The sequence below is a fragment of the Caloenas nicobarica genome, chromosome 5 (assembly GCF_036013445.1).
Source record: "Caloenas nicobarica isolate bCalNic1 chromosome 5, bCalNic1.hap1, whole genome shotgun sequence".
NCBI classification, from domain to species: domain Eukaryota; kingdom Metazoa; phylum Chordata; class Aves; order Columbiformes; family Columbidae; genus Caloenas; species Caloenas nicobarica.
The window spans coordinates 17,044,960-17,106,776 of NC_088249.1; the positions used below are offsets into that span (position 1 = coordinate 17,044,960).

Sequence of the window (61,817 nt, forward strand, 5' to 3'; positions counted from 1 at the left end):
CTATTGAGGAAAAATACTCCAGACTACCATACATAATCCAGAGTCTATGTTCTTAAACATATCTGTAAGTTTTAAAATTTCAAATTAAAATAAATACTATGACCAGAAATAGGTATAAACCATAGTTCCAGAACTAAACACCATTTACCTTTGAAGCAGTTTTGATATGAATTGAAATATCTTTTCAACACACATTTATAATTTGAGCCCATAACTACAGGGGATAAATTGGGGTTTATATTTTATGCATCACGTAATCTTAAGGTGGTAGTCCCAGAGACAATTAAGGAAACTTTTGACAAGTCTTTTATGTAGGAACCTTTAGAATAAGTTCCTTTAGATATCTTGTCAAAAATCTTGCCTTTTTTAATGAACCAGTTTATTCTTTACACTGCCACCTAGATTTTTTGCCTTAGAAATACGACTTATTAATCTGTGTGCCTATAATGACATATAGGTTTTAGAAGAATAAGTATGCCTTATTTGAATGAATTGAATTATACTAGTTGATTTTGAACCCCCTAAATGCCTCCATGGAAGCTGCCTTCTCCTAATGCACTGCCCTATTGGAATTACAGTCTGGGCCCACATCACCTGTTTAGAGCTGGGCTGTGACGTTGAGACTGTGATGTTGAGCCCTTGCTGCCCAAACTAGGAAACTGCATTTTTTTTTTCCATCTGCCTCATATGGAAACCTTTCTTATTAATCAAGAAGAAACAAAATATGTAAAGAAAACAGTGACCCAGATTTTGGTCTGCTTGATAGCGGAACTTTTTTGAGCACCAGAATACAAAAAATACCCACCACTAGACAACATTGTTAGTCAGCTGAAGGTCCTTATTGAAATTTTGCTTCATTGCTTTAAAGAGCAGCACAGTTATGTTCCTTCCTAGATTTACTTTTGCTCAATTTTATGTTCAAAATTCAGCAATTCTTATAGAACTGACTGAAAATGGTGTCAAATGTTTCTGCTCAGGAAAGCCTACATTTTGTTCATATTTTTTTTCCTGCAAAACAAAGAATCCATCAATGATGATGATGATGACTTCTTTTAAAAGGGACTGGGTCTTTCCCATGTTGAAGTATCAACTATTTCTGGACTTTCCCATGGTCGTCTGTCCATTGAATTTCAGGTGTCATAAATAGACTGTAACTTATGTCGTTTATAGTCACTATATGTCATTGTGTCACTATAATTGACAGGTTCTCACCTCTGCTTCATTAGCTTCATACGCAAAATGGAAGATACTAGAGCTGACTTAGATAATTAGTAATCTCTCCAGTAGCTGGATGTGCTCCCACTCTGCCTGCTATTCATATTACCTAGTTGCAACCTGTACCACAACTGTTCCATCTCTGTGAAAGTCTCAAATTATTTGCATTGTTAGGGCCGCTATTGTCACAAACACTGAAGTGATTCATAACTGAAGAAATAAGCCTATATTTGAGTTGCTGCCAGTACAATGGCTGATTCTAAACCACTTCCTTCAAAAAACCCATCTTCCTCCTTTTTTTCCAGAACATTTTTTCAGGTTTCTGCCATTTTTAAAATATTTATTATATACAGAGGTATTGTTAACTTCACCAGCTTTTACCCAGGAACCTGATTCTAAATTTACAGAGGTCCAGTCCAGTCATCCCAGGCGACTGCTCTAATTATAATATCAACCTACCGAGACTCTGTGTATAGGTGTTGGATGAGTGTTTCTCTGTCTGTGTCCATGGGCTGCTGTCTTGTTCTGGCTCTGACGATGTCTCTTCTCTCCCACTTTTGGCCTCTCGCCCTTTTTTTTCCAAATCCACCTATGTAGTTCTTATTTACACAAACTGGAAACAGCTTTAACAGTTCCCACACTCACCCGAGGATGCACTTAAGGTAATAAGGTATTGATTTTAATGAGAGTATTGCATCGGTTAGTAATTTATTAGGTGATTAGGTAGATACATAACAGGAAAATGGGGTTAGTTTTTCCCCCTCTTCTGAATTTTTGATGGACTTTCAAAGCTTCTTGGAAAAAAGGTTATGACATGGATCTCACACTTCCTGACTCTCTATCCATCATTTTCTCAAAATATCACCAACCATACGAGTCTAAGAGCAGCATATTGCAGTCTAAGTTACAGATAAGGTACTTGAAATCTTGTAAAAAAAAAAAAAAAATTAAAAGGTGGAGGGGTTACATGGGAGCAAAAGTTAGCAATAGGAGAAAAAGTACTCAGTAATATCTTACTAAAAAGATTTACAAATACAGTCAACAGGTACAATAATAAATGTGAGAACTAGAAATACTCATTGCATAGGGACAGGACAGCTAGTGTAATTCAGATATCTTGGAGTTGCCCTCTCAGAAAAAGGGGAATTTTCACTATCAGATGAACAGACGACCCAGACATGTTCTCTGCATCCGATACCTTCAGCAGTGCTTTGAAATTCTTCAGTCTTTGAGGACAAGTCCTGCATATTGAGAGAAAGTGCAGCATTTCCAGAGAGGCACACAGGAATTCAGAACAAATACAGCCTTTGCACGACTATGCAGTTGCACAGAATTCTTAAAAGGAAGCTCTGCTTGGAAGACTAGGGTCTTTTCAGCACTGTGAAATTTAAGATGACAGTATGGGTTGGAAGAGGTGACATTTCTGTTGAGGGGATCCTTACACATATTATGTAGAGGAAGAGCCAGAATTTTAACTGCTGACCTACACAGGTGTAGGTTTGTGGTTCAGGTGCAAGAACAGGGCTCCTGCTTCTAGGAGATCTCCAGCAGGATGTGAACACTGAGCAGCGGGACCAGAGACATGATTCACAGGGTATGCTGCAGAACTGTGCATGCCGCGGGAATCTGAGATGTCAAAGTGCAACAAATGGATCTGCAAAAAGATAAAAGTTCTTCAGAGTCATCCTTTTCTGGCCCTTTTCAATTTCTTAAAATCTTTTAACAATGAAGACACCACAATTAAAGAGCGTGGCGTTAAAGTTACTTCTAGTCCTGATGTTTCATTCTTCCACAGCTTGCTAGCTTACAATAGACCCAAGGGGTATATTGTATCTTACAGATACAGCATGATATAAGAAGTTTGTGTTAGATTGCTTGTTCACTGTGCAGCCTAGCTTCTTTCTGAGCTGCCTTACTGTTTATTCCCACGGGTGTGACCTTGTATTTAGCTGTGTCTGAACGATCCTATTTCGGAGGAGTAAGTCAGGGCACAACGAGGCCATCCCCGGCTGACCGTGGTGACCCCCACCCTGTCTGCCTGAGCTGCTCATCCACCAGCTCTTGAATCAACATTGTTCACAGCTCAGAATTTTAAGTGTCATTGTTTGCCTTAAAAATGCAGTGATGACTGAGAGGTGCCTAGGAGCTCGGAAACACTTGCAGAGCTAGGGTAAGACAGAAGCAGCTGCCAGTCACCTCCCAGCTGTCCCAGGCTAAGCCATCCCTTCTCCTCCACCAGAGTCTTCCGCAGGTGAACTTGTCCTTTTCTGAGCACTCTGTCCTCAGCTGCATGTATAACTCTTCCAGGCTCTCTGAGACATACACTGTTTCTGTTCAGAGAGATTTTACATTGACTTTCTAATCATTACTACAAATCCTAAATGGCATCAGAGTCATACTCTTGATTTCTGCACAATCGTCTAGAATCGTCTCCACTGACTGGTGATTCATTCTGAGCTACACCAGTCACCCCATTTCTGACCCATGCAGAGTGAGCTTTCTTCATAGAATATAATAGTTACTTTCCAGAAAAATACCCAAGAACTTTCTAAGTATATCATATCTGCACCATTACCCTTACAAATAACTTTGTAATTTAACAAGAAATTAAACATTTTTTTTCCATAAATCCACATAAACTGCTGCTCCTATATTCCTTTCTTGTAATTCCTTATTGTATCCTGTATCAGCATTCATTGTCTGTGATTGATGTCAGATAAATCAGTCTATAATTATCTGTGTTTTCAATTTGTGCGATTTGAATATTTTTAGTCAGTCTTCATGTCTTGCAGAATTTGTGCAATAATTTAAGCTTTATTAAAAATTAATATGATACAAATACATCACACATTTTCAAGCATAGAAAAAAAATTAAACAGTTCTACTTTTTTGTATCAATATTTTTTAAAAATCTAGATATAATAGGCCTGTAACAATGTTAAGATTTAGAAAATTTGGTCTTTTCCTAAAACTACCAACCGTGCATATTCCTTCATGTTCTCATCCAGTTTTCTATGCTTTATAGCTTGCAATGTTTGCTAAGTTTGCCTTTTTATACTTCTTGTATATATTTATTTCAAACTGCTGTGCTCACTTCCCCACTAAACTAGAATTCTATTTTTCTGAATCTCCCCTCTTTCTTGATCTCAATACCCTGACTTATGTCAATCAATTTCTTCTTCATAGACTCCTCCTACTTTGATACAGTTTTTCTATGTAATTTTTATTTTCACTCTGTCATTCATTTTCCACACCTTTTTTAGGAACAAGTCCAAACGTATATCTGGGAACAAGAAGACATAGCCAGTGTCCATGTGTGTGTATATAGTGTGAATTGCAACCTTGTTTGCACATACTGGATGTAGCCATATCTAAATACTCAGGCAAGCACTTTCATTCTAGTAATTATCTTTACCATAATAGTCAGAAGTTGTTAATTTCCCTCCTTTTTTTTTTGGTCAGTAAATCATTAGCTGGGGTTTTTAGGAACTCTAATAATGCTTCAGTGCACAGCTCCGAGTTATATGCCTGATCTGAAGTTACTCATAATAATGTGATTTTCTTTCCCAAAGTTATGAAATGAAAAGCTTTCTTGTTCTATAGTCTTGACTCCTGTGCAAGAGGCCCTTGCTGGTAAACCCATTTTAGGCTTATTCCTATTACACTGATCCGTATACAGTTACTTTCCTATGAATATGAGAAGTTTAAAATCATATTCAATACTCCATTTCCTCATTTATTATTCAATTCCTGGTGAGCCAAAACCTCTGCCAGGGCAAGGTCCTTGACTGTTTACAGGAACTAAGGGAGCCTAACCTTTTAACTCAGTTAAGAATGGCCTCTCATGATCCCTGAAGATATTTGCTTCTGGACATGGTCCTTCAAACCTCTGAAAATGGAGAGAAGGAATTGAGATGTGACCAGACACACTTTTGCCTTCTAAATCATGACCCTAAGAAAAATAAACTGAGTGGTTTTTTCTTTCACATCTGCTTTCCAGCATGGGAAGTTGCCCTCAATGCCCACCTTTCTTCTGGAATCACTGGGGTGGAAATGTTGAAAAAAAAAATCAGGCCCCTGGCAAACATAATAAGAATTGGGATAAAACCTGACAATTGAGCACTATTGTTGGGCTGAGCATTGTTCAGACTGATATCAAAATAACACAAGGCCAACGAAAACAAGGTGAATCCAAAATTTTCATAAAGCAAACTATGCAAACGAAAATCTGATTGAACTTTGTGTTTTCGATTCACAAAAAACCCAAACCTGAAAGAATCACCGCAGTGAACAGTGGCCAATGCTTAATCTAATGGCCACAGGAGGATACAATTTGTAAGTTGTAAATTAGTATAATGGTCCCACAGAGGTTTCCCTAAGTGACATCAATCTTTCCTGAAGTCACAAAAATCCATCTCCAGAACTGCCTAAGAGAAATTCTGGCACAGCACATCCCCAGGCGTGTGCCCTTGGGGGCTGTGCAGGTCGCCAAAGGAAGGCGACAAGCGCCCTTCTGTGCATGTGCCAAGTGCTGGTTTCCCTTCATCCGGGTCATGATCTGCAGTTCTCAGATAACTGAATCTTTTCCAAACCTTTCGTTCCACTGGCCAAAAACATCATGTATAGAACAACAGCCTACAGCTTCCTCACAAGGGGAGGAGGAAGGGCAGGCACTGATCTCTTCTCTCTGGTGACCAATGACAGAACCCGAGGCAATGGCAGGAAGATGTGCCGGGGAGGTTCAGGTTGGACATCAGGAAAAGGTTCTTCACCCAGCGGGCGGTGGAGCCCTGGAACAGGCTCCCCAGGGAGGTGTCACGGCCCCAACCTGACAGTGTTCAAGAAGAGAATGGACAACGCCCTCAGACACACGGTGTGAACTGTGGGGTTGTCGTGTGTAGGGATAGGAGATGGACTCGATGATCCTTGTGGGTCCCTTCCAACTCAGGACATTCTATGATTCTACAAACTGAGCACAATGTACCTTTAGCTACATTATGGACACCTGAACAATACTCTTAAAGACATTTGTATCCTCAGCTCATTCTTAGGCATCAGCGCCAGGCCTGACAGCGAAGGCCAAACGGTTTCAACTGAGCACATCGGGAAACTGGGCACCAGTTGTGGAGCCGTACAGTGTCTTTTTCATGGGGTGAGCAAAATGGAAGACAGAGAAAGGAACACAGTGCTCAACCTGAGGCTTCCTTGTGACATAACTAATTCTGAGGTGAAAGCTCATAATCTGTGGATTGGGCTCAAACCAGCCCCAGTATAACTCGGATGAACGGATATCAATACTTCTTTGAACACACAAAATAAATAGATCTAATTGAGTATATAAACTGCAATGAGCTCCCACGTATGCAGCATATCCAGAACACACTCTGAAATGGACCCTTGTGCAGTGATGTGTCTGCGGGGTCCCAAATGCACCAGTGTTTTTGCACATTTTAGGGAAATCTGTTGAACATATGTTCAGATATTGGCAGCAGTGGCACAAGCGGAGACTCGACAGCTTCTGTTTGTTATTGCAATTGTTAGATCCCATCTCTGTCTATGGAGATCCAACAGCCGCTCCACCAGAAGATGTTGAACTTTCGGATCACTCAGCAACGTGCGACAGAGAAAAAAAAAAAAAAAAAAAGGAAAAGAAAACCCCCAACATTTTGCGAGAGGACCGGTCCAGTTGTGCTCAGCCGGAACACGGTCCCAGGTCCAACCCAGGCAGGCGCGGGGCGGGAGCAGCGACCCCAACTCCCGTGCGCGGCGGGACGCGGGGCCGCGCGTTTCGCGGCCCGGCGCACACGTGGGGCCGCCCCCCGGCCCCGGCAGCGCCCGGCGAGGCCCGGGGCGCCCCGCGGAGAGCGGGCAGAGCTGCCGCCGGGCGCGGGCAGCAGCGGGGCAGCCGGTGCTGACCCTGCGCCGTTGGCCCGGGCCGCGCTGCGCCCCCGCCCCCCGGCAACGGCCGGACCAAGGCCCCACGCGTGTCCCGCCCGCGCGCTCCGAGAGCGATCCCAGCAGGGCGCCGCGTGGGGGCGGCGGTGGGGGCGGCGCTGGGCGCGGTGCTGTGCGGCAGGGCGCGGTGCTGCGTGGGGCGGCCGGGGCTGCGTGGGGCCCGGCAGCGCGGGCCCACCCGTGGGTGCGGAGCGCACCGCCGACCCACTGCCCGCTCGGGGCAGCTGGCCCTTTAAATGCTGGCGGGCAGCCCGTGCTGCCGCTGGCTGGGAGACCCCGCGCCTCCAGTGAGAGGTGAAACCAAGATGGCGGCCGCGCACTGACTGAGGCGGAGACGGAGCCGGTGGGAGCTGGGCTGGACGGGCCGCGCCGTCGCCGCTCGTCCCCGTGGTAGGGTAGAGCGCCTCTCTGCCGCCCGGGCTGCTGAGTGCCTGGAGTGCAGCCACGTCGCTGGGCGCGCTGAGGAGTCGGGACTGAGTCGCCGCAGCACCAGGAGGAGGAGGAGAAGGAAGAAGAAGAATATGGCGGCCGAGTCGGGCTGGGAGTGAAGCCGCCGCCTGCGACGGGAGCCCATGGGGGAGCCGGGACGCTGAGCGAGCCCGCCCGCTTCATCCTGCCCCCAGGACAGGCAGTGCCGGCAGGCCCGGCCGGCCCGGCGGGAAGGAGGGCGGCTCCTCGGAGCCCCGCGCTGACGGACGGCGAGCGAGGGGCTTCGGGCCTGGGCAGCTGCTGCACAATAGAGCCGAGCTCCGGGCCGGGGCGAGAGGCTCCTCTCCCGCTCGCCTGCCCCCGCCAGCTCCAGCCCGGCCTCGCCAGCCTCCCGCCTGCTTCCTTCGCTAGGGCCCCGGCGTCCAGGCTCGGCCGCTCCTGTCACCCCGGGCCGGCTGGCCGTGGCCGCCCGTGCCATCTCCTCTCCACTGCTGCTTCCACTGCCGTGGATCCACTTCTCCTTCAGGATCCCTTTTTCACCGCCTCTCCTGCCTGCCCTTCACCCTGCAAAGAGCCTCTCTCCTCTCTGCGGCTCTCCCCTGCGTAGGCTTGCTTGGCTTTTGTGCAGCGCCTGCCTGTGCCTGGAGGAGCTCCCCTTGCACATCTTCACCTCTTTTCTTGTTCCCCCGTTTCCCCCGCGCCCCCCAATCCTCTGTTACCCTCGATAATGAGGATCCCATTGGAGCACTGAAGAGGAGTAAGAAGAGCTCGCTTGGCGTGCCCGTGTGGGGCTGCTCCCTTCTTTCCCGGTCCCCTCCCCTGAGGGGGGCCTAGCCCTCAGCCAGCCTCCTGCTCCTCCAGCAGTTGCCAGCCAGAGCGGTGGCTGTGCTGTGGCAGGCGGCAGGATGACTGACACCCGGCGGAGGGTGAAGGTTTACACGCTAAACGAGGACCGCCAGTGGGATGATCGAGGCACAGGGCATGTGTCCTCTTGCTACGTGGAGAGGCTGAAGGGCATGTCCCTGCTAGTCAGGGCAGAGAGTGATGGTAAGTGTGTATGTCTGAAGGCACAATCTTTCCTCGTCCTACCCAGAAAAGGAGCTGGGCTCGGCTTTGTGTCTGTTGCCTTAATGTTTTAACTGTGTAATTCAGATGTGATTCCTAAAAGCAAGTAGTAGGCACTAACTATAGTTCAGTCGTGTTAGGCCAAGTGAAAGAAATGGAAGATTGCTGTCAAGTGTAAGTGTAGTAGACAGTTGGTTCATAGTGAATACACAGTGTTGCATACAAAATATCTTCAGGTCTTGCAAATCTTGTATGGGTTTGGATATCGGGTAATCTATTGCTAGGTGCCCAATGTACTTCGGTTTCAAAACTGATCATTGTGATGTATCCTTCTTTGGATGTTTCTGGATATGATACCCTCAGGAAAGGAGTTATTAAAAACTTGGATCATGTTTTTAAGTATAAATTTTTAAAAGATCATTGGATGGCTAACAGCCTTTTTTTTCCCTTTGGTAGCAAGAATTATGCAAAACATTCTAAAAGCTAGCAACAGTTACCAAAGTATGGTGGTTATAGTAGTAAAGGCAACACAGTGGACAGAACAGCATTTTCAGTGATGCTTTTTTTTAATGGAGTAGTAGTTCTCAGTCCTTAAGCAGTTCTGAATCTTCCTGTAAATAAATTTAAAATGGTGCATTATCTACTTCCTTTACATTTTATGACAACATATGTCAGTAGTATAGGTTGAGTACTAGTATCTGCCCCTCTAGCTACACGTTTTGGCTAGTCTTGGTTATTGGTTGAGTTCATGGCTGCTGTGATCAGAGTAGATTTTAAAATGTATGCTTTGCAATATCTAGCATGTACCATTTTGCTAGTAAAGTCTGTCAGTGCGTGACTTATTACTTTATTAGGTACATGGCTACTGTATCTAGTGACTTCTAGATGTAGTAGTAGCTTGTGACTGTCAACAGACCTTGTAATTTTCTTTATTTGGCTTTTTCATTGTCAGAACTAGGATGAAGAGCAACTTGGGAATCATTCGTTCTTACAGTTTGAGAAAGTTCTGACAAACTGTACAATAATCTCAACAGCAAAGATCATAAACTGATATAGAGGAATCAAACTTCCATCTAAGCAGGATTTTGATAATTGAGCTTTTGATAAGCATGAATCTCAGGGTTTTGTAGTTCCTCGATTATACTTTAAAAAGTTAAATTGATACTTGATTTTATTTATTTGACACTGAAGAAGATGCATTCATAGTTGGGCCAATTTCATAATGCAAGAGAAAGCATTCAAAATGGAAATAGATTCAGTTTAATTTCTATATGAGGGGAGTGATTTAGTTTAATTTCAACATGAGGGAGGTAAAGAGGTTATCACTAAATTTTTAGGCTAATCTTTACAGGATATTTTGTTGTAGATACAGTCCTTTCTGTCTACATGGCTGCTGTGTTTGTGTTTTAAGACTGTCATGTCTTCTGTACACTAAACAATTTCCTGATTTTTTCTTTTTTTTTTTTTTACTAATTCTTTTTAGAAAAAGCAAAGGAACTGCAGTTTATAACCTGCTTGTGAAGAAATAGCCCATTCAAACGAAAATCCCATTATTGACTTTCAGTGGGATATTTATGCTTAAGACTGATTAGAACCTGAACTGGACTGCTGTTGCCAGCTTATATGTTGTAAATGAACGTCTGTAAGAAGCAAAATACAAATCGGTATAGAAGATCCCAAAACAATGATGAAGTCATTACTTCATGTTGCATAGCTAAGATAGTTTAATCAAAGCAGAATGGGCTCAAACTCACTAATTGCACCTAATAGACAGAACTATGTTCAATAGGATACACACATTAGACTTCTCTCAAACAGCATGCATCTACTTGGAGTATTGAATAATATACAGAGCTTAAGTTCTTAATTTAGTAGGTAGTATCAGTCCTGGGTGTAAATGTGCACTCTATTAATAGGCTATTCTTTCTAACTTGCTTCTGTAAACACCTCATAAGATTTGATTTATAGTTTCTTTACTCCCCGTGTCAATTGTTTGTGGGCTGATTTTGAAGGCTAATGGAGTCATTTTTACATGTGAGCAAATGATTTGGAAAAAGGCAATACCGGACTTGTGGTTTAGGTGTTTATGCAATTTGTGCATTCCCTTGCATGGTTTTTTAACTACATGAAGTTGTTGAGTGTGTGTTGCGTTTGGGTTTTTTTTAATAGTTATTAAAAACATACAAGTACTAGGAACCTGACCTACACACCATTTGCCTCCGTGTTTCCATTGCATTCTTGTATTGTCTTTGTCAGCTCCTCCTCTTTCCACAATGAAACTTCTTCCTTCCTCCTTTTCTAAACCAGCTTTTCCTCGCCTTTGAGCTGAGATTCGTGGTGTGCACGATGGCATGTTCTTACTGACTTACTCCAGGAAGCTGACTGAAAACCTCGGATCTGTCTCAAGTTGAAGGCTCCGTTTCCTGAGTGGGGGAGGCCGTGGGGGATGTTTGCAGCAGTTCCTGCTGTGGGGGAAATTCCCACTCTGGTTAAAGGGCCAGTTCGGCTGTGCACAGAGCAACAGCAGAATTACCAGGGGTTCATTTGGCTGACCATCTGGGCTAGCACATGGTTCGGTCTTTTGATTGTGCAGCTGTTACTTGGTGTATCTCTGTAGCTGTTTTACAAGTGGTTGAGATTTTATGGCATGGTCAGGGTTTTCAGATAAGAGAGCTACAGTTGGTATGTCAAGTCCAAAGTAAGCTATCATCTGGAGTTGGAGCAATAAGAATTGAATAATAGTGCAATTTTTCTTATCTAGAGGAGTCGTATTTTTTTTTTTGTCATGGGTTGGTGTTTTTTTAGCACCATCTTAAAAGAATTTAGAGTAGATGAATGATTTGTGTTGCTATCTGAGGTGTTTAATGCTCCCAGGAACTAATCTTTAAGAGTCATTGCAGGCAATTTGAAGTAATCTGTTGTAGTACAGAAATATCATAAACTGTTTTCAGATCAGATATATTATGCTTTGAGACAGGTAATAGTATTTTTTTTTACACTTAAACAACTGTTAACTTTTTTTACTTAAAACCCGAAAAGTTTCTGTGTGATTCCTAGTTGCAGTGTGTTCTATTTGAATTGCAGTAGAGCAGTGGCAAACTCCCTTCTTACAAATCATCACCTTCCATGTGAGTTTGTGTATAATCAGAAGCCTTTGATTTCTTACCTGTTTCTCATATGGTATTTTAGGCTGCTGTGACCTGCTTCATTCTTAAAACGTCTTTGTGCTTCTAGATTTTCACTGTATGGTTTCAGATCACTTTTTTTGTTCTTAGCCCAGATGACTCAAGTGACCTCTAAAATGAACTTTTGTGTTCAGCTAACATGGGTTAATTTGAAAGCTTAGACTTTTAATTAAAGCCAACTAGTCTTGTAACTAAACTTTTTGATGAGCCAAAGTGAGCTCCCCCATTGGAGGACGTTTACCAGCTTTTTTTCAGGAACCATCTGCTTTTATTCAGAAGTTGTAGTTTGCCATTTCTGAATTCTATATGGTAATGACGTTTGCAACACAGTAGGCATCCACATGCTTGCCGTTGCTTTAGGCTAGGTATCAGCAACCCAGTAATACTGGCAGAAGCCTTGGCCAAAAATTGGTTTAAGTTTTCTTTACCTTGCTCAAACTCAAGGGATGAATTTTATTTATTTATTTATTTTTAGGAAAGCAACACAGAAAATTTTGTGGTTATGTACTTACCTTAAATTAAAACGAAAAAAAAATGGAGGGAAGGATGGGATTTTTTTTGTTTGTTTGTTTCTTTTCTCCTGGTTCTCCCTTTAGTGTTTGGTTTGACTCTTCAGAAATGTGTCAGACTAAGGAACAGTCTCCTGCGAATGCAGAACACTTTCTTGGACCTCAGTTTGCGCTGTTTCTAAGTTTCTGTGGATTGGTTTCTGTGATTCAGTAGCAGCAGAACTGATTGCAGAACTTAAACCTCTGCGTGCATCTTGCAAAACACACCTCTTGAATTGAAATTTTCATTTAAACATAAGCATTTGTATACAGGTGAGGAGTAATAAGCAACACTGCACCTGTTCTCCTTTTAAGAAAGGATCCACCTAACAGTTTGATGGGAGAAGAGTGGTATTCCGTATCAGCAGGTCTCTTCCACATGCATATATGTAAACAAGTCTGCAGATTTGTTGTTTGAGACTATAGGATTGGGATATTTGATGTTCTCTAAGTATCTTTGAAAGTAGTATCGTATGGCAGTATTTAATCTCCCTTGAGCAAGTCTTTCCCTAAACACACATTTCTTTCACAGCACAGATCCTTGTTACTATACTAACAGAAAATCCCAACTGTGCTATATTACATTAGAGTGGCAAATAACAGAATTCTGCAAATTAATGTTTTCTTCTTTATAGGTGGTTTCAGATGTTACTTTCTGGTACCAATGTTTTGCAGTTACTTTTACAAATTTATCCAAGGCTATAATTTAGAAAAAACTAGATCTGCATAATTTGGGGGGAGGGGACGTTATTAAAACCATAGCTTGCATTAAGGTGAGTTTTCAGGTCTTACCTGACTTTGAATAGTGTCATTGGGTCAATGAAGATGAAATTTTGTTGGTGTGTTTTTTATAAAGCAGACTGGATAGTCTCAGCATGTTCTAGGATAGTACCAAGAGAAAAATACCTTCATAGAAAGTAATTGCTTATGACAAATGCAAGAGTAAGAATCTTGAACTGTGTTTAGGAATCAATACTGATATTGACTTCGAATGGAGAAAAACTTCATTTGCTGAATTTTAAATTTCTCTAACCTTTTTCTGAAGAATAAGTTTGCATTACAGACATCAGTTACTGTTGCCTGGTTCCCAGAAGCAAGTAACAGAGATCTAAGGCTGCCTCATATCAGGAGAGGGCCTGATCCTCTAAAACGTGCTGCATGAAAATAAAGTCACTGAACTAACTGGCAGAATAGTCACCAGTTTTGTCTTGTTGAGACCTTTTGGGGGAACAAATTGCACAAATGGAGCATGAGATTCTCCAGAACAATTGATTTGGGGCAGTTGTAGGTTATAGCACACAGTTTATGCTTTGGTATGTTTCTATCTCCAAATTCATATTTTTCTAGTTAGTGTCCAAAATGGTGAGGAATAAGTTGAATCATATGGTAATGAGAAGCAAGTCAAGCCTTATAAGGTTTGATTTGTCTCTCTTGCGAGTGTCAGGTTTAGTAGAGAAGAAAAAATGCTCTTTTGTGGTAACTCTAGGAAGGGAGGTCATTCTCTAGTATCGGCTTCTAGCCTGGAAGATGAAATGTCTGCATTCGCTTGTCTTCAAGATTTTTTTTTTTAATAGTATTTTGTCAAACATGGCATCAAGTTATACTTTGCTAGTTTCAGGATTTCCATGTCTGTAGATCTGTGTTCAGCAGTTAAAATATAATATTGAAGTTATCAATTGCTTTTAACTCTTACAATATTCTAGTTCGTATTTGCTGCTATTAAATATTTCTAGACTGTAAAGATTTTCTGGAAGTTAGTCAAGATAATATCACAGAATAATATTCGAAAACTTCATGTAGTCGAAGCTGAGGCTTTGAAAGTGAAAGTAAGATTGAAGTGAAATACTGCCTATAACTAATTATCGTAATGGCAAAGGGAATGTTATTTTTAGGTATTGACTAGGCAAACCCAAAATTCAAAGCTTGAGACTGTGGCCTAAGTACCACAGTGTATTGGATGAATCATTAATGCTCATTTTTGATGTCTTCCTTCTCTCTAGTTCGTGATTTTCGCTTTTTTCTTTAGTTATACTGTCACACTTAAGCAAGTAAGCTGCTTGTTAACAGAGCTGATGAGGGTTAGAAAACTGGAGAAAGTCTTAGAAAAAAAAAGGGTAGTATATATGGTTTTGAGGGGAGATTGCTTTTTTGGTTGTGTCTTGTTTTCCCCTGAGGGCTATTTAGTTCAGTTTTGTTGTTGGATTGTATCTGAGTTTGTAAACAGCTTTTACTGCAAGAGCAGTTGAGACAGGGTGGTAGCTTCTCAAGCCAGCTTCTTTAGTGAAAGCTGCTTCTTGTAGAACAACAGACTTAAAAATCAGGAAGAAGCAGCCATCACATGTAAGTAACTTCGTTACTTTAAAAAAAATATTCATTATATCTGATTATCACATATGTAGTAAGCTAATTAATATCAAAATCCTTGATAAATCTTCTAAATTCATGAAGCAATAAACTTTCTTATCAGACAGCAAACTATTCTGATATTTATGTAATTCTTTAATGATGCACCACTCAGCAAGTGAAGTTCTGTGATGTTGTTCTTCAGTCTCTCTCTTCCCTCACCTCCCCCAGCCTAATATCTTCATCAATGATGTAGACATTGTGATCGAGTGCATCCTCAGCAAGTTTCTGGATGACACCAAGCTGAGTGGTGCAGTTGACATGGCCTGAGGGATGAGAGGCCATCCAGAGGGACCTGGACAAGCTCGAGAAGTGGGCCCGTGTGAACCTCATGAGGTTCAACAAGGCCAAGTGCAAGGTCCTGCACCTGGGTCAGGCTGGGGGATGAAGGGATTGAGAGCAGCCCTGCCAAGAAAGACTCAGGGGTACTGGTGAGCGAAAGATTGGACATGAGCCGGCAATGTGCACTTGCAGCCCAGAAAGCCAATTGTATCTTGCGCTGCTTGAAAAGAAGGGTGGCCAGCAGGCCAAGGGAGGTGATTCTGCCCCTAAACTCTGCTCTGGTGAGACCCCACCTGCAGTCCTGCGTCCAGCTCTGCAATAGTCAGTACGGGAAAGACGTGGACCTGTTGGAGCAAGTCCAGAGGAGGTCACAAAAATGATCAGAAGACTGGAACACCTCTCATGTGAGGGCATGCTTGAGGGAGTTGGGATTGTTCAGCCCAGAGAAGAGGATGCTCCAGGGAGACCTATTTGCAGCCTTTCAGTACTTAAATGGGGCTTATAAGAAATAGGGGGACAGACATTTTAACAGGGCCTGTTATGACAGGACAAGGTGTAATGGTTTTAAACTAAAAGAGAGGAGATTTAGACTGGGTATAAAGAAGAAATTTTTTTTTATGAGGGTGGCGAAACACTGGTACAGGTTGCCCAGGGGGGTGGTAGATGCCCCATCCCTGGAGACATTCAGGGCCAGGCTGGACATGGCTCTCAGCAACCTGACCTAGTTGAAGATGTCCCTTCTTATTGCAGGGTGGTTGGACTAGATGATCTTTGGAGGTCCCTTGCAACCCAAACTGTTCTATGATTCCACGATCTTCTGTTAGTCAGTGGCAATTCTTCAGGAAAGGAGTGAGAGTTTCTTTTATAAATGTAACCTGTGAGATTGAGGGTGGTCATACTTGGTAAATGAACATTGGTTTGGATTGTTTTTTGCTGTGGATTTTGTAACTGGTGTACTCTTCAGATAGTGAAAATGAGCTAGTCATTGTTGATTCTGCTGTGAGATTTGGAAGTACAACTTTCAATTCCAAGTATGTTTTTTGAATCCAAGTAATTTGTTTTCTTGTCCTGTCTTCAAATCCTCAGGCTTCCATATTTGAGGTGGTTGAAACATTTATATTTTTCTATAGTGTAGATTTTGTGAGGATATTTGACAAATATTCTAATAAGACTGCCCTATAACTACAGCTATGCAACTGAGAAGTTGAGACTTTTCTTAAAGAAAGTTGGACTTTTCTTAGAAAATAATTAATTTAAGCAGGTAAGTGAATGGAGAAGTTCCTCTGTAAAGGGATGCTCGCAGCTATGTTTTAATTACAAGACTGACTGTGCAGGTTAATTTATCAGTGCTTCCTCATGTACGTTGAGTGAAGCTTTGCAGATATGTACATTGAAATCATAGCTGTAAAGAGTGTTTCATGCACTGGCATTGGTGCAGCTCAGCAGTAAGGTGCAGGAGGGAAGTGATTATACCAAAAATAAAGGTAGTTTTAAAGGTTGTTTTCATCTAGATAACCCTCCTAACCATTTAAATGTGACATGTATGAACATTAATACTTATGCAATAGGAAGGGCAAGAAAACACAGACAGGAGAACACAGTTGCTATTCTGTGTCTTAAATCAGTATAAGCTGCTGTGGAACCATTATTCCTAAATTTCTCATGTCTGAAGCTTTTTGGGATTGGCAGTGACAATGGTTGCCACTCTAAGTATTAGTTTATGGATATTCTTTCCAGCAAAACAATGCAAGTGTTTTAGATAAACTTTAAGAACAAATACCATGTGGTTAGCAAATTTTGTACAGAACAACCATAAGTGATCTATGGAATGCAGTTGTGATGCTTTTTGTGTGCTGATTTTTTTGCAGACTGTCATCTCTAAAGAATTTTCTGTGGAAAAGTTATTACTCAGAATAAGAAAGAGGTTAAAAGTCCAGTCCTCAAAACACTCTTGAATGTTCTGTGCCATGTGAACAATATCTTTGAGGGAAAAATTAAATATAGAGCTGTAGAATATGAGTTTAACAGGCTTGTTGTTGGGAGAAAGGATGTTAATACCTACTTGAAGAAAGAGTGATCAGAAAATTCATGTTGAGATGGAAATTTTAGTATACATGTAAATAAGTGGAACTTCTTTTTTCTAGGCTCTCTTCTTTTGGAGTCCAAAATTAACCCGAACACCGCGTACCAGAAGCAACAGGTAAACATACTCTTTTTTTGCCTCACATTTAAAGGCAGGTTCTTTAACTTCAGCAATACAGTCTTTTTTTTTGCCTCTATTGCAAATTATATTTCATGTTCTTGTACCAAAAATAGGAGGCAAAGTAGTTCTCAGCATTTTTGTGCCCTTCATGATATGTGTGATATTCCTCTGCGTTTTTTGTGGAACTATATATATAAGTTGTGCTCTGCTTTACACCAAAAAATGCTTTTGGAGAGGCAGGCAAAGCATGGTTGGAAAATCACAAAATAGCTGAGGTTCCTAAGGAGTATAGTATCTGAAACTGATTTTTTTCTTCTTTATATTTCAGATACTACAACTTTCAATGTATTTTATGTAAGAGAAGACTAGAAGGCTTTAAAGCTGTTTACATGTTTACCTTTGTTTGGCTTTTACTTGGAAGATGGATATAGGTTACTACTGCTTCAAAGCATTCTGTATACATAAAAGCAGCTTCTCACCTGTGGTTTGCACCCTGCTTCAATTATTTAAGCTATACGTTGTGAGCCCCTAAAGAATGCTACTGACATGGGTGAGAAGTGAACTGTAGGTCTTGCACTTTGTCTGCTGTTCTTATCTCATGGATGCTGAGAGTTACCTTTAGAGGTTTAGAAACGCTGAACCAGACTGTGTTTTGTTGCCCATCTGGTCAGCTAAGACTTGCTAAGATCCTGTCTGGTACAGTCAGTATATTAAAACACTCTTCAGACTTCAGCTTTAGTAGTTTATTGTAAGCATAGACATACTGTAGTTTTGCTTACAGGCAGTCCCAGTGGTTGTGCAGCTGTTTGTAGGATTTTTATGTTGAACTGAATGGGGAGAACCATTCTGGGTTAAAAGTATTTAACCTGTATTTGCCCATTGATATAATTCATCATGCACCATATAAACAGTCCGTACTGAACAACTAAATGCAGGGTGGAGTATCGATTGCAGGGAGTAAGAAAGGACAAGACCAGCAAAAATGCTAAGCAAGCTAACTCTTAGTTGTAATCCTGACTAGCTTGAGGTCATGGTTCTATGATACAATAACTCAAGCTTTAGGACTCCTGAAATGACATTGACTATTTCACAGCTCTATGGCATAAAGTGCTGATTTAGTGTAAACTTGCTTTGCTGGTTCAAATCTGTCCAAAGAGCTTTGAGGAGTGAGCTTTGTATCAGTAGGCTTTATGCTGGATCAACCTTGAAGCTTACTTAAAGTAGGCATAAAATTGTAAGATCAGTGCAAACCACCACACATGCCTGTCAGTACAACAGCATTTCCTATCTGTGCTCACTGCTGCTCTGTGTCAGACAGGTATTGTAATCTAGCACTGCACAAATCCAGTACTGATGACTGTGAAAACATGGTTAGAGAAATAAAAATATTAAACATGAATCTGTCCTGTTAGAATAGCGCTGTATGTTACCTGTGCTGGAGAAGGGAAAGTTCTGTTCTTAAAGCTTTCAAATGCTGTGTAGATGGAAATTGGTATTTGCAGACGGATTGTTCATATTATTTAAGCAAAGCAGTCTCTAATATGAATTGAGTGTAGGACTTCACTCTGAGCCTTAGAAATACCAAATCTTTCTTGGTGTGTGTATTAATCTTACTTCATAGCATGTTATCTTTCAGGTGAGGCCTGCTTATCCTTTCCCTTAGTAATAGGCAAGTTCAGAGTTTAAAGCTGATTCCCTATGAGCTAAGCTTGGAGCTTTGCTCCAGCTGAAAGAAGGAGCTGCTTCTTTCCAGCTCTGCTCATAGAACTCTGAACTGCCTAAACTCACTAAACCACAAGAAAATCAGCTTGGTACTCCAGATCCCTCTTCAAAAACTGTTAACTGTCTACGTCAGCAGCAGTTTCAAGCCACCTTACAGCAGATCCATTTGTGGAATGGAAGAGTCAGATCTTTCCTTTTTGCCTGCGGAATGCCACTTAGGTCACCTTAGCTACTAGTGAAATTGCAGCCTCAGATAGAAGACTTCCTTTTGAGTTTGCCTACAGTTGTCAGTTGCACTCATAAAATTTCAAGAAAAATCTTCTAGAAATGTAAGACTTAAAACTTCTACGTTTTTCCAGCCTTTTATCTCAAAATTTTGTTGTGAGGGTAAACCTCCATTACATTTTAAAAGAATACGTAGCAGTACATCTGTTCTTATTGTGATATACTTAGCATGTGGCTCGTGAGCACTTTGAATATCTAATGGAAGAGCTGGATGAGTTCTGATTTAAAGCTTGTAAGAAGACTGACATGAGGCTTGTAAGAAAAAAACCAGTCTTTTATTGGAACAACTAATATAGTTTGTGGCTGGAAGGAAGGAGAGATGTGTGATAGATAAGCTCTTGGCGAAACTTGCCGTGCCAGTTGCTTTGGATTCTACAACAAGCCTATAGATGCCTTTGGTACAAACAATGAAGTTTTCCACTGGTGAGAAAACCTTTTACCTATGCTGCACTATTAGTGCCAGTGTGAAACAGATTGTCCTATTAATTGTTGATACCACAAATGATGCAATCTCTGGCTATGCATATGTATATTGTAATAATAACTGTCACAGCTTAGATCATTATTTGTCAAAATAATAGTGTGAAGACTTATATACAGGTTTACCTTGCTGTCTCTGTTCACTTGGTGTGTTAAACATCCATGGAAGCTACAAAAAAAAAAAAGCCATAGCCTATGTACCCATCAAATTGTCTGCTTTAGATTTCTTGTGGTTTAGGATTGAAGGCAATGACTGCCCTTTATTGTGGGTTAGTCAGGTCTCTGTATGCATGTAAATGTTGATCTGTTTGATAGTGGATACAACTGTCTGCTTTTCCCTTTGGAGAGGAAGAGTACTTGGCAGATCTTGAGACCTGCTTGGGGACTCTTTTTTTCATATATCAACAGGATCCTGAGATACTTTGGCTTGCATGTTCTAGTCCCCAGTCTTTCCAGACTTACCTACTATCTAGAGGTATTCCTTAAAGCATGAAACACGTAGGCAGTCTTTTAACTACCTTTTCACCAGTCAGATGAATTAGATTAGCCTTTCTGTCACAATGAATGGTCATTTTCTGCTGTGCATTCAGAAAGAAAGATATGTCTATGTATCTGATTCTGTAACATAGAATTGCTACCAGTGGAAGTTTTTGTATGCTCTGAACCGTGTCCTTCCTTGTAAACTTATCCTTGGTTACATTAGAAGAAAGCAATCCATATGAGGAAAATAAGTTAAAAAGAAAACAACTTGAGAAACTAGTGTCCTGTGGCTCAGAAAAATAACTAATATTTCTTAAGGTACTATTTGTACGCAGAAGATCTCTTCTGAAAAAGCAAAAAGCGCATCAGTACAGCCATTTGGCCTCCTGACTTATAGTCTTGTTTAGGGCTGTATGTTAAATTTTATTGGTACTCTTATTTTAGAATGTTACAGTAATAGTCCTATAACTTTGGTATGGAATATACTGGTTTTAATTATGAGTAAGTAGCACACAGCTTAAAAACAAATTTTGTTTAGTAAGTAGAATTTAATTATACCGTGGGTTGCTGGACTATACATAGAATACTTAGTTTTCTTCTTCTGTTGTTGATTGTTTTCTTAATATGCTAGTCAAGTAGAAGATACTTTAATTGTAATGTCCTGGTGAAGTCAGTTTATACACTTCAATCCATTCTCTGTTTTTTTATGTTGTGGGTTTGGTTGGTTTTCTTTTTTTAAAGGCATTAAAATGACACAATTCCAGAATGCTAGTGACAGAGGTACTGCTCTTAAACAAGTTATCCTTATTCAGAAAATGAATTTTAGGACAACCCAGTTCTTCCCGTGCAACCTTAAAGGAGAAATAAACTCTATATAGATGGCATTTGTCTAGGGAGAAGACAGATGTGGGTGTGGACTAGGGTATATACTTTTCAATATACTTTCAGTATACTTTGGCAACACTTTAGCAATGGAACAGTAAAGACATATCCTCAACTTTATTTTAGGTACACCCATGTACATCCTGTAAGCCAATGGTGAAGTATGTATTCTATCCCTTTTTGTGCCTGAAACAAGGATGACTTGAGTTTGTTCCAGCTGTAAAGTCTTGCCTCTGCTCTAAAAAACTTCAGTATTTTGTGTCCTCTGCTTTTGCAGGTTTTTTTTCAGTTCCTTAGAAGAATACAAAGCTTAAATTTGTCCCGAGTATTATCTACTAGCTATGTAGCTTGAAGGTGGCTATCCTTGAATGATGGAGAGCAGACTTATTACTAACAACAAGGCTAAATTTTGAAAAGATCCAAAAAGGTACTGGTAGAATGCTTGGAGAAGACTAATTTCCTACCCTTGCTGTCAGGACATGTGAGCCAACAGTGAAACTGTTTCAATAAAATTTGTGCCTATTGTAGTTAAGATAGTAAGGAAAAGCATGTAGTTTTGTGGGGGAGGAGGAAGAAACACAAGGAGTGATTGCTGTTGATTTGGGGATAAGTTGGTTTATCCATTTTAGTGATCACATGCTCCTTTATCTTCACACATGTCTTCCTGTGAAATCTAATTTTTCTGCTGTTTCTGGGTATGGTCACTAGGCCAGTGAGTCGAGTTTCTGTTATAGAACTAATAAACTCAACTAAAATTCCACATGATTCATGGGAATGCAGCTATGAAATGGCTAGCTGAAAACTCATGTATGATTTTTGAGCTTTCTTAGAAGCTAATAGAATACCTTCTGCCAGAAGGCTGAGTGTGCTGTTGATATATTATTCCAGTTTTTGGGATAACTTTTTAAGACATCCAGATACCCAAGTTCTAAATGAACAAATGCACAAAACCAGATGAATTGAAACTTTTTGTATTGCTTTACTGGGACAGGTTTTTTAGCCTGAAGATTCTGCCGCAACCTACCATGGTAACTGTATAAATTTAACTTTAAAAAACCCCTGTGTAGTGCCAGTAGTTTGTTTATTTCATAAACAGAAAGCTGCTTATGAAACTACTGTTCTTTGTAAATAATTATCTAGCAAGATGCTGAAAGGTGTCTTGACATGTCCAGGGAAGTGTCTGTAGCTGTAAAGGATGCAAGGGCTTAGACAAGGAATAGGGCAGTCCAAGAGGGGGAGGAACAGCCTTCCTTGGTTGAACTTCCAGTGGGGGCCAGCAGAGTGTCATAGGCCTAAATCATTTGAGGGCTAGTAGGAAGATAATAATTTGCTTTTTAAGACAGAAAGCAAGAATTTATGGAAGACATACCTAATTTGGGGGACTGCTACTTACTGAGAGTAGCCTAAATCTCATAGGGTTGCCAAGAGAATGTTTTGGAGCTGCAAAGAAGACTAGTATTCTCCCTGGATGTGAACACCAGTGAGAGCATTGCCAAACAATAAGAGTTTTCTTAATTTTATCCCATTAGGAAGGAAATTTTAAATCAGTTTTGCAGCAGAATCAAATCCCAAGTACTAGTTGCTCTGAAATTCTTCATTATGAAATCCCAGGGCTTGCTTTGGCAATCATATGAATGCTGTACAACACACCTGCTAATCTGCTTGCTAGTAGTTAAATAAAACCAATTTAACGTCTAAAAAAAGTATGACTTCTGGTGAGTGTTACAGTGAGAACTTGAGACTGATAGTGTCTATTCAACAACCTTGCTATTAAGGAAAGTAAGCTTCTTGGCAATCAGTGCAAAAAGTGAGCAGAAATCGTATGATAGATACTAAGCCCTGTCCATCTAAGTATAGTTGCCACTGCTTCCTGGCTTAAACTATTGCAGTAGTATTTTTGAAGGTTGGTTTCTTAGGAATGAAGTCTCAAAGCTGTAGCACACAGTAGTGCTTCCTTGAAAACCTTTACCTAACCTGAACCTGCTCCGTGTGCACTTCATGAAGCCAACAGTGAGACAAGCAGCAGAGAAATGCCCGATTGTATTCTGAGGAAGTTTTGCCTCAGGCTACATCATTATAAGGAAAAGAGTGCAAAAAGTTAACCTCCATTGGTAGAAATGATAAATACCTCTTTATGGGAATATTCAATATATAGGTCTTCTAAAAACAGGCCATGCTCAGAATTTTTGCTTAAAATTAATAATTCCTTATTATATCTGAGCAGTCCTAATGAACAATAAAATGAAAGAAGACAAATGCGTATAAACAGTCTTAGGGAGACAGCAATTTTGTATGGGCTAAGGTAGTGATGACACATCCAACTGGCACTATTGTCAAAATATTTTTTTGCAAAGCAGCAAATGATTTTCAATCTCAGAATAAGATTGTGAACTCTACATAAGTAGTTTCCTGATTATCATCTTGTGTAAAAAAGCTCTTGCCAAGAACTCTAATGCATCTTGCAAACTGTGAGGAGCTGGAATACTAGGATTCTTGCAGAGCGCTTGGTAGAGAAGCCTTCAGTGATGAAACATTTGTCCGTGTTTATGACTCAGTTCACGCAATGCAGCTATGATTTAATATTGCCGTTTCACATTTTGATTGTGTTTAGCGGAAAGCTAAATAAGAACAAATGTTAGATGTTGCAGTAATCCCATCTAGTTCCTTGTCTAGAGGCTACCATTTTGGATGTAATGCAAAAAAAGGATATGCTCTTGATCAAACTGAGTCAGAACTGCTCTTATGAGTCATGTTAATACTGAAGATTTTATGCTTATAGGAGGGTAATGTACAAGACTCTTCTCCTTACCTCTAACCAATAGCTACTATTGCTAAGCATATTTACTCACACTCCTGCTTTCTCTTGGAATGGAGGAGGCAGTCTTAAGAAATTGCAGTTGCTTTTGGGAATGACGTTTGGCATTTGGAAGCAACAGATAGTCTTATTCCATTGCTGAGAGATTCAGAATAGTTAGTGGATTCAAATTACACTGAGGAGATTTCAGATCAAACACATAGAAAGATTCCTTTAAATGAAACAAGCAGAAACTAGACTTTTATTCATTTTTTTTTCAGTCTTCAGCAGCATCTAGAATTTCCTTCAGTCATCTAACCGTCCATGTACAAGTCTTGTACTGCTCTTCTTTCTGATGATTATAAGACTTGTAGGATTAAGAAAATGAAATTACATTGATAACTGTATTTAACAGTGAATTTAAACTTTGACTGAACTGTGTTGTTATGCAACAGAGTGAAGTTCTTTTCTCACTTAGCTTCATTTTCTGTTTTTAAAAGCCCTTGAGGCAAGAAAGGATGTACAAACAAATATTCTCCTACAAAAGATCTGGAGAGTAGCAGTTGATAGATTTCTATTGAGATAGTGATATTAATCTATAGTATTAAATCATTGTGTGATAAGACAAAAGATAACTAATAATTTGAAGATATTAATGTTGGCAGTTGAAAAATACTTTTCTAATATTAATAAACCGAACTTGAAGATTCTTGTTCTGCTGCTCAAATAATTTATTTCAGCAGTTTTTTGTTTTGCTTTCCAAAGAAGAAACAATTTAAAAAAATAAAGTGCGTAGCAGTGAAAAGATACTGTCTCAACTTCCATATATTATAGTAGATGATCTTGTTCAACAAGAACAACTACTATCCTATGGCCAAATACACATCTGTACATGTGTTTTCCAAAGCAGCTTTAGCTTTGTGTCTTCCCTTTCATTTTTCCTGTGCCTGCCATCCTCCCTCCATCCCTCCTCTCCCCAGGGGCAAAAGACAGAGAGACCTGTCTTAGTCCGATGCTGGATTGTGTTTGGAGACTTAGAGCTTTTGTTTATTCAGCTTAATCACAGTTAACACAAGTAAGAACAGCGTTATTTATGTTCTTTTAGTCATTTCCTCATTTGCTAGCCATGTTCTTCGTGAAGAAGAAAAGATGTTTTGATCTTCTTTTGGAAATGGGTTGCCTAGAAATCTAACCACTTTCACCTAAATGGAAATGTAATTAGATAGGAATGTTGCAAGTTGTGCTAGGGTCTGCTTAAGATTTAGTGTTAGGTTTGTGGGGTTTTTGTATGAAATAAGCACTACTCAGTAGGAAGCTGATGGGACAGTGGCCTCAAAAATTACTGCAGTATAAATACTAATTGCAGAGTTCAATGTGTTAGATTTTGAACCTGATATATATGACTAATACTGCAGTAAGGTACATACTGCTTTTAAAAGATGGTTAATTTTTTTTCCCCCTTTGGACCTTCCCTTTCTAAATTTTTGTAAATGTTGGTTTTCTTACTCTAGAGGAGTCAGCAGTACTAGATGCTGTCAATCTGTTATTACCAGAGTGTTTGCACCATGACCTGTCTTGTAGTGAATAAACTATTAATTGTGACTTTCTTCTTCCTTTTGTATTTTGGAGGTGGTCTTCCTAAATCCCTTTCTTCTGTGTACCACCTCAACCCTTTGGAAAAGGAAAAGGTAAAACTATTTGCCATTTGTAAGGTAAAGCCGTTAATGCTTCTGAAGCAGTATAGCTGCTCTGGTAATGGCAAATTGATTACATTGTATTGCTTGACTGAGTACTGATGGAGCTAGCTGATCCTGCCATTTAGATTATAGTTTAGTTTAAGGACTTTTTTAGTAAGTGCATATCGAAATCTAAATGTAAGATTTCTCTTTATGCTCAATGTTCATTTTAATATTTGAAATAAATTAAGGCTAATTAATAAACTGTCTTAAACTTTATAAATGTCTGATAACTTATAATGCTTTTGCAAATATTTAAGATTAATTCCCTTAGGAATAATCATTATAAACAAAATCTATACTTCATGAAGCAAAAATACTTGATTTCATGGTTCTCAGTGAAATAGAAGTAGAAAAATACTCATGTCTCTTGTCCTGGTGAGATACTGTATGTTTTAGCACTTAACTGAAATAATGCACTTTCATGGGGCTATATATATTTAATGTGGCTGTATTTCAGCTAGCTGTTATAGAAAGATGAAAGATTTTTTAAATCAAACTTGATTCAATATGTAAATAATGCAGATTATATTTTCTTCCGCCCCCCTTTTTTTTAAAATTTATTTAGTAGACTGCCTGTAAGATGCTGCATCAAATACCTAATTTAGTGTGCAATATTCCTCCTTTGCAGAGTCAGCTTCCACTTCCATATATTGTTTTTGCACACAATATGAGGGCTCTGATAAACTCTTGAAGTATTCTAGTAAGTAGGTGAAAGCTTAAGTGTCTGGGTAGTAAACATAGCTAAGAATGGTTTCGACTAACTTCCAGAAATCTAGGGCAAAACTTCCTTTCAGAATTGTAGTTTGGAATGAGTAAGAATGGTGTGGATGGCTCAGTGCAGTAGGAGTGCATACTCTTAGGCAGTGAACTGTGTGTTTGTTCAAGGTCCTGTTCCTGTTTAAAGTTTGTAGGCATCTTGGGACTGCTTTTTAAGCACAGTGTCTTCTGGGGCCTGTAAAAAAGAAAAAAAAATGATTGTAACTTTGATCCTACAAAAAATATGCAGTTTTTTGTGGTCCAGTTGAAACAGATTATAAACAAACCCAACAAAAAACAAAACAAAAAACAAACCTGTTGCTTTTGTTACTGTATTTTACCAGAGGGTGCAGTGAAGTAGAAGTACATAATCTAGATCATCTTTTTGAGATTTACAATATTATGGTCACATGCATTAAGAACTAAAACTTTCAGTATCTTTCTGGAACTTCCTTACTCTGATTTATGTAGAAATGTTTTTAATCCCAAGAATCTCAGAACATATAAAAATTGTTCAAAGTATGATGATGACATTGGTATTGTAATACTGTCTTGTCATAATTAGGTGTCAAGCTGTTTTTATTTTAAAGTTTTACTCTTTAAACAGTTTGTAAAATCTGAAATATATTGCCTGAAAATACTCTTCCTCTCTTTAAAGGATACCTTGATTGTGTGGTCTGAAGCTGAAAATTATGATTTGGCGCTTAGCTTTCAAGAAAAAGCAGGATGTGATGAAATATGGGAAAAAATATGTCAGGTAAGTTTAATAAATGTAACATTGAGACACCTAAGTCATCTTAATGATTGTGTTCAAAATTTTTAGACTGTTCTGAGAGGTAAATCTGAACACTGTAGATATAAAGTAAAAACTGTCATCTTAGCCACCTCCCCCAAATTTTGTGTGTTTGGAAAGTTTGGAAACTTTCTTCTTCATTCAGAAATTTGATATGAACTTAAACTATGTTTGAAGGGTTTTTAAGAGCATTTCCAGGTCTTTTGGTTAAGGTAACTTTTTAGCTTTATTATCACCTGAGGAAGTTTAGCTCAAAATGAGTGCTTAAGTTTCATAACAATTAATTTCATAATTTTTCCAGGTTTGCCAGAAGGCAGAATGTTACCTGTTCAAAGTGCTATTGTAGAGAGAAGAATGTGAGCTCTTAGTAGTTTTAATAATGTATTTCTCATGGATTTAACCATTTATTATTTACATTTCTCTTCCTACATTTCTCATTCTTCTCTCTCTCTTATCTCATTCTTCTGTTTCAGGTGAGGGGAATATCAAGTTTCTCAACAGAACTTTTTTCCATGTGAATGTGCCAGTATGCTTCTGTTGAGAGTGTGAAAGTTTGATCTGATAGTTGAAATACGAGATTGTTCTATCCCTGTATTATCACCTCAAAGCTTTAATTATTACAGTTTAAACAAACAATTAATATGTAGTATGTATAATTATCTCATGTTTCACCACTATGACTGGATGACTAAATAGTCACCGAATCAGTATTGTTTCTGGGTAAAATTTGGTGAGGTATTAACTATTGACCAATGCCCAAAAGAGTTTAGTCTATATATTGACTGATATTAGTTCAATTTGTCAGTTCTTGTTTGGGTTTTTTCTTCCATTCCAAGCATTACAACTTGTCTTTGTTTCTGTGCTACATTAAATGTGATTTCTCTACGTTTGTCTGTTTCTCTCCTGATGCGTGTTCTCTTTCTGTTCTTAACAGGCATGTGCTTCTCACTGATTTCACAAATAAAGCAAAAGAAATCTGTTTTCATAATTCCTTTTTTTAGGATTAAGTCTTTTCAACAGTTTAGCACTTATATAAATAAGTACAGAAACTTACTAAATAAGTACAGAAGCATTTCCAGGAACCATAGCTGTTGAAGGACCAAAAGTTGGGGCCAGAAACAAAATGGGGGAAAGGGGAAATTTTATTCTTGGGAAACACCCAAAGAAGCAGCCCAGCTTCCTCAGCCTCCTGTGAAGGTCTAATATTTTTGTAAGAAACCAGTGTCTTTACATCCTGTTTTGAGGCCATGCTATTGTCTTTGTGTCTAGCGTACTTTAAAGATCTGAAGCTTCCTCAGTCATTAAAAGCTTCTTCTAAAAGAACAACTTTATACACCTTACACTGGAAGTGGTTGCTGATGTACAAGCAGAACAGTATATGGGTTTTAACAGCATTCTGGATTTTAATCTAAGTATAGGCTTGCTGTTATCCATGAAGAATGAGTTCTCTGAGATTTTTTTTTTCGTGATTCTCAAGATTAAAAAGAACAGTATCTTCTACTGTTGTTCACAGAAGTGCCTTTCTGGATTTGACACATCACACTCCAAGCAGAGACTACAATTAAGATGTCATTAGAGCTGAAACACTCTGGTGCACAAGCACCTCTCTGTATTTTCTTCCCGATTTGTACTTTACACAGTTTCCTCTTGTATCTCTAGAGATATCTTTACAGGTCCTGTGCCTTGTTTTGCTGACAGCTCCAGATTTCAACTACTCTGTTGTTAACGTTAGTTTGGAGTTTTATGTTCTTAAGAGAGGATTCTGTGCTTCTGTTGAGTATTTAGAAAGTGCGTGATAGCAGATTTTGACTTGCAGCTCTCCAGAGCTGAAAACAACAATTAAATTAACAAGACTGGCCTTTCTCATCTGAGGCAGCAGGAACTTTGGAAAGCTTCAAGGGCAGTTACATAGCCTATAGCTGAATGTTTAAAGCTATCACTGCAGTCATGTAATACTGGTTTGCATTTGAAAATCTGTCTGCAGAGAAGAAAGACTGGAAACAAATAGCGTATTTCAACAAATAGCGTATGAGGCTTGTATCTAGTGGAGTGCCTCAAGGGTCAGTTCTGGGACCAATACTATTCAATATATTCATCAATGACTTGGATGAGGGAATTGAGTGTACTATCAGCAAGTTTGCTGATGACACCAAGCTGGGAGGAGTGGCGGACACGCCAGAGGGCTGTGCTGCCATCCAGCGAGATCTGGACAGGCTAGAGAGTTGGGTGGGGAAAAATTTATTGAAATATAATAAGGGAAAATGTAGAGTCTTGCATCTGGGCAGGAACAACCCCAGGTTCCAGTGTAGGTTGGGGAATGACCTATTAGAGAGCAGTGTAGGGGAAAGGGACCTGGGGGTCCTGGTGGACAGCAGGATGACCATGAGCCAGCACTGTACCCTTGTGGCCAAGAAGGCCAGTGGCATCCTGGGGTGTATTAGAAGGGGGGTGGTTAGTAGGTCGAGAGAGGTTCTCCTTCCCCTCTACTCTGCCCTGGTGAGACCTCATCTGGAATATTGTGTCTGGTTCTGGGCCCCTCAGTTCCAGAAGGACAGGGAACTGCTGGAGAGAGTCCAGCGCAGGGCCACAAAGATGATGAAGGGAGTGGAGCATCTCCCTTATGAGGAAAGGCTGAGGGAGCTGGGTCTCTTTAGCTTGGAGAAGAGGAGACTGAGGGGTGACCTCATCAATGTTTATAAATATTTAAAGGGTGGGTGTCACGAGGATGGAGCCAGGCTCTTCTCGGTGACAACCAACAGTAAGACAAGGGGTAATGGGTTCAAGCTGGAACACAAGAGGTTCCACTTAAATTTGAGAAGAAACTTCTTCTCAGTGAGGGTGACAGAACACTGGAACAGGCTGCCCAGAGAGGTTGTGGAGTCTCCTTCTCTGGAGACATTCAAAACCCGCCTGGACGCCTTCCTGTGTAACCTCACCTAGGTGTTCCTGCCCTGGCAGGAGGATTGGACTAGATGATCTTTCGAGGTCCCTTCCAATCCCTAACATTCTGTGATTCTGTGATTTCAGTAGTCTATTAAAAAGTTATCGTCCATACTAGTAGTTATGAATTTCCTTTTTTATTTGAAGTGCAGCTTTTTTCTTTGTTCTTTCTCCTATTTATAGAAAATAAATAGAATTAAATATTTAATGTAGAAATAATTTTGTAAAGCCTTCTGTTTGAAGAAATCTTTTCATATCTCTTATTTTCCAAACCAGCTGTACTCAATGTCAAACTTATGTTTGCACTTCTGTTTTGGCCATACGAAGCAAAAGTGTTTGACATTTGAAATGTTATTTTTAAAAAGCATTCAAGTAGCAGTAAATATTCAACTCCACTTTTTTGAACACATTCTGTAGGTTCAAGGCAAAGATCCTTCTGTCGATATTACTCAGGACCTTGTCGATGAATCTGAGGAAGAACGTTTTGATGATATGTCATCACCAGGTCTAGAACTGCCATCTTGTGAATTAAGTCGACTAGAAGAAATTGCAGAACTTGTAGCATCTTCACTGCCTTCACCGTTACGTCGTGAAAAACTCGCACTAGCACTGGAAAATGAGGGCTATATTAAGAAGCTCTTAGAAATTTTTCATGTGTGCGAAGACTTGGAAAACATTGAAGGACTACACCACTTGTATGAAATTATCAAGGGAATTTTCCTTTTGAACAGAACTGCACTTTTTGAAGTCATGTTTTCTGAGGAATGTATAATGGACGTAATTGGATGCCTAGAATATGATCCATCTTTATCACAGTCACGGAAACACAGGGAATTTCTGACTAAAACAGCAAAATTTAAAGAGGTGATTCCTATATCTGATCCAGAGCTGAAGCAAAAAATACACCAGACATACAGAGTACAGTATATTCAAGATATGGTCCTACCCACTCCCTCAGTTTTTGAGGAAAATATGCTATCAACACTTCATTCTTTCATCTTTTTTAATAAAGTGGAAATAGTTGGTATGTTACAGGTAAGTTTCAGAATTTCACTGTCTCTTTATTTGTGCTTGGGCAGAGAAAGTTAGATTGAGGTGCTTCAGTGGAACATTCACTTCTGTGATTCTGCAAGTCATTTTGAAGTATGACGTAAAAAGCGTATGTTCTTAAATTTCAGATTTTGGACTAGATTCTCTGTAACTGATTTAAATGGAGCAAATGTGTAGAATCCTGAATAAGGTCGTTTGGAATGAATAGCACTGTTTTCATTTTGAAGGGTTGATTTTGTTAGGGTTTTCTTTTTGTATTTTGGGACTTTTTAGGCACTACAGTTAAGGGTGTTTTTTGCCATGTTACCATGACAAAAATATCTAATTACTTCACCTAGTTTCACAAATATAGTCTCATACCAATATATAACTGTGTTTAATTTTGAAGTAAATTAAATTGGTTGTTTGGAAGGTACAGGTTCAGAACACAGCATTGCCTTAGGTGCTTGAATGTTTTCTTAGTTTGTCTTATAACTCCCTAAATAATACTGCTTGGAATTACCAGTTTTCATGATGTATGTCTTACTGCAAATGTAAAGAGATAATATGATGCTTTAGATATCTTACCGTCTTATCAACTGACTCAGCAAAGTGTTATAGCATATGTGTTTTGGTTTGTAAAAGTTTATTATTATTATCTTAATTCCAGTGTTTAATAAATGAATAGCCACTGTCTTTGTAGGGGTTGTCTGATCTGGAGAAATGGACAAAGTGCTGGATGCTACTAATAACCTTAATCATATTTATCTTCAGTTGAATCTCAAAATGCACCCCGTTTAATTTCATAGAAGATACAGCAAGGAGAACGAAAATGCCTTTTGCAAGCTCATATGGCAAACTGTTGTCAAAACCATGCCTCCTGATTTTCCTCACCACACTCAGTTGATCAGAATACTGATGTTACTTAATCCACTCTCTTGGAGCTTTAATCTGTTGTGTCCACACATGGAGTATTTGATAACCAGACAGATGTGCAAGACATCACCCAGACCTTGCAGCTGAGACATGTGCCTTGTGCACAGACTGTCACTGGAGCAGCCACTGGAGGCCTGGTGGAACACCTGGGGTGTCTTCAGTAGTACTAGACCCCAGCTTATGCCCAAGTGAACCAAACTCTTCATGTTTGTATGTGTGTCCTTGATAAACTAAGTCACAAATGCATATCTGAAACAGAAGGCTGTAATCATTTTGGAGTGACCAGTTTGAGAAAGCTTACAAGCCTCACTTCGAGGGAGTGATGGAAACTATTCAATTAAGGGGTCTCAACTTGAGTATCCAGTACACCTAGTGTGTCTAAAGTATCTTGACCTCTTTGCAAGGGTTACTAAAAGCAAGTCTTGAGGATGATACCTTTTGGCTTGAGGAGGAGGGTAAGAATTATTCAGGTATCTTGGTGTCAGTGGCTGATTCTGAGAGGGATCATGAACTTAGAAAAGGAAACTGGGCAAAGAAAAACGAGACCAGATCCTGCAAAATCATTAAGGGTGTGGTTGCCAGAAATCCCGAGGCATTTTGACCAAGGGCTAGTGACTGATTAGTTTCCTTTTTTCTGTCTCTTACAACCTTTGTTAGGTGAATAGATGTAGAGTAAGCCTGGTTTAGAATATCAAGGTTTAGTGTGGTTGAAAAACTTGGTAGTTGCAGTTTACAGTTAAAGTAGAGGCTCAGATCTGATTTTGATTTGTTGTGTGACTGCAGGTTTCTGAACCTTATCTTCATTTCTCTAACTATGGTTGTCTGTGGTTGAGAATAATGTATAGGCCCTATGCAGTGGAGCCAGAAGAATTAGCACTGCGTAGCTTTCAAAGTTAGATAAATATTTCAAATTGTTCAAGTGCTTTCTACAGCTCTGAGGAGACAGGAGTGGTCATGTAGAAGGAAGAAAATATATCCTGTGCTATATTGCTTTTCCTAGTCCTTTCACACTATGGCTCTGTAGCATTGAGGGGGAACTCCCTGAGTTTATAAATAAGAATCTGTGGGAAATTGTTTTACATTAATGATCAGTTCTTGGGTTTGAGGGGAATTAAAAGAGACTATCACGAATTACACGCCCGTTGCATTTCTAAGAGCTTAAAAGGCTTGGTTGATTGATTTTTCAAGTTCTCACAGTGTAGCTCTAAACCAAACCTTAAACCTACTTACCTGACATTTTTTTATTCATTTATTTACAGAGCAATATGTCAGGTTGCACTTTTCTGTTATCTCTGCCCCTTAAAGTTTCATTCTCCCCTTTCCTTTCTCTACCCTCCCACTCCCACAGTCCGTATGTAAAACGTATGATACTGTTCCTTCTCATTTCTTTAAGCAGAATAGTGTTCTGAGAGCAAAATTAAGACTGTTTGTTGATTTCAGTTCTACAAATAATTCTTAAGGTCTTTGTTCCATTTTTGTATGGTTTAACATGCATTTCTGTAGCTGACTGTATCAAAATACTTTGGTGGGGATGTGTGTGTTATTTCGTGAAAGATGGAAAGTTGTCTGTAACTGGAGTTCCTGACATTTATTATTTTAGATCTTGCAAGATCCTGGTGCTTACTAACCTGATGTCTGTACTTAAGAAGCTGTTTCTTTTATAAGTCATTATTAATTGAAGAGTTCTGGGATGCTTCATGGTAGTTTACTGGGAGCCACGGTTGAGTCTCAAGTTCTTAGTTCATTAGTGCGTAATACAGGTTGTTAATGCTGCCACTGTTGACTTTAGGTTGTCTCTCCTGGACTGCTGAGAGTGCGACAAACAAGTTATCTTTTTAGGAAATTTTACTTCTCAGATTAAAAGTAAACTCAATGTGCAGCTGGTATCCTGTGAGATACTGCAACTATTGCGTGTACAACTGAGTTGTTTTATAGTCTGTTCTTTTCTCTCTTACTGGCTGCGGAGGAAAGAAGGAGAAAAACTGTTACCTCCACCATGAGAAAAAGATGAGCTCTAAAAAGCCCTTTTCAAGTCAGGCTGTATATTAACTAAAGTGACGCTTTGCAATACCCTCACCTGAAATTAACTCAGCCATACCTTAGTTACAGAAAAGTGACCAGAAATTTGTACAAGACTGCAGATTTTGCCTTATGCTTTTTGACAAGCCAAATGACTTCACTCAAAATTACCACTGTGTCTTATTTAAGGTATTTGGTGTCAATATGTGGCATTTAACGTTATTAAAGGTCACTGGCATTGAGGTCAGTTTTTCAATTATAACTAGTGAATTCTGTAAATAAGAATATACTGATTCTTAGGAATTCTGGCTGTATTAGGAGAGACTTTTGATATCCCTTTAAAATATATAAATATATATATATAAATACTGTAGTCATGGAAGAGATATGCTTCCATGATTTTGCTTTCTTTGGTAGGTGAATAACTTCTGCCCATTTTGTAGTAAAACCGAAAAACCTTTGGCATGTAGGGTTATGAACTATATTCCTCCCTCCTTTTTGATAAACATTAGCATTCCCATAATCGTATTAAAATGCTTACGCTGATGGTCTTTTCTGAGAAATGGAGGTTAGCTTATTTGTGCTTTAATTGTCTAAGTTCTGTCTTTTTAAGTAACTATATCAAGGTCTCACCAAACTAGATACCATTGGTCATGATGGATAGTAAACCTGTGATACCACTATTTCCACTCTACAGAATTAACTGCTGTGGAAACCTAATCACTTACAGGTTTTATGATTGGCGGTACATAAGATACGAAAGAGGTATATAACATTTTTTTCCAATTTCAGCCCCTCCTAATATGCTCTTACTGCTTGGGGTCCAGCCTGTTCTAGTCTTGAGATGTCATAGCCACCAAGAAACCTTGCTGAAACATGGAATTCACCAAGTTTTGAGAGAGGGGGTGGGACAGGTAAGTGGTGTTTCTTGCTTTATATGACGCTCTTTTGCAATTTAAAAAATATATACTAATGTTCACACTGGAGGCCACCAGTTCTTTCCCTTTGTATTATTAACTAGTTCTTAAAAAAACAAAACAAACAAAAAAAAAAAAAAAACCAAACTTGCAAAACTGCGCCATAGAGTGAGTAAACACTGTTTCCTTCTGTTCTCTCCCCCCTTTCTCATTGGCGTGTTCTTTTTGCCAGCAAGATCCCACAGTGTTTTTATCTTCCAGAATAGACAATATTGTTAGGTTTACTTCTGAGTATCCGCTTTAAACTTCAGGGTCTCTTATTTTCAGGAAAGTGGAGAGTGGAAGGGGGAGATTGGACATAAGTTAGAATAATTTGTGTGCCTAGTAGAGCAGTGATCGCATGGCATTACTGTCCTGGTAAATCAGCTTTTTTAAATACAGAAATCATATTACCAATGGTCCCTATCTCCCTTTTCAATATCCAAAAAGCAGTAGGCATTTAGGTACATTCGTGTATTTTACTAGATTTATGTATAACAATGGGCTGATTTTAATTTTGAAAGTGGCTTTACAGATAGCTACTTATTCTTAACAGAACCCTGTAGATGTAAATGTAATTATCTATAGTTGTTCTAGAGGAAGAATTGTATGAGTGCATGCTGGTATTCTGCCCAAATATATTAGGACTGGAATGTCTCCTGCCAGTCTGCTGTTTTGCAGTAGTTGCCTCAGGAATAAATCTAGAGATTTGCTTTCAGCAAAATTTACCTTGCAATGAAGTGTAAAAGGATGCCATATTCTGGGGGAAACGACTTTGTGAAAAAAGTTTGCAAGTGGTGCATGCTAATGATTCCTGAGATTAACTTCTTCATTGTAGAAAATAATTTTCAATGTGTTCAGAAACTCCAAATGTGATTAGGTGGGTCCCACTGCTGGTTTAGCATGTTGTCTGAAGTGGAAATGCGTTATTGGTAGCAAATGAAGGCATGTGTGGGAAGGCAGGCTGAGATAAAGAAGACTGAAACGTTTTAAACTATGAAATCTTCTTGTGGGGTAGCAGGAAGGAATGTGTGTTTGAAGCTGTAATTCTCTGTTTACTGGTAACATATTTTGGGCCAGAAAGTTTAATAAAATTATTTTTGCCTAGAATGAATATGGAGGTGCTAAATAGGACAGAAAGTATACTCTTCTTCCAGCTTAGGTGTCATTGAGTTTCTCGGGTGTTTTTTTGAGAAAGGGATGCGGGGTTTTTTTTGTCATTCATCTGTAGTCATGGACATGAAGTATATGATAACTGAAAATTTGAGACCTGCTTTTAAATAATGCTTTTTTAAGTGCCTCTTGGGAGGAGAAGGACTGCTCTGACAGTTGAATCACAAATTTAAATAGTGTCTTTTGTGATCCTACTTTGTCTGGGTTTTCTTGTTTTTAAAGTCATAAATGATGGAGCAGATGGCCTGGCTTAATTTTATCTCCATGAACTTTGAAAGTTATTAAATCCTAGGAGCATCTACCCAGATCTTGCAAAAGCATAAATGAATATACTTAGTGTTTGGTATATGCATAGTTTAAGTGTTGCACATTTAATAATTTCTGTGCATGGGCAAAATATCTAGATTCTACAATTGCCCTGTAACTATTGTTTGTAGTTTTGTTTTCTTAGAAAACAGTTGTGACCTTCACAGCTTCTTAGATACATATGGGTTTTGGTACTTGTCTACATGAAGAGGCCAGATACTGCAAAGAATTATGCTTCTGCACTGTGTTCACTTCACAGACATATTTTGGGGAGATATTTTCCAGTTGGAAAAAAAATGGAAAACCTTTAAGCTTGTGTAATTCTAGCATTTGTTGGTGGTGCTTTGTGACTTTTAAAATATGTGAAGTCTGCTCTCAGACTGTGCGTTTCCATAGATGCTGATCGTGTCATTGAGGAATGTATCTTTAGATATGCTGCCCTTGTCAGTAATTTTACAGCTTGAGAGAATCTCGCATTTAGAATGTTCGTTGCAATCACAGTTTTTCTATGAATGTGAAGGGGTTAAGGTTTTTTTCCCATCAATAACAACCTGTCTACCTTTCATTAAGCATCTGGAATGAGACAGCACCTTAAACGCATTTCAGGACTAAGACATAACTGCGAAGTTAGTAATAACTTGGTTTTATGTTCTTGGAATAACTGCCATTTACTGCATATTATCAATGTAAGGGTGGGATGTTTAGAATCACTCAGATCCATCTTAATTCATCTGATTTTGTTCTGAGGCCTAGAGATTTCAGATAATCCCATGAATTTAAAAATACAGTGTATGGAGTTTGGGAGAGGAGATAGTGTGGGGAATGCTTCAATATTATATTTAATATCGAATTGTAAAATACTGTATTATGGTATGTATGCGAAGGATTGAAAAATGGTTACATACCAAACTTCTGCAATTTCTCTCTGAAACACTGAGTGTCAGCATTGAGGTCTTCATCACCTCCCAATGTTAGGATGTTCCCTCAATGAGTCCCCAATGTTTGCAAGCCCAGTAATAGGGTGAGAATGTTGGCTATGACTTGAAACCGGGCAGGGCCATGGTGGGATCTGGTCAGAGCTGAGCTGGGCCCCTGCCTGCCTGCCCAGCACTGCCTGTCCTGCCGGGAGTGCTGGGGGCAGCTTCCCCGGCCACCTCTGCCTCTGCGGCTCTGCAGTGGGTCATAAATGAGACTCACACATCACTGGCAGTGCAGGCTCTCCTCCTCCCCTTCCACATTTTGACTTAAAAAATCGTTTAATGCTTTGGATAATATTGCGCACCTTTTTATGCAGAAGGACACTTACCATGGCTCTGACATATTTAAATGCTGAAATTTCCATTATTTTTTCCTAGTGATCATTCTGAAATATTTCTGTGGTATTGACTTGTACTTGCTGTTGGGTATTATGAAGAAGGTGAAAAGTCCATTGCACAGGGAGAGTGGAAATAGAGGTTACACTATAAAGTTGGGGATAAGCATGCATCTTCTCAATAGTTCTGATAGACGAGATTGGTTTTACATCTTGATCAAAATAGCAAAAGGAATGAAAGCAAACTATTTAGCCTTTTCTTAAATGCACTGCTAATCATGGAGAATAATTTGCATGTTCTTCAAAAGAAGAGGTTTTTTTATTATTGGTTTTGTTGTTGGACTTTGTTTTTTGGGTTTTTATTTTTTCAGTAAGCTAGTATGTCAGTATTTCTACTGTGGTTTAGTTATATTACCTTTATCATCTAATGAGTTAAAGATTATAACAGAAAACTTACCAAGCCATACAACAGCTGGATAGCAGGTAGTAAAACCTGTATTCTTTCATCATGGCTTAATTGATGTTTCTTGAAATCAAAGGCCTTAATAGTTGTTTTGAACGTGTTTGACTGTTGAAATCTGGAAGTCAGACTTTGTTTCCAGTCCTTGATCCTCCAGAGTGCATTTCAGTAAACTTCAAATGAGGCCTCTACTATCTCTTTTTGTTTTGATTTTGAAGCAATCACAGAAATAGTACCTGAAATTATGTCCAGAAATCATTCTTTTTCATTATCATTAGACTACTGGGTCAGACTAGAAGCACAGCATCAAACAAGAGGAAACATGTGGCATAGCCTAAATATAGAGTTTAACTTATAGTGTGGGGAAGTGCCTCGTGGGATAGTAGCTTGTGCCAGCCTATTTGAGGTTTACCTGTGGTGTCCAGTGCCATGTAGAAATCCTAGACTGGCTTGTGACAGTGTTATAGCTGTGTTAGCGTGGTGTGCTGTCGGAACCGAGGTAGCCATTGTCTCAGCAGGGCTGCAAGGTGAGCCTGGATGAGGTACCTACATAATTGCAATAGAATGAAATTTTATGTGCATGTGTCTGAAGTACGTTCATGGTTTTGCTTTATCCTGTGGAAACATAAGCAAGGAAACTTGGGTTTCTAGCGCTGTGGTTTTGGGATGGAGGCTTATTGCATGTGGTGTTGCTGACTTCACAATAAACAACTGAACGCTCCAGCAGCTTTTTGGAAAAAACCTATTCATATCTGATGTACAGGTATCTTTTTAAAGCAAGTGCTGTCTTATTACTGTATGATGTTGGGGAAAGGATAGGGGAAGGTTTATTTCTGGTTTAATCTTCTAGTTGTTAGGACTGTAAAGGTTATGGGAAGCTAAACATTGCTGCTGCTTTGACTAAATACGTGTTTGTAATGTGTTTATCATTTGTAGTTTTGCTATGGCACAGCAGCATGAAAAATAACGAAATGGTTTTTGATTGCTGCCAGCTAGAATGCCCAATAAATGCTGTATGTAGTAATTTTGATTTGGTTATGGAAAGGGTGAATTCCAGAAACATGTTGGGGGGAAAGAATCTCGCGTCATTCCTACTGTTAGGCAGCTCTCTCCTTGCTTTAGTTCCACTGCAAAGATCTTATAACATTCCAAAGAGATATGTGTGTGCAGGGCTGAGTGGGAGATTGTGTTTATCAAAACATGTAAACAGTTGAAGCAGGAGTATTGTAGTGCAGCATAGGGCATGTCGCAGGCATGTGACAAGGGGGAAGGAGTTAAAAAAGAAATCATAGACAAAATTATGAGAATGGCAGTTTAAAATAGAAAAAGGAGAGCTGAAGATGTGTAAAGATGCATCATAACTGAGAATGAAGTGTTGGGAGGTGGGGTGGCATTGAACATGATAAAAGCTCAAAAACAAGACACGTAATTTGTTTGTAAATTTAATTAGAAAGTTGATGCTGGTATGATTAACTACAGTTACAGAAGTGCATGTATTCTTAATTGCAGGAGAAATGGTTTAGAAGAATTTTCTGTTATACTTGAATGCCTTTTGATATCGACAGATAAACAAATTGTATTGTTTTGCCTTTGTAGGAAGATGAAAAATTCCTGACAGACTTGTTTGCACAACTAACAGATGAAGCCACAGATGAGGAGAAAAGACAGGAATTGGTAAGAAATCTGAAAAATACATGAAAGGGGCAGTAACTACAAAGTGATACGTGCGTCTCTTTTTAATTACTAACTGGTATATTATCCCTTTTTTCAGGTAAATTTTCTGAAAGAGTTTTGTGCATTCTCTCAAACACTGCAGCCTCAAAACAGAGATGCATTTTTCAAAACCTTATCAAATATGGGCATACTGCCAGCACTAGAAGTCATACTGGTAAGTCAGTTCAGTTTTATTTGTGGTAACGATTTTGTTTCTTTCCGGGGAAGTTTTTTAAAAAGTAAGCCAAACTTCAGTCACAGGGTTTTCTGAAGTGTTTGCTTCATTTGTCGTCTTGTAGCTTGAGAATCAGAGCATCTACAGTATTTTTGTAAAACTTGTAAAGCAGTTATAATATGACATTGTTAAGTGCCTTGGCATTCTTAGGTTTTTCATTTGCTTTCCTACGTTTATGTGCTTCTTGGTGTAAAATTAAGTAAGAAAAGAGGAAAATAGACCAAAGGGCAGGGAAACCATAAAATCTATTCTGCCCAACAGTTGTCAAAGGTATAAAGGAGAGGTTAGAGTCAGTTCAGTTTTAGTAATAGTTATGCCTTGTAAGTAGGAATTAAAAGTCATATGCTTTCTGTTTTTCATTCCATTTAAGCCTTTTCTTTTAAGGAAACATGAATGATTTTGTCTTTTCCAGGGTATGGATGATGCACAAGTACGAAGTGCAGCCACTGATATATTTTCGTATTTGGTTGAATACAACCCATCCATGGTACGAGAGTTTGTCATGCAGGAAGCACAGCAGAATGATGATGTAAGTAGAAGGTCCCCAGAAATGTGTGTATTGTTTTTTGAAATTACTCGTTTGTATTTGCAACTCTATTAGTGATGTGAGCTCCAGTTCTGAAGAAGTATGGAATATAGTCATGATAGTTACAGGATACTGAACTATCATGCTTTTAAAGATTGCGTTAGGTGAGATGAGTGTTTGCCTGTTTATATGTTCTTGTTCCATTGCGTGAAAGTAGAACAAGTTACCATAAACCACCATTGTGGTTAATATTAGCTGTCATACAAGCAAGACAAAATGTTTTTGGATGATGAACTCCTTAAAATGCAAAATATAAATTTCAATCTTGATCTTACCATGTATGTGTGTTAAATTTACTTTTAAGAAACCCACCTTCAGTTTGCTGTCAGACACGTTGAAAGTGGAATTATGGTCCTAAGTGTTTAAGAAAGCTTTTTGACAGAGATTTACATTTCCTAGAGATCCTCTGTAGCTGCTTAATAGAGAATGCTAGCGTACAACTAGTAGTAAGAGAGGTATTTCAAAGTGGTATTCAGTGGAGAAAAAAACATCATGCTTGCTTTTCCCTAGAGGAAATAGTTAATGGTTTTTATCTGCTAAAACATGCCAGAGAACAGGAAGCTGCTGGTGCTGCTGCTTCTGTGCTGGAAGGGGCTGCTGGGACAGGGAATATTGCTGGTGGTTCCAGCCACTCGCATCGGATGACTGTCCTTTATGTGGGACAGTGGTAACCAAGCACCTTTAGTATAGGGATTCCTAAATGTAAATATTATTTTCTACTTATATGTGTTATTCTTGTTTTATGCAAACACGTGTTGGGGTTATTTTTAGGTGAAAATAATTTCTTCAAGTTCAATAGCATGATAAAATTTACTGTTGTATGATTGTGGAAGTAAAACTCTTGGTATATTTGCTAAAGGGGGATACAAATTAAAAAGTCTGTGCTCAGAAAACACTTTCAGAAATCAGGTTTGAGACTGTGTATATGCCTCTGTACTTTTTATCTTTTGACATTTCAGTTCAGACTAAATTCTAAATTGGATTGTTAATTTCAGAAGCATTTTTAGTTGCTTTGAAAGATTCTTCTTCACTGCTTGCCACCTTACTGTTGCAGCGGACCAGAATGTGCCACTCACATGTAAAGTTAATTTGTTTCTGTTAACTCTGGGGTTTTTAGTTTGGTTGTTGTTGACATTTTACGTAATTTTGATAGAGCACCATTTTTAACTACGTGGTAACCCTTTTAGAAGGTAATTTCAGATTTGGGGCAAAGGAGTAACATTAGAATTGATTTTTTGCCTTTTTTCCCCCCTATTATTAGGATATATTACTCATTAACCTCATTATAGAACACATGATTTGTGACACAGATCCAGAGCTTGGAGGGGCAGTGCTACTCATGGGTTTACTTCGTACTTTAGTCGATCCAGAAAATATGCTTGCCACTGCTAACGTAAGTAAATACCTTCAAATGAAATTACATTTGGGGTTTTTTTGGAGTATTTGGTGATGTGTGTTATATATATAATTTTTTTGTCCATTCTTTAGAAAACAGAAAAGACAGAGTTCTTGGGTTTCTTCTACAAACATTGTATGCATGTTCTGACAGCCCCTTTATTGGCCAATACTACCGAGGACAAGCCTAGCAAAGGTAATGCCACTCTGAATATTGAGCACATCAAGGCTATTGAATGTCAGTGTTTGAAACAGAATAACTGTCCAAGGATGTTTTCTGTCTTCAAGAGAGTCTGAGGCTATGATACATAGTTCAAAGTAAAGTCTTGATTCATTGTTTAGTTATTTGAAAAACTTGTAAGTCTAAAATTCAGTGAAGAGACCTGACTTAAGAAGTGAACAGCATTTGCTGCAGCTTTTGCTTCAGCAAAATTAATATTTTTTATAGTTTTTCATAATTCAGGGAGTTGTTCAGTGACATCGACTTGTAAACATATATAAAGGTTTTTTAAGGTCAGGGATTACTAGAGAGGATGCAAAATTGTCCTGAGAAGGTGCGTATCGCAATACTGTGCTGGATTTCAGGGTATTGGTTCTACATCAGACTAAGAAAGTAGAGATTAGTGATGAAGTAACTGTTCCTGCTGGATACTAGAAGTAGTACTGTTTGTTCATTAAATGGATGTAAAAAGAGGTACATAAATGATACCTGGATGTTTTGTAAACTTTTAATTTTTTTACAGATTTCCAAGGGATTAGTTAAATTAATCTGTTTTATCTCAGCTCAAAGTGAGACTTTTACTATTTAAAATACCTGTGTTCTTTAATGGTCAACAATCTGGCGATATTTTTAAAAGGTGTACTTAATTTATTATTGTGTATTTAATTTATTTATTGTGTATTTAATTTATTATTGGTCTTTGAGGTGTGTTTTGTATATGCTGGTATGAATATGTCCTAGAAGCATTAAAAGAGCCTGAGATATTTCTTACACAGTACTTTTGTTAAAATTCATAAAAGATCACAGTTTTGGTACAAACTTAGTCAAGGTGCTGCATGTAGGGGACTATTTGATGATATAGACATGGAGACAACATAATGAGATTTGGTTAAATAAGCCTGACTGCTTGTGTTAGTGTTAAGGTCCGTACTCTGAACCTTCAAAGACTTGATTTAAGACAGACAAAATGTAATTGTTTCTGTAGTTAAGGAGGGTTTCCTGCCATATCTCTATAAATATAAAATACTCAGTCCATAACAAGCTTGTTCAATTTCTATTTTAAGGACTAAACATACCCTCCAGCATGTTCCCTAAACTATCTGTGGGAATGTACAAGAACTTGGAAATGTTTACCAGACTGCACTGAGATACTTGAAGTTAGCTTCTGGAGGCAATATCCTAGATATGTGTAATTATTTTGGCTTTGTTTTTATTATAGATGATTTTCAGACAGCCCAACTCTTGGCATTAATACTGGAATTGCTAACTTTCTGCGTAGAACATCATACTTATCACATAAAGAACTACATCATTAACAAAGATATCCTGCGAAGGGTACTCGTTCTCATGGCCTCAAAGCATGCTTTCTTGGCATTGTGTAAGTCCGAAAGCTAAAGAATAAAGTGGTATTTTGAGAGTGTGAAGTGTTACATATCCTCATTCTGCTGGAAGAAAACTGTTCACAGATCATGACAATTCGTGACTGTACACAGATATTCTACTAGTATACTCTGTTTCTCTTACTGATTTATATGTCAGCTAGTATTACTAAAAATTTTTGCATGTATAGATCTATTTTTTCGAAAAAGCAGAAGGATTTTTCTTAATGTAGAGGTGGATTGAAAAGATGGTATCTCAATATTGAATATCCTAAGGGAGCCATTGTAATTTTTTTAATTGTAAGATTATTTTTTTAGTAGAAATTCTCAGAGGTGTTTAATTAGAGATACAGTTACCTGTCTGTGTTAAAGAGCACGGAAGTTCAGTGAGCTGCTCTTCAAACTCTGGTAGTTTCTTGGCTATGCTCAGCATAGTAATAGCAAAGCAGTGGGACTTAATTCTGGAGGCAACTTATAAGATTTTTTTTCTACGATTCCAGTGTACACAGAGTAAAACAAAGCCTAGATTTGACTGAGTAGTACCATACACTAAGAAGTACCTTTTACATTTTTAACTGCATCACCTGAGTTTGGTTTTAGAACCCTTGAATAATGTTTTATCATATACACCTCCAGTTGCTAACCAAAAATGTGCTGCCTTATAGTGAGATGATGCTTTGCTTTCTGTTTGCGTGGGCATTCATATACTTCTGGAGTTTCAGAAAGAGCTTTAAACTGGATGTAAATGAAGTCTTCGCTTTACTGCATGTGTGAAGAAAATGTCATTTTCCAATTTTAAAATGAGATCTTTTGCATCCTAATCGAATAGGACTTAATTAAATATAGTCAAACTTACATTTGAATAGTAAGAATCACAAGCAAATTTCCCAGTTCTACTGAGAAAATATTTTATTTACATTTATTGGAAGTAATTTAAAAAATCAAAAATACACCTTTATTTTAGTAGTAAGATAGTTAAACAGTAGTGTATTCTTTCGTCAGTAAACAGAGGTGGTTTCACTTGTGCAGTTATGAGGGAGGATTTCTTTATGATCAAATAGATAAATAATCTTCAGCAGTGTAGTGAAGACTGTTGAGAAGCAGAGAATAGCTGAATGTATTACCTGGTCCTAGTAATGTAATGCTGTGTAAGAACCAAGATTGCAAATTGCCCTCATGAATGCTGAAAAGAATTTCTGGATTTTTTTTTTCTTTTAAATTTAAAAATTCTTTTGACAACACTTCTGTTTCAGGTGCCCTTCGTTTCAAGAGAAAGATTATTGGACTAAAGGATGAATTTTACAACCGTTACATAATGAAAAGTTTTTTGTTTGAACCTGTGGTCAAAGCATTTCTAAATAACGGTTCCCGTTATAATCTGATGAACTCTGCCATAATAGAGATGTTCGAATTTATCAGAGTGGTGAGTGCTGTTATATGCTAAAGATAATTACTATATTGTTTAGTCTTGTAGTTCAAGTTATTTTTGCTTCTACCCTATATTATGCTATCATAGTGGTGTGATCACAATACTGTGTTTAAATGAACTTTTTGTATCAGTTACGTATTTGTACATGTTTTTTCTTATGTTCAGACACTACCGTGACTTGAAAATTAAATTCACTTGATACTCAGTGTAGTCCCAGTACCCAGACTTGCAAACGCAGCCCTAATAGTTTCATTGTGCAGAGTGGATGGGCCTGTTACAACAGGAACATCATTTGAAACTATTGCTACAAAACCATCAAATTTAGTTGTCCTCTGTAATGTCAGTTCAACAGAATATAGAAACATACAGAAGAGGTAACAGTTGTCTTTGATTATATTAATGGAATGCTACAAAGTCCATTCTATGGGGAGCCTCTTAAAATATTCATGCCAGTTTGGCTGTCTGTGCTGTTTCCTCACTGTTGTCCATGTCCAGACTCTGACAAGATGCTGTACAGACTGTAAATGTGAGGAGTGGGGACATGCTGGGGTGCAGGCAGCCGTGGAGGAGTAAGTGGGTGAGGAAACAAGGAGGTTTTGTCACCTCTTGAAATGTTCTGTGCTGATGACCACCTTCATCTTTTTGAATTGGGACTCAAGGTACTTCAAGACTGAGATGACTTGATCATCATGGAAGAGTTGATTTTGAAATGGTTTTGAAGCTATGAAAAAAAGTTAATCCATATAGGTGGCCTTGACTTTTGTGCTGTGGTCTTTCAGTACTGCGTGTGCTGATTCTACAGTTCATGCTATGAGGAAATAAATTGTCTTTTATGTTCTTATCCTCCTTTCCACATAGATACTTGGGTTGCATTTCCAGAATGCTTCTTGGTATCTGGAAGTAATTTTTGTCAATTTTATTTAACTCAGGTTTATTCTTAAACAGATCAAATTAAAAAGTGTGCATTTGTTATTACTGATGTATTACCATTCACAAGAGGTGACCTTTGAGCCTATAACCAGAAGAGAAAATAACCAGTGTATTAAGATTTACGTTGCTTTGCCCTTGGTAGCTGGTAATTCAGGTGTTAAATCTGCAGTGTGTTCCAGGGCTGTGCAGCGCTAAGAAAGCCAAACAGTGCACAGGAGCAGTTTTCATGCTGTGGGGTGCAGACTTGGGCCAGTCCCCTCTGCTGGGGGTGGCTCTGGGAGCCACAACACTGAACTGAAATAGCAGAACATTTGGGGGCGTTTTGGAAAGGACCTTGACCAGCACTATGTGCCCACAAAGGAAAAAACTTGATGCTAGTTTCTGATGAAAAATAGCTTCCTTGTTCTCATCATAAACAAATGCACTGAGTAATTATTTTTACAGAAGTAATTTATTTGCAGCAAGGAAAGAATATGAATACTAAGTCTGTATCTCATAAACATATTTTTAATTGACTGATTACAGCAGGTATCATTTAATCTATCAATATAAAAATATTTGTAAGTTAGAGTGGGAAAGATCTTTTAGGCTTTATAATTCTTTATCAGGGTTTTAGGTTGTATTAATGTGTTTTGAAGGAGATACCGCTAGGAAATTGCTACTATTATGCATGTTCCACTAATTAAAAATTTGAAGCTCTAGATTTTTAACTCCACTTGTATGCATAATACTTGTTTTTACATAAGATAATTAATATGATACTTCCTATGGAATGTTTAAAAAAAAATCTTATTTCAGTTACTACTTATATTGTATTAAATAAATTCATTTGAATGAAAATAAGTCACTTTATATTTGTTCTATAGGAAGATATAAAATCTTTAACAGCTCATGTAATTGAAAATTACTGGAAGGCACTGGAAGATGTAGATTATGTGCAGACGTTCAAAGGACTGAAACTACGATTTGAGCAACAGAGGGAAAGACAAGATAATCCAAAACTTGACAGGTAAAATACACTAAATGTTTTAATTAGTATGTCAATGCTTTGATGCTGTTCTGGGAATATTGGGGGGGTTGTTGTGTGATGTAAATAATTTAGTCTCCTGCTTGCATCTCAGGCATTGTAAAATTTACTTGATTAACAGTGTGATTTCCAGATGTGTTGCTTCAAACACTTGATCAGCTTTCAGCTAACCTATTAGTTGCTGGACCCCCAATAATAATGTGAACTTGTCGTATCCTAAACTTATGTAACACTACTGTAATGAGGCTGGAAGCCTATCAAGTGTCTGAAGTGCATTTGCTTAAATAACAAGATTGCCACTGTTTGATTTGAAAGATGGTTCAGTTGTAAGTTCTGTGGATTTTTCCTTCAAAAATTCACGTGTCAGGTTTCCTTTTATGTTAGTTAGTTGTAGGAGTAGATATTTAGGTAAGCTCTACCAAAATTACTTAGAAATAGAATATACAAAGGAATTTTCAGAGGATGCTTTTTTGTCACACTTTTTTTACTCCATTGGCAAATCTAACAATCCCATATAATACTTGAGTCACTCCTCCTGTTTCCAGATTAAAAGTTCCCTTCCTCAGTACACAGTTACCCGAGGTTAAAAGGTTATGGTGTATAAAAGTAGGAAGTTTAGGACTTTTTACTCTGTTTATTTTTGGCAAGTGGTATTACTTGTATGTGTAGTTTCATTCAAAGTGGACTGCTTGTGTGAATAGATGAGTTACTCTTAAGAATTGTTAGCAAGATCTGTTTTTCTTCTATTGTCTTGAATTAGTTTGAAAACACGTTAAAAATTAATCCTCATTAGTCATACTAGGACATCTTGACATTTCAGAACTTTAAGAAATCTTGTGGCAGGAAATAAAATAACTTAATCAGTATTTAAATTTGAGACTTGTACAATTAAAATGAGGGTAGACGTTTTATTACTGATGTGAGTTGTTTTTTGAATCAAAAGTTTTAAAACTTATTGTTCTGCAGCATGCGCTCCATTTTGAGAAACCACAGATACAGAAGGGATGCAAGAACCCTGGAGGATGAGGAGGAAATGTGGTTTAATACCGATGAAGATGATATGGAAGATGGAGAAGCAGTGGTGCCCCCTTCTGACAAAACTAAAAATGATGAAGATATTATGGACCCTATCAGTAAATTCATGGAAAGGAAAAAATGTAAGTGATGAGAAGAAGAATGCTATCTGGCTTATGCAGAAGCCATGATGTGTATCTTTTAGGCCTACTGCTATGAAGGATTTGCATATATTTATTCTGAAGTCTTAGATTTTGAAATTGTGCCACCAAGTTGGTGGACCACCCCTTCAAAACAAGTTTTGTTATCTGCAAAAGCAGAATGATACAAAATATTGTTGTTGACTTCTTAAAGCATTTGAATGGCAATCTTAGCTGATAGTCAAGTTTTCCTGTGATTTATTCAGGTTTATAATTCAAATTTTGATGTAATGTTCAGGTGATATCATTGGTAGAATACCGATGAATTGGTATTCTATACCATGAATTGGTGTTCATTCCTCACCAATGACAGCAGCTGCTAGGTAGTATAGTAGTACCAAAAAAAAGCCTATGATGACTCGCTTTACCAGGTTGTACATAAAGTATTAAGCCTTTTTTGCGCACAGCGAAATGATTTGTAATTAAATGTTTTGCTCAATAATACTGCCTTGTTTGGTTGGTTTTGGGGTTGTTTTGTTTTGTGTGGGGGCTGGTTTGATTGTTTGTCTATTTTTTTTTCTCTCCAGTAAAAGAGAGTGAAGAGAAGGAAGTGCTTCTGAAAACTAACCTTTCAGGTCGTCAGAGCCCAAGTTTCAAGCTTTCCTTTTCCAGTGGTACAAAATCTAACCTTACCAGCCAGTCGTCTGCAAGTAACTTGCCTGGATCCCCAGGGTCTCCTGGATCCCCAGGGTCCCCTGGGTCTCCAGGATCAGTTTCTAAAAGCACATCTCAGATGGCAGCAATTACAACTAAGGTAATTTTGAATGGACATAGGTTGACTTCATTGTTACAGACTAGGAATTTGCTTTAGCGTGTCTCTCAAGTTTGTGTGAATTCTTACATATTAAGTAGCACTGGACTGTCAGGTTTGCCTGTATGTTTTGTCTGGCCTTTAACAGTTTAAGGAGATCTGACATGTATGTAAAAGGAAGAAATAAAAGCTCTTTTAATGCCCAGACTCTTAAAGTACAACACATACAACTAGCTACTGTTTGCAGTGATCTTTATTGTGAAATACAGACAATGCTTTACTTCTGTTAAATTGCACAGGGATGTTTGGTGGGTAGAAATATAGAAATACTTCGGAAACATTGCTAAGTTTTGCCAGATTCCATGATGTCCCACCACCCCCTACTGCTACCATTTTTAATGTTGTTCGAAATGATGTAACTGGCACATGAAAGAAACAAGGTATATTATGGAGGGGTGGTTGCTCTAAGCCAAAACAAACAATTTTTAATATCCTAGAATGACTTTTTTTACTGTTTGATATAACACATGTTTTTGGGTGGGAACATACTGAAACAAAGAAGAAATCCCATTTAAGAGTCAGTATAACCTGAATATCCAAACCCAGCATTTTTAAGTACATTTTAGGATGCTGTTGGATTTTACCAGATTTTTGGCTAAAACTCTATTTAAAGCAAGTCAGGGAAATAAAGTGATTGGTGTTTTCTTAGCACTAGGGGTCAGATGAGGTACTATAGGTACAGTGTTGTTTGGATAATGAGAGTTTACTTTCATAGCATTTTCATTTCTGGAAGGTCAGGTATGTATCTCCATTCTCAGGTAACCTCAGAATAACTGACTAATCCTTATTTTTTAATGCCACCACACTGCTTGTTCACATAACTTCTAGTAAAGGCAAAAGGGGTGTTAAGTTTTTTTCTTTCTTATAGTCAAATGTGGCTTAAGAGTTTGTGTTCAGGTTACCTTTTTTTGAAAAATCCTGAATGAGAAGAGTTTGACTGATGGTAGAACTAAGTGACAGTTCTTCTAGATCCTTCTGTGGAGGAAGGAGAAGCAGATTTATTTCATCAATGAAAAAAATACAGTAGTTAGTCAAGTGCTTTTTTAAAGGGATAGAATTGGCTTGGAATTTATTTCAGTCTGTTCTGTATTTCTGCTGGAGGCTTGTTCTCTTCCAGGCAGCGTAATTCCTTGAATCTGAAATGGAGTCTTTCCCTATGGATCACACTGCATACAGTACTGGCTCCAAAATTCCAAGTCATAGTGGCAAAAGAAAAATGTTCAGGTTACACTGGATATGCACTGAAAAACTGTTCATAGATTCAGGCATAAGCCGCCTTCTTTCAATAAAATGTGCACTGTATATAAGTGTGCCCTAGTCACAAACTGTAATAAAAACACTGTTGAAACTGTTTTTTACATTATCTGATCCTGTTATGTGTAGTATACTCAGTGTATGTTGTATGTGAACAGAACGTGTAATCGTTTCTCGAGTTGTTTTGGTATACAGTTGACTGAAACTTTCTGGTTTGTATGTCTGTCATGAGACACCTGAATAAGTAATCTGATCTTTGAGTAAAGTACCAATAGCTGCCATTATAGTCAAATGCTGGTTAAGCTTCAGAAATTGCAACGTACTGTAGTTAGAGGAAGTTTTAGAAGTTTATGCTGCTGCTTCACGGGTCCAGAGCTGCCTAATCTTAAAATTTATGGTTATTTGCAGTACAAGGGAGTTTTTAATATTACGAGGTATGCGTTCATTTTCAACTGCCAAGTTGTTTAAATTTTGTAACCTGTAGACCTCATTCAGTTATATTACACAAAAAATTCATTAAGTTACTACACATTTAAACTAGCTTCTGTGAAGACAGACTGTGTTCTAAAAGTATCGTAATTCGAAAATTCAAATTGAAGGGTATTCTGAATGTTTCTGAAGTGCTTCCAGATTGCTCATTGCTGCAGTCAGCTATGCACAGTAAAAATAAAATTACATCTTTACAGATAAAGCTGCAGTGACTTAGCAAACCTAAGTAAATTTTTGGATTTTCTGAAATTTTAACTGGAAACATTTCTGTCCAGTTGGATAGGTAAAACTCCATTTTGGATTTATTCATGTAAGCATTTTTCAGACAGTGTCTTTTTCAGTCATACTGAAGGATTTATTGTTGTTCCGTTTCATTATATTCAAAACTTGATGAATCAGTGTGCTTATGGCAACACTGTGCAAACACCATTTTCCAATACAAATGTGAAGTATCAATGTGCAAACACTTTCTTAATTACAGTAATTGTGTTTGTCTTTGTAGGGAGGCCTTGTTGGGCTTGTAGATTATCCTGACGATGATGAAGAGGATGATGAAGATGAAGATAAAGAGGAAACTTTACCTTTGTCAAAGAAAGCAAAGCTTGACTCATCATAATGGCAACTGGTGAAGAACGTTACCAGTTTGGGGAAGGATAGTTTTTCCAAAAACAAAACAAACCACAGCAAAGCAGCAATCTTTTGTGAATTACTGTGTGTGACACAGATCAACCTATACAAACGGATTTCTGCCAATCAAGTGCCAATTCAAAGGAGCAGAAGTGGAAATATTTCGTTTAGGGGAAAGACTTGCGCCTTTGAGCTCTCCAGCTTGGACCACACATTCATTGCCCTTTTCTCAGGGAAGGAAATGGAAAACAAAAAACAAACAAAACCACACATACACAAAGCCAACAGGGCAGGAGTTTTGTTAGTGGAACTCTGGATTGGCTGGTTGGTTGCTACAATCAGAATATGCTTTCTTGGACCATGTATGAGACTTCTGAAGAAAAGGCGGGTTTTGCCGTAATTCTTCACTAGTCAAGGATGCCAGCAGTTTCTTTGTATAAAAGAGACCTGCCTTTGAAATCATACATTCTGAACATTTTAGTCAAGCTACAACAGGTTTTAAAATCCTCTATGGGGAGGGACAAATATAAAGTTTCCTCTTCTCTCTTTTTTTTTTTTTTTTTAAATCTGTTCCCTTTGCCCTTTAAACTGCAGAATTTTTTTTTTGGAGGTGCGGGATTTGTTTGTCCCTTCTTGATTAAAGATTGAGTGGAATTCTAGATGTGGTCACTTTTGTGTCATAATTTTTTTTTGCCCCCCTGAGTGTATGCTTAGTTGTTGAGTATATATTTGGGACCATTAAAATTTTTTGATGTAATATAATCTCACTGTTGTGCTGGTACCTGTTTCACCCTGTGTAATTTTGTTCTGCATCACAGTGCTTAATATGTTCAGGATTTTATGGAAGATGGTATAGTTTTATTGGAAAAAAAATCTTACCACAATGTGCATAAAAGCAATACTATTTTGTGACTAAATATTTTATATTAAATTTTACATCAGCAACTGTCTTGAGAAAAAGATTCAGGGAAATAGGATGGAATCAAAAAAATTGAAACCTATAAATATGAAATTAGTATTCCGAAGAGACTTTGAAATTTCATAACTGAGAACAATGATGGTAGACTAACTCATCAAAATGCAAGATGGATGATTTAGGAATACCAATATATTGCCTCATTTGACTTACAAAAATAAAAAAGAAATAATTAAAGATGAAGGAGAATGGCATTAGTGGTATTTTTTAAAAACTTCTGATTCCCTTTGGAATACCAGTTTTAGTGACTTAAAGATGGTTGTAGAATAAACTTTTTACAAGAATACCATCTTTTGAAACCTATTCTAACATTCGATTGAAAAACAGCAATTAAACTGTGGGTCTAACTCAATAAGTACATTCTTTCCCCTTTTCCAAAAATCTAAATAATAGAAGTTATTAATTTTAAACTTTATATTTTGCTTCCTTATTGCTTTTGCAGAAGATGGCTTTGTACAGCAGTGCTTCCTTTGAAGGGGAGTTTATTCAGTTCCTTTGCAAACAAGAGACCCCTTCTTACTTAGATTTTCAAGAGCTGATTTCCTTTTGGACATTCACAGCACCAATGTTTCAACAATCGTGATGTTACACATTAATGTATCACATACAAATAGAAATAAGAGAAGGGAAAACCTGAGGCTGGATCATACGTGATCATATCCAAGTGTAGATTGGCACTTCGTTTCTGAAAATTCTGGGCTGCATGGCAGATTCTATGCTAACAACAGATGTCAAAGCTTTTGTGCTTGCACTTTATTAATACATATTAGTAATTTCAGATTTAAATAAGAGCATGCATTGGGGAAAAATATTTACTCAGCTCTTTTCCTCAGAAATTTCATTTGAAATCACTTTCCAAGGTTGAGTTTTTACAATGTTCTTGTGATGTCCGTGACAGGGTAGTTCTCAGCAATGAATTTTACAGAGTGCGAGAGTTGAGCAGTTGGTCACAAGACTAGCTACGATCTGCCGTTGCATTATGAGAGTGCCAGTCCTGTCTCAACAACCGGTCTCAAACCTGATTTTTGCAACTTCGGTATAAGAGCAGACATGGTGACAAGGAAGTCTATGATTTCGTGGGTTTTCTTAATTAGCCTGAATTTAAATTCTTCCCATCAGTCCAATTTTCCTTGCACGTAAATCTCTCAAAACTTATCCATATAGTCTTTGTGTCCTCCAGGCTATATCTCAGGAAGTCGTTCTTCTGACTTGGTGGAAGAAACATTTTTCGTGGTTGGTTGGTGTGTGTGTGTGTGTGTCTGCATTTCTTTCATCTACTGAGTGCTTGATCTTTTGATGTTTGATGCTGCAGTCTTCTAAGTTTTCAGATACTTTCATGATACTTATAGGAATCTGAGGTTTTGGACTTTGAGTACTTGAAGCATTACATTTAGCAGAAGAAATACTAAAATTACTGGGTTCAGTGAAAATAATAATGGGAGTCGGAATATTTTTGAACTTTTCGTACTTTTATGAAGGACTGGTAAAATATTAAGCTTTGCATCTTTTATTGCTGTCTAACTTGTGGTTAGATGGTTAGTTGTCTTCCCGGAGATCTCCCGATCTCCTGTTTGTGGCCTGACAGGACATGTTTACACACAGATGATACGTTCATGGAAGCCAGAAGTAGTCTGGAAGTAGGTGAGCTGGGGACAGTGGCGGGTATGCTCTTGCCCAGCGTCTTTAACTTTTGTATTCATGGAAATCTTGAAATCTGTTTCAGGAGAAAAAGGAAATAGTGAGATTGTGAGAAGTGATGGATATTTTAAAAAAAAAAAAAAAAAGGGGTATGAGTTGAGGGATGGAAAAAATGCTGTTATAAAAGTGTTAGGTTCTAGATCTTTCTCTGGGATTGTTTTTGTTTGTGGGGGGGTTTTTTTATTCTTCTAATACCATTTGTTCTCATCCCAAGAGAGCTGCATGTATGTTGTCTTAAACATGGCTCGGTTGTCTTAATTGCAGTTTGACTGTATCCTTAAGTATGGTTTACAGGGTAAGCCCTGAATTATCCTACAGGCAAGAGACAATGTGTGCGAATCATCAGAACAAGCCCCTGAGTTCCCTCAGTGGCTGACAGGCTCCATGCGGTTACATACGCTGCCCAGCATTGAGCCTCGGCTCGCTGGGAACACCAGCCAAAAGCACCTGGTCCTGCAGGGCAGCACACCCTTACACTAATGACAGGAGCTCCAGCTAATCTGGAACATATCTGGATTTTCTTACACTTTACGCAGAGGGTGGCTGCATCCAAGTGACAGTGGATGTCACAGAAAAACAGATCTCCTATGTCATGAGGGCGGAAGGATCTGAAAGCTGGTGTACAGAACAGCAAGTTGCCTCTAAAATGTACCTGTCCATAATTTACCTATTTGGTAAACAAGATCAGACTGTTCATCCATCTCTCAGAGCCCACCCAGGTGAGATGTTGTTATGGAACTAAGTGTCAAGTAGGCCTAATCCTTTTAACATCTGAAGGATGAAACTGTTTCTATCACTTTTGGCTGTGTTTTTACATCTCTGCAAATTTCAGAAACTGTTTAATTGGATAACTGATAAGAGTCTGCAGGTTGCTGCTGTGGCTGCATTAGAGAGTTTAACCCAGCACAACCTTGGTTGCCTCATTGAATTTTGTTTCCTAGCATCTGGAGAGTGGGCACAGAAGTTCAGCCCTACCTTTATCAACCATTTCACAGTTGCAGAGTTGTCCTGGAGCAACGCTGTCTGTGCCAGTACTGCAGTTCCCCTGCCTTGAGGATATCAAGAGCTGTTCCGGGTAAGTTGTGAAAGCAGGAGACCAGATGGGTCACTGCTTGGGCTCTCCCACAGCCTAAGTGTAAAACTGGGCAAGCACTCAAAGAAGTAACCAACAACTGAAGTTTTTTTAAGGTGTCTGTGTGCATGTTTTCCACCTGCTCCTACTGCCTCCTGTTTTGGAGTCCATCAAGTCTGCATGCTAGACCCGAGAACAGCCACCTAGTTACAGCATCTCCATCAAAAGACAAATCACCTTCGTATCACTGGGCAATTATGCTAGCCCCCATTCAGTAACAGACTGCAACCTCTCTTGGTTCTTACCATAAACATCAGAACAGCAGCAGAAATTCTACAGAGGTTTGTGTCTGTTTATTTTATCCCTGATGAGATTACAAGAATTACGCCTGTTTTCAGTGTGACACAAGCCTCAATGGATTCTTACGAATCTCGTTTATCTTATCTTGCAACTTACCTTCACGTCACCCCCTCAGCTGTATCTAGCCACTTTCCAGACACTTGAAAGGTAGTCCACCGTATCACCACATAGCCCACCTCTTGAAAACAGAATAGTTGACAGACCTTTCCCCCTGAGCATCAAGGCTTCCTCCACTGCAGCAGTAACACACTATAGCTGTTTTAGGGTGCTGCGAATATCAAAATGTGTCTGGCAGCTCGCAGTAACCTACGGGCCTTTGTAAAATACTAGCAAAGTATGGCTAGATGGCTGATGTAGATCAGATAGGACAGTGTGCACAGTGTAATGAATACAATCACTAAAATGTGTGTCTGATCTCTGCTTTTTGGACACCCCAGATACTACAACATCAAAAAATGAGAGAACTGAGTTATGCTGACCGATAATCTGCCTACAAGTCTTACATTAGAGTACGAGGACAGGCAGGAGATGTGTCTAGCCAAGGAAAAGAATGGCTTCTGAATAGTAGTGTCACCAAAGTAGAGTCCTTGCATGTTGTGTGAAACACAGGTGTTAAAATGCGAATAACAATTCTCTCAAGCATCTGTAATCGAAAAATAATCTCACTTCTAAGAGAGTGAGATAAGCCCATGTGATTTAACATCTGTTTCTGTTCACATTGACCTCTAAGTAAGATTAAGATTTTATATAATTCATATAGAATCAAAGCCACCTTCTGTGTTTCAGCATATTAGGTCAGTGCACGATATATAAGCCAATTATCACCAATTTTTCGGATATTCAGTAAACAATGACATCTTGTAAAACAGCTACCTAACCCATTCTTTGGGGTTATCACTGGATAACCTCGGTTTTGTGCCTTCTGTCACAACACCTCAAAACTGGAGTTTTTAATTTCATTAGTTTCTTAAAATTCTCGCCGTGTCTGTCTGACTCGCACACAGAAGTGAACTCGGGGTGCTGTTTGATCAGGTAGCACAGACACAAATTTACGCTTTCCCCATGTTGTTCACTCTTCTAAGAAATGGCTCTCCTCTTGGTAGGTACCTGACTTGATGGTCCCAACCCTACTCTCGCCTACCTCCCTGCCAAGGCTTTGTTAACTTCTCCTCCTTGGAGTGTTTTCCTTGCATGTGATTTTACACTTCCTGCAGCTCTAGCCATCCTAAGTACTTTCCAAGGCCACTTATAAAATCTTTGATTGTGCTTGCCTGTTATTTTTACCTAGCCCCCAATGTCATCAATATAGATATTGATACACTCTTGTATAACTAAAACACCAAAACAGAAGAATGAGGAATGAACCGTTCCCTAAAGTGCTGGATCTTCAAAATCGTGTTCTGTTTTTATAACGACATTTGATAGTGATGATGATAGGACTTGATACTGATGATTTGAAAGTATTTTCAAGTCATCAGTTAAATCTTTAACACAATCAAAAGATGTTCCATTTGATACATTTTAGTTTTTTCTATACTTACCTTTTTTCTTTTAGAGTGACCAGTAACAGTCCCTAGCACGGCCCTCTTGGTTCTTCTACTCATCCTGTGATTCCCAGTTAACACTGCTGGTCTAGTTCTTCTTTTACCCTTTGCCAAAGAGAGGGAAACCAAGGAACGTACATGGCAATCATCTGCCTTGGTTATGTTCTGTGCCTTGATCAGAATCCAAGCTTTTGGATAGCGTTCCTGAGCCTTTACACAACTATTTTGATCCTTTCCTCTTCAGTAATCACCTTCTCAACAGACCAGGCCATATCGTGCCTTTAAAAGCTACAAAACACCTGCCCCTCTGTGCTGCTGCTTCAAAGGACATCTTTTCTGATTCACTGGAGATGCAGTTCCCAAACTCCTGTACGTGAACTCACCACTTCAGATCACCACATCCAGCCTTTGCTTCTAGCACCTCTTCAGCTTATGAATCTAACTTAATTTGTTGCGTTTTCTTTCAGGCTCCTGAGCACTCCTCTGCTGCTGTGGCACTTGCTGCTTCTCTGAAGGGTTCTGGTCAAGGTTATACCATCTTTCCTGTGTTTGCCTGGGATGCAAGTACTCCGCCCTCACTTTCAAGTTCATGCAAAGAGCTATAAACCACCATTGCTCCTTCATCTTTTGGTCAGTATTAACTTTATTGTTTGCCTTGTGTATTTGACTCTGTATTTATCTTCCGAGGACTCGGACGTTTATGAGATATCCTGCCCAAACTCTCTCCTTGTATTTCAGGTTCTGCATTACGTTAATCCTGTCAGGACCCTATGCATCTGGCATAAGTTTCAGCACTGAATGAACATCCCTCCCTGTAGCAAAGGTTAATGCTGAGTTTTCTGGGAGTTTCTCTCTGAATGTTTTCTTTCAGATACCGGCTACAGAGACTCTGTAAATCACCAGCATCCCCCCTGCATTCAGATTAATCGAAGGCAAACGCTTCTGGAGCTTTGTTGTGTTTTGGTAGTACATATAGTTTTGATTCTTTTTCTTTTCATTCAAACTTCACTAACAGTTTCTTTTAAACCTTTGTCCAAACAAAATGAATAATATTGAACATAGCATTTCAGAACTGGATACTGTGACGAGCAGAGCAATTTTCTGGCCACCTTTTTTTCTTGGCATTCATTGTTTACATCTCCAGAGTCTATTTAAAGTAAACTTGTTTTGTAGCTGAGAAGTTGGTTGATGAACAGTAGAGTCATATTTAGAAGAAAGCTGCTTAACGACAGTCCCAAGCAAAGCAGGAGAAAAAGCCCTTTCCCGATTACCATGAGTTTAACTCTTGTATTGTAACCTTGTAAATTCTGTTATTCCCATCCCTCAGCAACTTACACTTTCAGACAGCAGATGAATGGTGGAGCTTTGTTGATGGTTGTAATCGTTGCTAGGGGACAGTCTGAGGGAGGTGAATCATGCCATTTACAGTCAGCCTAAAGGAACATTTGGAAATGCTCGAGCTTAGAAATTTCCTTCTGTGGTCTGTGTTGCTGAGAGTCGAGTGCTTTGTGGCCATGAAGAAGTGCTTTAGGAATACACATGATGATAACAGAAGCATTAAACATTCTGGCGTCTTTAGTTGCTTGTACCTTCAGATGTGTTTTAAAACATTGTTCTGCGGTTTCTTACTGTTTTGATAATTATGTTGTTTATTTAAAAGCTGACCATGTGCAAAAAGAAAGTTGTTGCAAATCACGCTAGAATTAAATACTACAAATTTTCATCATTTCTTTACGGTAAGAAGCATGATTTCCAAAAGCAGTTGCATGTATATGTCTGGATCTGAACTTTCTTGGGTATATTCACAGGCATTTATTTTGTCTGCCATGGAAAGGCAGCAGCTTCAGGTACCACCAGAAATGAAAACTTGACCCGTAGCAGGTAGGTGAGGTGAAACACAAGGTGGGTAAATAGAAGTGCTGATACTATACATACTGAGTCCCAGTTTAGAGCGAAGGCAGGGGAAGCGATACGCACCAAGCTGGGCCTGGCAGGTGTGACAGGGAATTACCAAGGAAAAGAACCCAGACATACGCAGTTTGGGGGTCTAATACGGTGTACATTTTTGCCCAAGGCAGGCAGTCTGACCTCCTCCAGCCCTGCCCTGTGTACTCGAGGCTGAACTCCGCAGAAGTCCAGGGCAAGCCTGGTCTTGTTCCTCTCGAGGTCAGCAGGGTTTCACCAACACGCTGCCTTCTTGTGTGGCCAGCTTGAAGTTTGCAGCTCAAGAGAGCAGTTAGGAGTCCGGAACTTCGGAAGACTCACGGCTGAGCATTTCTCAGCACGTCTCCCCCCATCCTGAGGGCTGTAGAACCTTGCAGCACTTCGATTTCCCCTTGTCAGGGTGCTGAAGGAGTTTAACAGTGTTACACACACTACATCAGTGGTAGCGCTTTTCAAAAGAAGAAAAATGTGATTTCCTACTGTTGCTTTGCTTTCGGCACCGGAGATGAGAACGCAGCCGCGCCCCGGCCCCCCCCAGCACCCGGCCCGGCCCCGGCGGGACGCGCCACCAGCCGCGGCCGCCAGAGGGCGCTCGGGCCCCGCCCGCCACGGCCAAGGCGGCCCCATCCCCGGCCCCATCCCCGACCCCACTCCTGTCTTGCTACTGCGGTTGCATCTCCGGCACCCCCTCTGCTACTGCTAGAGGCCGAATATTTTCTGTAATACACACAATACCCTTGAACAACGTGTGAGCACTCGACACTTAACAGCATCCCCAGGAAGATTTCCTGGATAAGATGCTTGGGTTTTACAACCGTGCTCTATGATGCACCCTCTCTTTCAATTGTGTCACTACTGGCAACACCTAGATCGGACCATGCAACTGCTGCTTCATTTCAGGAGTTTGTAGAGGTATACGAGTCACATCCAAGTTGTGAAAAGTAGGAAGGCATTCTTGCATTTGTATTCTGTCTTCTCTGAAGTGGATTTTATATTTTTCAAATATTAAGTTACTTTTCTTTTGACGAACACACCTATCTACTGTTGTAAGTACTGGCAGTGACAGCTTTAAATTTTTATTTATTGAAATCTATTCACAAAACAGAACATCATAAGGCTTCAAGAAGTTAAAGAATAGCAGTCTGCCTCTTGGAAGTGTTGAGAAATTATTAACCATCTTCTTTTTCTCTCTACAGCTGAGCAGGAGCTATTACACTTTCTCTTTCCAACTACAACAGATAGTTTCCTTGCAAACCTTCCTTCTTTCCAGGTTCGGAAGAGCTTGGACTAGATGACTTACACAATAAAGGGTTAATTTAACTATTTGTATCCTCCTGGTACATCCTCTCAAGGAACTTAAGAGCGGAACAGCTGTACTGGCTTGTGAACAAGTGGCAGTTCACCCGGGCCAGGGCGGGCTGGCAGCCAGGAGTTCTCCTTCCTTGCTCTACAGGTTTGAAGATCAAAAATAAATCGCATGCCTTAAATAGCGCGTTCACCGGCTAATTTCGGGCCGTTCCCGTGTAATAATGGGATCCATCCACATGCAAATCCGAAGCCCGAGGCTTGGGCTACTCTCGATTTCGTTACCGAGCGCTCAGCCCCTTCCCCCGCGGGGCTGCTCTGCCGAGGGCGCAGCGACCGTGGGCGCGCAGGAGGCGGCGCCGAGCCCCGGAGTGGGGGCAGCGGGAGCCGGGGCCGAGGGAGTGGGGATCGGGGGGAGCCGGGGCCGGGGGGCGCGCAGCGCTCTCGTCTAGGGGCAGGTTTCCCTTCCTGCTCTGGTAAAGTCTTATCGGAAGCAATACAAACTGTGTTCTCATTGATGTATCGGTGACTGATGCTACCAAAAAGCGCAGGGTCCTGGATAGGTACAGGGCTGCCTAAAGTAAGGATCTTAATGAAGCAAATCATTAAAAGCGATCTTTATTGGGACTGACGGGCCTCTGCAGTGAACACCGGCGTCTCTCATTTAGTAACAGGTTGCTTACAAACTGCTCGGGCAAAACAACTGATGTCCCTCCCTCAGGCGATACGGTAACTACAAACAGACGTACACCCACCTCCCTTCCCAAAAAATGTGTTTGGCAGATTAAGTGGTTAATAATAAACAGAATTTCAGATTCGGTTTGCCTGACTGTGTAAAATCCAAACTATATTTTGCAAGTTTAGACAAAAATGTATTAGGAAGTGGCTGATGCAAGGACTGATAAATATCAGAGATAAAAGGCTTCAGCTGTGAAAAATAGAGCAAACTATCAAACGTGAATCTTAGCAGAAGCAAACCTCACCATGTAACACCAGGCACGGTGCAACTTTGTGACTAAATTATATTTTTTTCAAAATCTGAGGCTGTGATGAATAAACAATAACCATCCAGATAACCTGAGTTTGTTGTTTTGTTTTGTTTGTTTGTTTTTTAAACTAAAGATAGAATAAACCCTGCTCCCGCAGGAAAATAATTCGCATCCTTGGTGCAAGGATGCGCGGTGCAGCGGTTTGCGCTCCGGCAGCCCTGCGGGTGGTGGATTCACCGCGCACCCGCTGTGCTCAGCTGCCCCAGCGCAGAG

General features: G+C 39.1%; 1 protein-coding gene across 1 annotated transcript; it reads left to right on the top strand.

The window, feature by feature from the left end:
- The first annotated feature begins 7,274 nt into the window (after nucleotides 1-7,274).
- PPP4R3A (protein phosphatase 4 regulatory subunit 3A) lies at nucleotides 7,275-52,418 on the top strand. Its single transcript, XM_065636301.1, has 15 exons — nucleotides 7,275-8,646; nucleotides 17,227-17,282; nucleotides 27,082-27,180; nucleotides 30,574-31,191; nucleotides 39,944-40,021; nucleotides 40,119-40,235; nucleotides 40,708-40,824; nucleotides 42,143-42,274; nucleotides 42,370-42,472; nucleotides 43,716-43,874; nucleotides 45,129-45,298; nucleotides 47,101-47,243; nucleotides 48,228-48,418; nucleotides 49,003-49,229; nucleotides 51,532-52,418. The coding sequence occupies exons 1-15, from the start codon at nucleotides 8,505-8,507 to the stop codon at nucleotides 51,643-51,645; spliced, it is 2,466 nt and encodes an 821-aa protein (XP_065492373.1). The 5' UTR covers nucleotides 7,275-8,504; the 3' UTR covers nucleotides 51,646-52,418.
- Nucleotides 52,419-61,817: the final 9,399 nt, after the last annotated feature.

Coding starts and splice junctions, on each gene's coding strand:
- PPP4R3A (XM_065636301.1), top strand. CDS start 8,505: ATGACTGACACCCGGCGGAGGGTGAAGGTTTACACGCTAAACGAGGAC. Junction 43,875..45,128: donor GCATGCTTTCTTGGCATTGT/GTAAGTCCGAAA, acceptor CTTCTGTTTCAG/GTGCCCTTCGTTTCAAGAGA. Junction 49,230..51,531: donor TGGCAGCAATTACAACTAAG/GTAATTTTGAAT, acceptor TTGTCTTTGTAG/GGAGGCCTTGTTGGGCTTGT.